Source organism: Schistocerca cancellata, chromosome 8 (genome assembly GCF_023864275.1).
Source record: "Schistocerca cancellata isolate TAMUIC-IGC-003103 chromosome 8, iqSchCanc2.1, whole genome shotgun sequence".
NCBI lineage: Eukaryota > Metazoa > Arthropoda > Insecta > Orthoptera > Acrididae > Schistocerca > Schistocerca cancellata.
In genome coordinates, this window is record NC_064633.1 from 504,935,019 (window position 1) to 505,007,107 (window position 72,089).

Below are 72,089 nucleotides of genomic sequence, written 5' to 3' on the forward strand. Positions count from 1 at the left end.
CTCCAACATATGGTAAAAAATTATCTGTTTCAGTTCAAGACGTAAACTTGGTGTGGAATCAGCCTGTAAACAAATAGGACCTAAGAAGAGGATAGTTACACTGCAGTTGAGAACTTTTAAAAACAAGTGGACTATAAGCTATTTTGTTGTGAAATACAAAACATAATCCATACGGCTGATAAGAAGTGACTGTGTCTCGGTTCCAAAAGAACATAACGTTAGACGTCATTACGAGAGTAGACATACAGTTATGTTTGATAAGCAGGAGGGACAATTTCGGCAAGACCGGGTAAAAACTTAAGAAGGAAACTTTCAGCTCAACAGCAGATATTCACAAGGGCGAACTTGGAGTCAACGTGCTATGTGAAAGCGAGCTATGCAGTAGCTCTGATACTTGCAAAAATATCATAGCCCAATACAGATGGCGAAGTGGTTAAGGAATGTGTACAGACCGTCGTTGATACTGTGTGTGTCCAGAATGTAAAAGGGATTTCTCAAAAATAAGCCTGTCTCGTCAGACCATTACTGGACATGTGGACGACATTGGAATTCAAATTGCAGATATTTTAAATATCGTGCATCTGAGTATATTTTACTGTGTAGCTTTGGATGAATGCACAGACGGTGCGGATACGTACCAAGTGGCGATTCATGTCAGCGGTACTGACGCCCACGTTAAGAAAACAGAAGAATTAGCGGCTGTGTCGACTTACGGATACCACGAAGTCACGAGATTTGTTGGAAGCAATTACATCGACATTATGTCGCTTTTCGTTAAAAATTAACAGCCTATCGGGGCTAACAAGGGAAGGTGCTCCAGCAATGACAGGGAGACACGAAGGTTAAGTTCAGTTAATTTAAAACGAGACCGTAAAGTTGAAAATACGTCGATGCTAAACTTTCATTGTATTATGTATCTAGAGAATTTATGTGCCAAATCCCTCAACATGGACGAGGCTATGAATGGTTCAAATGGCTCTAAGCACTATGGGACGTAACACCTGCGGTCATCAGTCCCCTAGACTTAGAACTACGTAAACCTAACTAACCTCAGGACATCACCCATATCTATGCCCGAGCGACCGTAGCAGCAGCGCGGTTCGGGACTGAAGCGCCTAGAACCGCTCGGCCACAGTATGAGGGTAGTTGTCAAAACAGTGAACTTTACTAAGTAGAAAGGGTTGAATCATCGTCATCCCACAATTTCTGAAGTCTTTGGATTCAGAGCGTGACAATTTTTTGCATTATACACAGGTAAGATTGTTATCCTGTGCCAAACTGTTGAAAGAAGTGTCTGAATAGAAATAGAATCATCCTTTGAAAGCAAATCAAAGCGACTCCCGGAGTTAGAAAATAAAGAATAGCTTTCCGACTTTGCGTTCTTGGTCGATATAACTAGCCACCTAGATGATGTTAATACTCGACTCCAAGGAAGAAATCAGCTAATTAATGTCATGCATGATCTTTTTCTAGTATTTCAAATGAAATTTTGGTTTTGGAAACAACAGTTACGAACAAAAAGCTTCATACATTTTCCTACTGTCAAAGCAATCTGACGTCTCACAGGCGGCAGCGATTTAACACGCTTCCTTGATATCTGGCTTCAAATTCGAATTCGTAATCCGATTTAGAGATTTTAAGAAACATCGCCTGATTTTTTTTTTTTTTTTTATTTGTTACTCCATTTTCCGTAGACATGATTTCACTACCGGGACATTTACTAGTGGACTGCTGAGAAATGCAGTATGACTCACAGTTGAAAGAAAAACTTTAATCAGGTTGGTTTCTAAGAGTTCTGCAAAACATACTTGGACAAGAAGAAATATCGAGCGTTTTACAAACATGTTTTAAAAATGACTTCATTATTTGGATACACATAACGTGTGGGCAAATTTTTAGTCGGATCAATTACATCAGGCTACAAATGATAACACTAATTACTGATGTTCATCTGAGAAACTCTTTGCGTGTAGAAACAACTTTAGCTGACATCAACACTGACTCATTGAGTTCAAACAGTTCCATAACCACCCCTCCCCCCCATTCAATTAACCAATCAGTCACCTAGTCAGTCAAACAAAGCCAGATATCAACATAACACTGTACTTCAATAAATTTTATAATTAATGTTGCTTCAGCAGATTTGCTTTATTTTCTTTAATAAATAAATTAAGGTAATGCGCCCTACGGGGAAACGCCCACTCATAAATCTGGACCACCTGCCGAAAAAATTGGTCACCCCTGCCTTATACAAAACTAAAATACGAACGAATTACAATTTGGAAAGCCCATGCCAGGATTCGAGTTCCTTCTTCTTTGCGCTGTTTTATGGTGGTTTTATGATGGTATTCATGCACGTAAAGCATTTTGTGGATGGATACCAAAAGTGCAACATCTTGTCACTTCAACAATATGTGGCTATGTACTTAACCGTGATCCTTCAAACAATGACTGTGTGTTAAAAGGAACTATGTACGTTAGACGCCATTTACCCGGGACTTCTGGTAAATTATAATCGCAAAGCTGGGCTACAGATAGCTGCATTTCTTTGATCAATATAGGAAGATTATATGCGTTAATCTGTTTAGGCCTTGATGCATTAGGAATGATTTCCTAAGTAGTGTATAATTCTACAATTAGTATTATCACAACTTGTCTATCTCATATATAAGTTCCGTAACTTATTTCCGATATGATCTGGTTTTTTAACAAATGCTAGGTTTTCAGGAGCGTTTTGTACTTTCTCTTTTCTGTTGTAGTCGTCTTTGTAAACGGATGTAACAGAAGGTTGTGTCTTACAACGTTAATTTAGATTCGCTGAATTACAATAATTGCGTATTTGCTTTATTCATATGTATTATTTAATTTAATCCTTGTTCTCGTGTATTAATTTTTAATGTTTTGCATCAGATATTCATTGTTGGTCATATTAATACGATGAAGCAATGAATCGCCCACTATTGAAGTAACCTTAGTTGCTGACAGCACGTTCCAGGAAACGAACCTTTCTTCAATCATTTACATAATAACGAGGTCCGATGCCGATTTACAAGCGTACTTTTATCGCAAAGTTACGTCTGACACACGAAACTGAGTCATCACCTTTCCATGGCAACTCATCAACGCGTTAAAGATAGGCCTTTGCCGATTTTTGTCATTCATCATTATAATCGCCCTGTGTCTTGTTTTCGCCATTCATCTTATCATTATAGTCGCTCTTTCTCTTTGATGACCTTTATATTTACGACCACCAATATAAATAACATACTAAACAGAAAGAACAGTTATAAGTAGTAACAGTAACAGCAGTAGAGGAGTACAAAGTCGTAATCATGTTTATATGGTGTTTACTTCTTAGTACTTTCGAGTCATATTTGGCGTCAGATCAGTAAATCTCCGAATCTTTACAGAGCCGAGGTTTTAAGTATAAGAGAAATTAAAGCATCCAAATACTTTAGAAATGAGTTTACGTGTTAATATTTCACGTGAAACATATTGTACGCGAGAAAAAGTGTAGGAAAAATCCTAAATTGCGCTTAAAATTTGTTGGCAGTCGCGAAATGGTCTCATTTCGACACGCTGGGTGATTATAATCTGGGCAACTTGCGCTCCATTTTAACCAAAAGTGCGTTTCTCACGCATCTGGATATTTATCACGTCATATGTCCTCAATTCTGTGGGTTACAATGATAAAATTTTGCAGGTACATTCAATGATATACGTGAATACTGTGTCAGATGTGTTGCAAAAAAGTTGGCAATAAAAATTTAATAAAATAAAACATTATGCCTCACGCTGATGTTTGAGTCCACGGAAATTTGTGGTACGGTCTTATGGGACCAAACTACTGAGGTCACTGCTTAATTTAACTAAAACTAACTTACGCTAAGGACGCCACAAACACACACACACACACACACACACACACACACACACACACACACGTCCAAGGGAGGACTTTAAACTCCGACGGGGACAGCCGCGCGGACCGTGACAAGATGCCTGAGACCACGCGGCTACCCACCGCGGGTTTAGTCCATGAACAGAGAAAATGCAGTAAGCGGTCGACTTTTTTTTCTTACAACTTTTCGTGGGGCGAGAGAGTGTCAGCGAGAAAAAGTTTCGTACAAGTATGAAAATATGCGTAAAGTTTTTGGGATCCGCTAAATGCTCTCATTAAGAACAGACGATTATAGAGTCCGAGTATTTGTGCGCCACCAGTTACGTGCGTCAGCAAAAACGCGAGGTTTCTAATTGTAACATTTGTGTTACTGCGTTAAGATTTTAACGTAAGGTAGGTAAGGTAAGGTAGGTAATGAGCGCATTATGACAGGATAAAATTTTTTAATCCGTCAATAAATAAACGAGATACTGAAAGTCAGATTATTGGTACCACTCGAAGTCGTTGGATAGGCAGCTGGTAACTGTTCCATGGTAGTCGTTTATTAATGTAGATAACGTGGGCGTCACTCTTAAGACTGGAGATTGTACTTTTTTCCGTAACACGACTTTAATCTGACTACCACAGTTGTACTTGCAATATATGGATCTGCAATTGAGTTGCACTATAACAGAGCGACCAGATTGAATTCACATACACTCATTTTTGAATGTTGGTAATTTATACCTTTCAGTTCAGAAAAAAGTAATAGTCCCCTTCTTACATTCGAGCAAAAAGCTTAACGTAGTTGACAAGGGAACGAGCCAGCAAGCAAATTAGAACATATAATCTTTCAGTACTCGTCTTTGTAGTCCTAAGGAAAGACTTAAACCACAATTAATCAGTAGCCTGTAACTACTGCTAGAAACAGAAACGTTTCATTCTTTTGATGAATTGCTACAAAATTTTTATTGTTATTCTTTAGAAGGTGAGCGTGAAACCCCGTAGCCCTGTACACTCAGTTTAGTATCAAATGCTATTGTGCTGTTTGGTGGCTACGTTAGTTCTTATCAGTTGTTGGAATTCGTGTTTGCATGTTTTGCAGTAGCAGCTACGGTGGAGTTTTAATATGTGGCCAGAACAGAGTGAGTGGCCATAATTACATTACTGAGGAGCGCTTAGTGACACGTGCGTGGGTGAACGAACGAGAACACAGAGGACAGGAAAGAAAAACGATAATAAAAAAATTCGAGGAAAGATTTAATGAGGCTCCACCTAGTAAGGCAATACTTCTGGATTGGGAGAGACGTACTTTTGTTTTTGGCATTGTTAAAGACAGGCCGCTGAGTGGAAGCAAGGAGACACGAGGAGAAACATGTGCCTCGACTGGGCAGTCTCCTATGAAGCTGACACGTAAACGCAGTTCGGCATTCAGTATACCGAGGACAACAATCCAAGATCACATGAAAAAAAAAAAAAGATCTTAAGGTCAGACGTTTTTGGCTTACGTTCGTAGAAGAGTTATTAGTCACAGACAGGAATGAGCGTGTTTTGACATACCTGCTCTGCTAAATTAATTTTAGAATGAACAGAACCGTGCCAAGATTATGTTTTCAGATGAATGTGCCATTTGTCACAACTAACGTGCAAGAAATAATGTCGTTTGGGCCAAGGAGAATCCTCAATACAGAGTCGAGTTAGAAAGGAACCCGTCTCACGTAATGGTATGGTGAGCGATGACATCGCATCTGCTCGGACCGTACTCATTTGAAGGGACTGAATGGCGCAAATTGTTTACAAACATGGTTACTGAATCGTGAATTTAATTTCAAGTTTTTTTCTTAAAGAATTCACTTTATTTAGTAGCGATTCATCAAGAACATTAACCCTTTGAATCACACTAGGTGAACGTGTAAGTAGTTGCCAGGAAGTAACTGATGGAAAATTACGTTTAACAAATTTGAATTTTATTCCTATAAGCTTCTTCAAAAACACATTTAAAATGATAAGCAGAAAAGCACCCTCGAAATATGAAGTTACAATTTTATTTAGAGGCAGAGAAAACAATATAACAGTATGAGCCTTCGGGGTGAGAAGCTTGCCTGCTCCCTTTCAACGCGGCCGTAGTCTTGACGGCTCAAAACAACCTCTGTAAGAGTAGAGTGGTGCAAATCTGCAACACACCAGATTACTTGAAACTAAAAATAATTTTAACAAGTCACACACATGTAAACTATGACCCCGTAAGAGGGATGGAAATGGCACAACACTCAAATTATTTGCCACAGAAAGTGCAATTTGTTTTTGTCTTAAGGGACTCTTACGGTGGAAGGGTGGAAACCTTATAACCTAAAATGACTATTTAAATAAAACCCATAAAATGCAGACTTACATAAAATGTACAACAAGCTATACATTACACATATACCACCTCGCAAGATGATAGGCAAGATATATATATATATATATATATATATATATATATATATATATATATATATATATATATCAAGAATCCGGTCTTTAAGCAATAAATTCGTTAACACCGAATCGGACAAACATGACAGAGGCAGCTATTAACGTATGGCACATTGACAGGGGGTGGGGGTGGGGGGTTTACGAAACAACCCGAACCGCAGATTGCTCTAAACCTCCCCAATTCCACAAGGGAAAAACGGATCACCCAATTCACAAATAACCACATTCTCGCGGGTGGGCAAACGGAGATGAAGTGTGGGATGACCCCAAAACAAAGCGGTTGGTGACCTCACCAAGAAAACAAGTAGAATATAACAAGTAAATGAAACAACATATCTCCAATCACTTAACTTCTAATAAACTGCGATTTCTGGCGAAGACCTGTCTCAGCACCCCCAACGCTCTCCCGAACCGTCCGCTGCCAGCCGCTTCAACGGACGCAGGAAGGCGGACCGATCTCCCGTCTCACGGCGTCGCAGCTCGCCCCGGCCAGCCCGATGTCGTGGTTTCGCTCCTGTTGCTCTCGTGTGAACCGCGAAGCCGCTAGCCCTTTCTATACGGCGCTGCCCACTGGAGCCACGTGGGGACCTCACATGCGCCGACGCTCAAGGCGGACAAGCCATCTCGTGTCTCAGTGCGCGACCGACCAACCGACCGATCCAACCGCCAATGACCGTGGCCCGAGCAACTCGAGCAGACTGTCGGCCTAACGCACATATGCAGGAACTCAGCCCCGACTGGGCGACCACTAGCTGAGTTCTGTTACTGGCGGATTGGCAAGACTCTCATTTTCTGGCTTTAAAGTTTGATACAAACGAGAGACATACTCGCCCGTAACACAGATCCCTACACCTTTTTCCCCTCTGCCGGTGTGCCCCAAGGCTCCGTCCTCTCCCCCCTTCTGTACCTTTTGTACACGGCGGACATGCCGCAGCCGTCACCCCCCGTCCACCTTCTCCAGTTTGCCGATGACACCGCTTTCCTTGCAATTGCCCCCACCCTGCAGCGCTCCCAACACCTTCTCCAATCCCATCTTGACCGGTTCACCGCTTGGTGCAACCAGTGGTTGCTCAAGGTCAATCCCTCCAAAACCCATGCGATCATTGTAGGCAAAACCACCCCTTCCTTCCGCCTCCTTGATTTCTATCTCACCATCTATGGCCGTCCTATCGCCCTCACTCCCACCCTTAAGTACCTTGGCGTCACCCTCGACCGTCGCCTCTCCTGGACTCCCCATCTCCGGACAATCCAAGCCAAGGCACACTCCCGCCTCAGTCTCCTCAAGCTCCTCTCTGGCCGTACGTGGGGTCTGGACCCCTCCACCATCCTCCACACCTATAAATCCCTCATCCGCCCTATCCTTTGCTATGCCCATCTGGCTTGGATCTCCGCCCCCCCCCCCCTACCTTTTACAAATCCCTCCAAATCCTTGAACGCCATGCCCTCCGCCTCGCCTATCGCATCCGTCTCCCCTCCCACACGCGGATCCTCTACGATCTCGTCCCCTTCCCCCACCTTCTCCTCTTCCTTGAAAGGATACGGATCCTGTACACCTCCCGCAAACTCGATCCTCCTCACCCGCTCGTCTCCCCGCTCCTCTCCCACCCCCGCCCGCTGCCGCGCCTGTATTCCCACGTCCCACCCGGTCTCCATCTCTCCCCCCTCCTTACCCTCTCCCGAGGTGGCTTCCGCCAGCTCCCCCTCCCTGATGATGTCCTCCTCCTTCCATTTACCCCTCCTATCAACTTTGATCCTCCCCCCCACTCCATGTTTCCTTTCCTTTCGGCACCCTCCCTCCCTTCTCTTTCCTTTTTACCCCGTCCCCCGTCCTCCACCCCTCTTCCCCTGGGCTTCCCCGCTCCCTTCCTCCCTCCCCCACTCTCCCCTGCCCATGGCATCTCTGCTCTCCCCTCTCCCTCTCCCACTCCCCTTCCTCCTCCTCCTCTCTTGGCAGGTCCCCAGACTCGCACACAATCAGTGAACATTCGCGCGCCGGAGGTCTTCGCCATTAGTGTCTCGTGTGTGTGCCTTCGTTTGTGTTTAGTGTTTGTTCGCCGAAACGCCGCCACTATTCACGTGTACCATCGCCATCATCCCTGTTTTGTGCGCCGTGTCTACTAGTGTCAGTGCTGTTTTCTCGTCAGGCGTGAACGGCTCCGTGTTTTTTTGTTTTTTGGTTTCTACATTGTTTTGCCCACCATTTTTGATTGTATTCCCTGTGTCCCCTGTATTTCTTACTTATTGTAAATCTCAAGGCTGAAGAGCGGCGTACTCAGCTGCTGACAGCCCGCCTTGTGTAAGGTGATAAAAATTACACTAAAGAAAAAAAAAAAGAGAGACATACTAGCACTCCGACGACAGACAGACACTAACTGCCGCACAAATGCAAACGAGAGACAGACCAGCAACTGGTGACACGAGACTGCCCCACTTCACGGCGAACTTATAGAGCCCCTTAAATGCACTTGAACAGGCAACCTTTCCTCCCAGAGGGAAACACCAAAGCTGCAATTGCCACAGCAGCGCCACTGCCAGAAACGGAGGGCGACTGCTTTGCACTACGCACTGCGGCGCGCTCTTCAAAACAGCAAATTTTACCACGGTTCAGTCACTACCTCAGATTGAGGAACGGGGCCCCAAAGAACTCTTGTGGCTGCATCAAGCCTCTCACTGTGCTCTTGCAGTGCGTGAGTCCCTAAATGTCGACTTCCCAGGAGGGTGGGTAGGTCGTTGTTGATCAGCAACATCAGCTCCCTTGAAATGGACAGCAGGAAGCCGTGAGCTCACCACACTTGGCAACTCGCCGGGGGAGTCGTTAAGGTGAATGCATCTGCACATGGTTATGCTACAAAAAGAAAAGTGCGCAATGCTATTGAGGATGCATTTCGCACTGTAACACCAGACATGCACAGAAGTACAGGAAGAAGTATATGGAGGCGTGTGGCAATTTGTTTACAACATTATGGGCAACATATCATTATATTGGACATTTAATAGGTAAGTACCTGTGCTAGAACAATCGAATCAGTTAGCATTCGATACTAGGGGGTACGGTCGCTTATCACCCACCCTATTTCTATTAACTTTATCACGCAGTGTCCTTTTTGCTGGAAGAGCATTCATATTTATGCAGTCGAAAACGAAATATTTCTGTCACAATACACGAATGGAAATGTGGCTTGCTTTTGCTGGAACTTCACCCAGCAACCACTCAGATAGGGGCTTTGTCGTCTCGCGCAGTGTGTCCCTCAGTCTGGAGCCGAAACACTTTACTGTAATCTCTGCCGGAGGTGCGGAACGTGTGGAGGCTGCAGCGCCGCCGTTGTCTGAGACTCAATAACGCCGCCCTCACCATGCAGCCTGCCCAAGCATGGCCGCCTGCTCGAGGTACTCCCGGCACACCGGCCTCCCGGAGCAGATATAGTGCACCCCGTCCCCTCGGCCGAATAAATCGCGGCTCCTGAATAAAGACTTAATGGCACAGAAAGCTCGTAATACACTTATCTCGTGCCGCGGAGCGGCGCACGCCGCCTGCGAAGGTCCAAAGTTGTACGGCAGCGCCAGCGACGGTGGAGCCGGCTGGTGGCGGAGGGTGAGGCAATCGCCCCTCTGGGAGCCGTGCACGGTCGCTCCTCGTGTCATCGTCACGGCTGACGACCGACGGAGAGAGATGTGGGGCAGGAGTGCATACCCACGGTTCGTAATCGTGGACTCTCCACAATGAAATGCAACTTCTTTAACGCCTAAACGCTAGACTACTTCGAACTACGTTGCAGCAGGCCAAAATTAGCTTTTGGCATACAGTAACTAGCAGAATACTTTTCGTCAGGAGTGCCCCAGGGAAGTGTGATACGATCCTTATTATTTTCTATATACATATATGACCAGGCGGGAAGAGTGAGCAGCAGTTCAATAATGGTTCAGATGGCTCTGAGCGCTATGGGACTTAACATCTGTGGTCATCTGTCCCCTAGAACTTAGAACAAATTAAACCTAACATCACACACATCCATACCAGAGGCAGGATTCGAACCTGCGACCGTAGCGGTCGCGCGGTTCCAGACTAGAGCGCCTAGAACCGCTCGGCCACAAAGGCCGGCTGAGCAGAAGTCTGAGTCTCTTTGCTGATGATGCTGTGGTGTATGCGAAGGTTTCAAAGACCGTAGGACGATTCGAAAGGACTTAAACGAAATTTCTAGTTGTTGTGATGAGTGGCATCTGGCTCTATATGTAATTCAATGTGCGTGAGTGGGGAAAACAAAACATAATTTTCGAGTACTGCTTAGTAGATGCTGTCTGTCACGGTCACATCGTTTAAATACCTGAGCGGAATACTTGCAAAGCGACTTGCAATGAAACGACCATGTGAGGTTTGTCGTAGGAAAGACGAATGGTCGATTTCGGTTTACTGGGAGAATTTTAGGAAAGTGCGGTTCATCTGTAAGGGATGATCGCTTATAGGACGCCAGTACGACCTATTCTTCAATACTGCTCGAGTGTTTAGGATCCACGTCAGGTCGGATTAAAGGCAGACGCCGAAGCATTTCAGAGTGAGACTGCTAGATATTTTAACAGTAGATTCGAATAACGTGCAAGTCCTACGGAAATGCTTCCCGAACTCAAATGGCAATCCTTGGAAGCAGCGCGACGTTCATTTTGAAGAACACTACTGAGAAAATTCAGAGAACCGGCATTGGAAGTTCACCGCAGAACGATCCTAATGGCAACAACATACGTTTCGCAAAAGGACCACGCAGGTAAGACAAGAGGATTTGGGCTAATACGGAGGTGGTTAGATGGTCGCTCGCTCTGGCTGCGAGAGGAACACTAGAGGAGACGACTGTTACTGGACAGAGAACCCTTCACCGCGCACCGTACGGTTGCTTCCGCAGTATGTATGTAGATGTAGAGAAATATGAATACATAATGTATAATGACACTCATCTAGATGCATTTTTAGTAGCAGGTTGTGACATAGTAGGTTATTACACTCCTGGAAATGGAAAAAAGAACACATTGACACCGGTGTGTCAGACCCACCATACTTGCTCCGGACACTGCGAGAGGGCTGTACAAGCAATGATCACACGCACGGCACAGCGGACACACCAGGAACCGCGGTGTTGGCCGTCGAATGGCGCTAGCTGCGCAGCATTTGTGTACCGCCGCCGTCAGTGTCAGCCAGTTTGCCGTGGCATACGGAGCTCCATCGCAGTCTTTAACACTGGTAGCATGCCGCGACAGCGTGGACGTGAACCGTATGTGCAGTTGACGGACTTTGAGCGAGGGTGTATAGTGGGCATGCGGGAGGCCGGGTGGACGTACCGCCGAATTGCTCAACACGTGGGGCGCGAGGTCTCCACAGTACATCGATGTTGTCGCCAGTGGTCGGCGGAAGGTGCACGTGCCCGTCGACCTGGGACCGGACCGCAGCGACGCACGGATGCACGCCAAGACCGTAGGATCCTACGCAGTGCCGTAGGGAACCGCACCGCCACTTCCCAGCAAATTAGGGACACTGTTGCTCCTGGGGTATCGGCGAGGACCATTCGCAACCGTCTCCATGAAGCTGGGCTACGGTCCCGCACACCGTTAGGCCGTCTTCGGCTCACGCCCCAACATCGTGCAGCCCGCCTCCAGTGGTGTCGCGACAGGCGTGAATGGAGGGACGAATGGAGACGTGTCGTCTTCAGCGATGAGAGTCGCTCCTGCCTTGGTGCCAATGATGGTCGTATGCGTGTTTGGCGCCGTGCAGGTGAGCGCCACAATCAGGACTGCATACGACCGAGGCACACAGGGCCAACACCCGGCATCATGGTGTGGGGAGCGATCTCCTACACTGGCCGTACACCACTGGTGATCGTCGAGGGGACACTGAATAGTGCACGGTACATCCAAACCGTCATCGAACCCATCGTTCTACCATTCCTAGACCGGCAAGGGAACTTGCTGTTCCAACAGGACGATGCACGTCCGCATGTATCCCGTGCCACCCAACGTGCTCTAGAAGGTGTAAGTCAACTACCCTGGCCAGCAAGATCTCCGGATCTGTCCCCCATTGAGCATGTTTGGGACTGGATGAAGCGTCGTCTCACGCGGTCTGCATGTCCAGCACGAACGCTGGTCCAACTGAGGCGCCAGGTGGAAATGGCATGGCAAGCCATTCCACAGGACTACATCCAGCATCTCTACGATCGTCTCCATGGGAGAATAGCAGCCTGCATTGCTGTGAAAGGTGGATATACACTGTACTAGTGCCGACATTGTGCATGCTCTGTTGCCTGTGTCTATGTGCCTGTGGTTCTGTCAGTGTGTTCATGTGATGTATCTGACCCCAGGAATGTGTCAATAAAGTTTCCCCCTCCTGGGACAATGAATTCACGGTGTTCTTATTTCAATTTCCAGGAGTGTATTTGTGAATGTAAAATGATCATGAATGTTCACACTGCTCTTCTTCCTGCTTGGTACAAGAGAGATTAATTTCTAATGGTCACGCTCTACCAGAGATCGACTCATGAGTCCTACATGCATTAGCACAAAGAGGAGTTAAACAAAGCAAGTAAGACACTGTCCATAGGGTCGAATTTAAAAACATCAATCCTAAATGCAATCAGTCACAAGTTTAATAAATATGCAGGCAGGAATTTCCGGTGAAATAATGTTCGCTTCTCAATAATGTTCGCTTTCCATACCGAATCAATCTTTCCACGAACTGACATGCAGAGAAACCAAACGAAATATCCCCTCAAAATTTTCACAATTATTAACATACTATCTGTCAGTAAAAGAAACTAAGTAAGTTGACCAGCATCATCGACGAAAACTGTCCGCAGCTCGCTGTCTAGTGGCTAGCGTTGCTGCCTCTGGATCAGAGGGTCCCGGGTTCGATTCACGGCAGGGTTGGGAATTTTCTCTTCCCGGGGACTGGGTGTTTGTTTTGTCCTCATCATTTCATCACCACCTACATCATTCGTTACAGTGGCTAGACAGGCCTGTGTAAAAAAAGATGAACTGTGAGGAACTTGGAACTCTGTATGGGCGCTGATGACTGCGCTGTTGAGCGCACAAAAAAAAAAGTCGTCTAAAATTATTTGAAGCGCTTGAGCTCGTGTCTCTGCCTCTGGATCACGGGGTCCCGGGTTCGATTCCAGGCCGGGTTGGGGATTTTTTCTGACCGGATACTGGGTGTCTGTGTTGTTCTCATCACTTCATAATGATCATCATTTGTGAGAGTGAGTAGACTGGATTGTGAAAAGAAAATGGACTGTGTAAAAATTGGGACTTTTTACGGGCGCTGGTGACTACGCAGTTGAGGGCTCCACAAACCAAACATCATCATCATCGATATTATTGGATCTGTAGTTTGAAGAAGTAAAGGAAATCAAATCGTAATTTGGAGTAGATGTTCAAAGTCAAGGAAAGAAAATAAAAACTTTGAGTTTTGAATTTGACATTCTAATACGAACAGAGATGGCAAAGGCCTTGGCAGGGCAGTTGAAAGGAATGGACGCTGTCTTGAAAGGAGAATATAAGATGATCATCAACAAAAGCAAAACAAGATGAATGAAATGTAGTCGAATTCAATTGCGTGATGCTAAGGGAATCAGATTAGGAAACCAGACCACACACTTGAATTAGTAGATGAGATCTGCTGTTTGGACAGCAAAATAACTAATAATGGCCAAGTAGAGTGGATCTAAAATGTAGATTAGCAATGGCACCAAAAGAATTTCTGGAAAGGAGAATTTTGTTAACATCGAAATTCAAGAGTTACGAACTATTTTATGAAATTATTTGTGTGGAGTGTAACTATGTACGATAGTGAAACATGGACGTTAAATAGTCTAGACAGAAAGAGAATAGAAGCTTTCGAAATGTGGTGCTACAGAAGAATTTTGAAGAGTGGATGGCTAGATCACATAAATAATGAGGGGTTACCGAACGGAGTTGGGACACAAGAAATTTTTGATACAGATTTTAAAAAGAAGGGATGAGTTGATAGGACAAATTCTGGGACATCAAGGGATCATCTATTTAGTACTGGAACGAAGTGTTATGGGTAAAAATCGTGGAGAGTAACTAACACATAAATACAGTAAGCAGATTCAGAAGGATGTAGGTTGCAGTAATTATTCAGAGATTAAATGGCTCACAGTGGATGGAGTAGCACGGAGAAGTGCCGCAAACCAGTCTTTGAACTAAAGACCACGATAACGACAGCAATTTGTAAACTGAATCTCCAGGCGAGTGAGCGTCTTCACTCACGCACTCGCCTAATATTTTTATTTAAAATCATGTGACTGGCATCTTAATGATTTCTTTTGTTTCGTTTGTATTTAGCGCTTCCCTTTATTCATAATTTTCTTACTCACTTGGTTCACCCATTGTGGTTGATCTCCCCAGTTCATCCAAACGGTCGGCTTTTTCTCACCACGTGCCCTGCACCCCAACTAGCTGAACTGCAATCAGAATTTCTCCCACTTCGAGCTCTGCCAGTCACCACCCATCAAAGGTGTCGCCACCTAGTGACACAGACACAAATCTCGTCCATGTCAGCATGGCGCCCTCAGCTGTCACAACACGCTCTCTCGGCTGTTATAACACTCGCCGATGGAGGTGCTTGCGTTACAACATGAGGCGGGCACAGTCGTGTCTATTATTAAACTTTTTCGTTGACTTATTTGATGTACCGTATCAAGTGTCACGTAAATTTCCTACAGGCTCTAACGCAGTCATCGGCAGCGATTTGTCAATGGGATTTTGGAAATAACTTGTTAGACGAAACACACCCAGAGTGCCTAGGATAATCGCCAGAGTGCTCCACAGACGATCACTGCACTTGCAGGTTCAGTGTGACTAGCACGCACACAGGTTGGTTGGAGGCCCTTTACTGGCCTTCTTCTCTGACCAACACACGGCCACCACCGGCACCGACGCAGAACCATCTGTCATCAGAGAAGACAACAGACCTCCACTCTGCCCTCCAACGAGCTGTTGCTTTACACGACTGTGGTCACAAATAGCGGTGGTTTGCGGTCAGTGGAATGCACGCTACAGAGACTCTGGTTCAGAGCTGTCCTTGAAGTATGGGATTTTTAACAGCTAGTTGTGTCACTGTGATGCCAACTGGTGATCAAATTGCTGCTGCAGATGGAGTAAGATGTGCCACAGGCATGTGCCACACCCATACGCCGAGCACGGTCGTCTTCCTACTCGGCGGTGGCCTTCCTACTCGGTAAGCCGGCCGGAGTGACCGAGCGGTTCTAGGCGCTACAGTCTGGAACCGCCCGCCCGCTACGGTCGCCGTTTCGAATCCTGCTACGGGCATGGATGTGTGTGATGTTCTTAGGTTAGTAGGGTTTAAGTAGTTCTAAGTTCTAGGGGACTAATGACCTTAGAAGTTAAGTCCCATAGTGCTCACTCGGTAATGCCAGGTAGCCATCTGGAGCCCGGTCTTCTTGCGGCCATGACCATCGCAACCAGCAGTAATGTAGAGTTATTACATTCTAGCCAGTCTTATAGCAGTATCGCAGATGGAACATACAGCTTTACGTTGCATTGTTACACGACCGAGATCACACTCTCTGTGAGGTTTTGATAATGGCGTCTTTGTCGCCTCAAAGGCATTCTTGTCTAATTTCCAAATCACAAAGTCCAATCTCAAAGGTAACTAACGCTCGCGATCGTGAGAATGTGTATTTGAAGCAAAACTGACTTGCATACTCATAGTGGCACTACTAGTGCCTCTCCTATGCGGCTGGTGAGAAAACTGAAAAGACGTCATCTTTCAGATGTAGGAACACGCCTACCACCTCTCTCCTAGTTATTGCCACTTTTTCCCGTCGGTGTATATTTATGTAACATGAATACTTTTTAAAAAGTACGATATGTCCGTCTATATCTTTATTATTAGTATTGCACATGAATTTGAAGTAATTTCGTCAAGAACGTTTCTAGATTTTTATTAACAACCTTCCTCATTCATGTAGTGTATTTGTATTTACATACCATATAATTTTTAAAAACTGCGCAGTCTGTGTCCGTCCGAAGGTTTAGTACATTATCGTGTACAAATTTGAAGTAAATCGCTCAAAAGCTTTTCAAGATTTTTGGTAGCAATATTATACTATGACATGCCTTTGTATAATAGTATAGATAGTGTCGTTAATCAACTATGAGGAGTATTTTTTTCAGCCTCCAATTGGCTGCGAAATTGAAATGACAGTGGAACCAAAAATATTTTATTTGCAAAATTTACCTACGCCTTCCAGTTTCTTGTCTACATAGTCGCTGCTCCGAATTAGAGATCTGTCACAGCGCGGTGAAAATTTTCCATTACCCTCGTCATAGAACGCAGTCGTTTGTGACTTCCGCCAAGTCCCTAAGCTGGTGCCCTAATAGCCACCGGTTTCTGTGAGCGGAGAGATGAACATTAGAGGGAGACAAGTCCGAGAAGGCAGGAACCGCATGACAGTTAAGTGGTGTGAACTGCATGAAATCAGGCGACACCCCACAACTGGCACATCACACATGGCGAGAAACATCGTTTTGCAAGAATTTTCACTTGCTCAGTGTGCGCTCAGAACTGGAAAACGCAACGAGACGCGACAGATGGGAATACTAGAGACACCGCACAACACATCTCCGGAAAGTTTCACCGGATTTTCAATGTGGTTTTAACCCAGTGATCCATCGGAGGTCGAAAAATAAATCCCCGTATATAAAGATGCCATGGAAGTATACAAACATGGAAACAGTTTAATAGAAAAGAAGCAGCCATGACATTTTGTGACATGTGAACAGTAATTCTATAGAACTGATAGATACATTTTATCTCTAACAGACGGTAGTACCGTCTACTTTTTAAAGGGATTATTTCTCGATCACAAGTAAACATTTGCCATTCATATTGTACGATGTATACCTCTCCTCGACGCCAGTCGGTAAGTGACATTGGAACTTGTTAGGGTTTTCAACAAAGCCCTATAGAGACTTGAGGAACCAAGCGGTTTCTTGAACCGCAGTCATACAACCGGGAAGATTTACCACCAGTTATCAGTTATCGGGAGTCATATTTGCCATTTACAAATCACAAATGAAACAGGGAAGTGGGAAAATGATACTGGTAACAGAAAACCCTCTGTTATGACCTGACGAAACTACAATCGACTGGCCATAACTGTGGGTGCTTTGATTGCTCTGGGAAATGCCTGAACCGATCTTAACATGCAAAACAACAGTTAAGTTTATCACAAACATGATTAAGCGATATACTTAACTTTACACATCACTGTGTCGAATATTTAAAACTGTCTTTAACCAGTAAAGCATCACTTGATGCTCACAGTTGCTTGCTCTTTTCTTGAAGTATAAGTTCAAATTGAAACAGTATTGCTGGCCTAACTAGACTATGCTGACTGCTACATAGAATATCACGAACTGGAGCAGAGCGAGTCCACGTTCGGGCCTTAATCGACCTCCATGTGCTGGCGCAGTAGTGCTGAGAGAGAGGGGGGTGTCTTCAGGGGCTCCTCCCAATCCTTGTTGCCGACTGAAGCGAGTCATCGCTGATGTCTCTGGCCACGATGCGCCTTGCCGACTGGTCCGAGCACGGGGCTCACAACCCGAACCACACGCCACTGTCAAGCACCAATGAAGGACTGGGTCCGTTACTTCGATTGCACGTAATTCATTAAGGTCAATCCAACACATTTATTTCAAATAACATCAAAGAAGTTACATTTGAATCTGTCTGACACTAAACAGGAATAAAAAACAATTTCAATATCAGCTGATTTAGTGCGTGAAGCGCGAGTTAAGCCAATAACCAGATAAACTAAACAATTCTCCGTAATTCAAAAGAAAAACAAAATTGAAGCAATACACCCCATTGACAAATATCCAAAAAACTTTACGATACTACTCAAAAGAATGCACTGAAGTGGGGAGCAGTCATTCACCCAACAGAACACTTCAAATTGAGTTCAATAACACAGCTGCGTGCCCCAGAAAACTGAAAGTTATTAAATACACTTCATTTGACGAATAATAAATACTCATTAACATTACGCCACTCCTGTTTGAACTACAGTGTCCCAAAAAAACAGGCGCTTATTCTGAAAGAACAATTTCTTTATATGTTTAAATTACAGCATTAAGGAATTCCGAAAGATGTCCAATCGAACCCCCCCCCCCCCCTACTCCCCTTTTCAGTTGACGCACAAATCTTTCCTCTTTCTAGGCGGAGGCTGAGCCAGAAACACAGAATGTCACCAAAACACAGTTTTGCTGTGAAATCTTACAGGACACCCGGAAGCAGTTTCAGACAAGGGGTCGGCACCCACAAATAACACAGGCTAAGAGTCAGGCTGGGAGCACATCCTACGAGAACTTGTTCACACTATGCTCACCACAAACTGTAGACATTCCGGCCGAACATCCGCTTGCGGTGGCTGCCAGAAGGACGAAGCAACCAACAGGCCCACGCCGTGCTTCTCACACAGAGACCTCAATTTGTACAAACATCTAGGCCAACACCTACTCTGGAGTCCTCTCTCACTGCGAAGCTTGGCACAGTTTATATGAATTGCCTTCCAGGCAACCATTAACCGCCGCAGGAGTTTCACGTTTCTGAAACAGCCTCAGCGTTAACAGACATCACACATGTGCTTACGCCCGAGCCACAACTCCGCCAGTCTCACCGGCCGCCCCAAACGACTCCTCTCTCCGTCCCTCGCACCCCAGCCGAAAACACAAACAAGCTCATGCCTGGGGACGCTCCAAAGATAACAAGCCGATCGCCGATGATCGAACAGCGATCTGGCTTACCGACTTCGTTGTGGCACCAAGATTTTTGGGTGATTCCACATCGTCTGCCACACGCTGTAGATGTGGAAATCCGATAATCGTCGCACCATATTGCACTCCACGCCAATGTGCCAGTAGCTTATATCAAGAAATCAGTGCACGAACGCCGACGAAAACTTAACAAAGTAATGTTGCTGCACTGGCTGATAAATTCAGTTACTGTTACTCTGTGTCAACAGCCAACCAGGCCACTGCAGCCAAGCAAGATGCGGAAGTTGATTCCCAAATACTATATATTTCCCCGTGAAGAATGACTGGAGTGGTCTGCGTACATGAAATCTAAGAAAAATCGATGGAAGAATTGTTAAAGTCCTGGTTGGTTACATCAACAGGCACTGATTCATGTGAAAGCAGCAGTGTGGACGGTAGTAAGTGCAATGTTCTATTAAGTCGATCTAGTTCCATCAAACCATAAATTATGACAGGTGCAATATCTAGGCACGAATTAGTGGATATTGTTACGGGTAGCTCAGTCACTAGAGGATATGTCCGACAAAGGCAAAGATCCAAAATACACTCCTGGAAATGGAAAAAAGAACACATTGACACCGGTGTGTCAGACCCACCATACTTGCTCCTGACACTGCGAGAGGGCTGTACAAGCAATGATCACACGCACGGCACAGCGGACACACCAGGAAGCGCGGTGTTGGCCGTCGAATGGCGCTAGCTGCGCAGCATTTGTGCACCGCCGCCGTCAGTGTCAGCCAGTTTGCCGTGGCATACGGAGTTCCATCGCAGTCTTTAACACTGGTAGCATGCCGCGACAGCGTGGACGTGAACCGTATGTGCAGTTGACGGACTTTGAGCGAGGGCGTATAGTGGGCATGCGGGAGGCCGGGTGGACGTACCGCCGAATTGCTCAACACGTGGGGCGTGAGGTCTCCACAGTACATCGATGTTGTCGCCAGTGGTCGGCGGAAGGTGCACGTGTCCGTCGACCTGGGACCGGACCGCAGCGACGCACGGATGCACGCCAAGACCGTAGGATCCTACGCAGTGCCGTAGGGGACCGCACCGCCACTTCCCAGCAAATTAGGGACACTGTTGCTCCTGGGGTATCGGCGAGGACCATTCGCAACCGTCTCCATGAAGCTGGGCTACGGTCCCGCACACCGTTAGGCCGTCTTCCGCTCACGCCCCAACATCGTGCAGCCCGCCTCCAGTGGTGTCGCGACAGGCGTGAATGGAGGGACGAATGGAGACGAGTCGTCTTCAGCGATGAGAGTCGCTTCTGCCTTGGTGCCAATGATGGTCGTATGCGTGTTTGGCGCCGTGCAGGTGAGCGCCACAATCAGGACTGCATACGACCGAGGCACACAGGGCCAACACCCGGCATCATGGTGTGGGGAGCGATCTCCTAGACTGGCCGTACACCACTGGTGATCGTCGAGGGGACACTGAATAGTGCACGGTACATCCAAACCGTCATCGAACCCATCGTTCTACTATTCCTAGACCGGCAAGGGAACTTGCTGTTCCAACAGGACAATGCACGTCCGCATGTATCCCGTGCCACCCAACGTGCTCTAGAAGGTGTAAGTCAACTACCCTGGCCAGCAAGATCTCCGGATCTGTCCCCCATTGAGCATGTTTGGGACTGGATGAAGCGTCGTCTCACGCGGTCTGCACGTCCAGCACGAACGCTGGTCCAACTGAGGCGCCAGGTGGAAATGGCATGGCAAGCCGTTCCACAGGACTACATCCAGCATCTCTACGATCGTCTCCATGGGAGAATAGTAGCCTGCATTGCTGCGAAAGGTGGATATACACTGTACTAGTGCCGACATTGTTCATGCTCTGTTGCCTGTGTCTATGTGCCTGTGGTTCTGTCAGTGTGATCATGTGATGTATCTGACCCCAGGAATGTGTCAATAAAGTTTCCCCTTCCTGGGACAATGAATTCACGGTGTTCTTATTTCAATTTCCAGGAGTGTATTATAAACTGTGGCGCAGCACAAGGCTTTAATCTGCCAGGAAGTTTCAAACCGGCGCACGTTATAAGATGCTAATCATGGCAAAATTAACAGTTTACATCGTCATATTCGCTTTAATGCTTATTGGAACATAATGTTTTATAGCAGGGGACAATTTTTCAGGCGTATTATTACGTGATAACTTCAGTCTTAAGGGTGGCCTCTGATATGGGTATGCTTGTATGCTATTAATGATTTTGTGATGCACGTACGGCGACTCCTAAGCCCACTGGCTCTCCTATTCCTGTTCTACAGCCAGCACGGCCTCTGTGGAGAGCGGGCGTCCCGTGTCCACCGTAATTGGAACACGGCGTCCGGCCTAGCGACCGTCAATTAAGCTGCCGCAGCGTCATCGCCCACACGGCGCACTGAGCCTCGTGCAATCTGCCGAGTACACCTCCAAAGATTACCAAATGTGGGATATCGACATGCATCTGGAGGATTTTCTGCGTACATTCACTTCTTGAGAATTCTGTGCCATCTAGACCAGTGTTTCATAATGCGATCGTAATAATTTATATGTGGGTGGAGGTTGGGTGGGGCAAATGGAAATGTAACTTTGTGAGAGATATTAATACGCTACTGGCAATTAAAATTGCTACACCACGAATATGACGTGCTACAGTCGCGAAATTTAACCGACAGGAAGAAGATACTGTGATATGAGAATGATTAGCTTTTCAAAGCATTTACACAAGGTTGGCGCCGGTGGCGACACCTACAACGTGATGACATGAGGAAAGTTTCCAACTGATTTCTCATACGCAAACAGCAGTTGACCGGCGTTGCCTGGTGAAATGTTGATGTGAGGCCTCGTGAAAGGAGGGGAAATGCGTAACATCACGTTTCCGACTTTGATAAAGGTCGGATTGTAGCCGATCGCCAATGCGGTTTATCGTATCGCGACATTGCTGCTCGCTTGGTCGAGATCCAATGACTGTCAGCAGAATATGGAATCGGTGGGTTTAGTAGGGTAATACGGAACGTAGTGCTGGATCTCAACGACCTCGTATCACTAGCAGTCGACATGACAGGCATCTTATCCGCATGGCTGTAACGGATCGTGCAGCCACGTCTCGATCCCTGAGTCAATAGATGGGGACGTTTGCAAGACAACAACCATCTGCACGAACAGTTCTACGACGTTTGCAGCAGCATGGACTATCAGCTCGGTGACCATGGCTGCGGTTACCCTTGACGCTGCATCACAGACAGGAGCGCCCGCGATGGTGTACTCAACGACGAACCTGGGTGCACGAACGGCAAAACGTCATTTTTTCGGATGAATCCAGGTTCTGTTTACAGCATCATGATGGTCGCATCGGTGATGGGCGACATCGCAGTGAACGCACATTGGAAGCGTGTATTCGTCAGCGCCATACTGGCGTATCACCCGGCGTGATGGTATGGGGTGCCATTGCTCACACGTCTCGGTCACCTCGTGTTCGCATTGACGGCACTTTGAACAGTGGACGTTACGTGTCAGATATGTTACGACCTGTGGTTCTACCCTTCATTCAATCCCTGCGAAACCCTACATTTTACCAGGATATTGCACGAACGCATGTTTCATGTCCTGTACGGTTCTTTCTGGATACAGAAAATGTTCAACAGCTGCCCTGGCCAGCACATTCTGCAGATCTCTCACAACTGAAAACGTCTGGTCAATGGTGGCCGAGCAACTGGCTCGTCACAATACGCCAGTCACTAATCTTGATGAACTGTGGTACCGTGTTAAAGCTTCATGGGCAGCTGTACCTGTACACGCCATCCACGCTCTGTTTGACTCAATGTCCAGGCGTATCAAGGCCATTAGTACCGCCAGAGGTGGTTGTTCTGGGTACTGCCCCCAAATTGCGTGAAAATGTAATCACATGTTAGTTCTAGTATAATATATTTGTCAATGAATACGCGTTTATTATCTGCATTTATTCTTGGTGTAGCAATTTTAATGGCCAGTAGTGTAAAAAGACTGAATTAAACTCCATTGCATGGTGTACGAAACTAGCGTTGTTTGGAACGTTGTGTGCGATCCAAATCTGGCAGACACGTTTAAATTCCCGTATGTGCTGCCGCCCATGCGGCGGACTCTGAGAAATGGGGTATTGGTTTTAGCAGAGTTGTGTGAGTTAGAGCCCAGCCTAGAAAGTAAGAGAGACATTCAATATGTAATGTAACACGTATTTTTTCTCGGCCAGTTTTGAGTAAAAAACGCTTCGTATGTGGAACATCAGGAAATATTCCAGAATCAGCATCTGTAGTTTCATAGTTGTGGTAGGTGACGGTGATATACATAGCTTTCAAAACAGTGTCTGTAACGAGGCGCTATCTGCTAAATAAGGGATGGGGAGAGAGTTGTGGTGTTCTGCAGGGGCTGCGCCGACAGTGCGGATGGGATGTCGCACTTTGGTGGTACGAAAAGGATTTCACAATAGCATATCTGGCAGAAGAGCATTGTGGACAGAACAAGACGAAAAGACATCCTATTTAGCGTGAAGGAATGTACGGGGTCACAAACGATAGTAGCGATCTGCCCTCTCAAGAAACTTCTCACAGGAAGTCCGAGGCACCCTTCTCACCAAAATCTGAGACATGAGATTGATTGGTGAAGAGCTAAGGATGTAGGAGGTGAAATGAAAACTTCCAGAGAAAGCTTTTTAAAGGAGTATGAGCTTCAGGTGATTGGCTGACAGATTCATGACCATGGAGTGGAAGTAATGTTTCTGCGACTCGTCGCATGAGTTCAAACGTACACGCCATTTGTCCAGGATGGATATGCGTATGGCGTGGTGACACACTTCCCTGCAGGGGTCGTTCGAAGACATTCCTTCTGGTGATCGAACTAGAGACTTTGCTGGCAAGACCCACAGTGGAGAATGTGGTGGTCAGATTCTCCGAGGTGTTGATTTCGTCGCAGGGAGTGCGTGAAGTCGTTTCTCTGGGAACAGGGCTGTTATTCTGTTAACTCAAATGACGATTCTTTAGCTCTCTGTAGAGCCTGACACACGTTAAAGTACACTTCTCTATGGATGAATACTGAGTGGAATTTCTGTTCCTGGCTAGAGAGGAAGCCAAAATCTTGAATCATGTCCTGTAGTGTACTAAGGTAGTATCAGCCCTAGGAGTTTGCAGACGGCGTATTGCGTCCATCGCACAGGCAGACAATTACAGGCAGGCCACCTGCATCATCTGCACAGTAGCCGGCGCCCTAAGGAACAGATTATTGGTGTAGTATAACTGTTGTCCATAATTCACTAACTGATGTTCACACTTCGGTTCGGCAGACAGAGGAACACTCACAGTAAATGTGTTCCATTTGTTTGTCTATTGAACTTTTTCTAAAACTGTCTGTCAGGGCGCAGATCTTTTATTTCTTACCGCTAATCAGTATCACCCAAGATTCTTTCCGTCTAATAAGGGGCGGCGCGGTCTCAATGAAGTTGAACTTACGTTCTACCAGTTTCGAAATTACGTTTAGACGAGAATCTAACATTTAAAATTTTTTGGCACTCCGTATGTGTTTTAAGAGGTTAATGTCTAACGTCCCGTCAACAGCGAGGTCATTACGGACGGAGCACAAGGAAAGGATGGGGGAGGAAATCAGCCGTGGCCTTTCAAAGGAAACGTCCCGGTATTTGCCTGAAGCGGTTTAGGGAAGTACGGAAAACTTAAACCAGGTTGACCGGACGTGTGTTTGAACCGTTGTCCTCTCGAATGCCAGTCAAGTGTGCTAACCAGTCCGCACCCCGCTCGGTATCTATGTTTTGAGAATAAATTATCTACGGTATGCTAGTTGTGATTTCTTCTAGTAGCATCCCTATAGGAATAATTGGTTTGATCTGATGAACTGAGGTGAAGTAACACCACAGCACCATATTTCGATATCGAAACATGGAGGTATTTGTTGTCAATTGCTGGATAATTTTAATCATTTTTAGGCGTGAGAATTCCACTGCAGAGACAACATTAAGCAACCCCGGATACACATGCTATATGTTACAAACACTGCGGGGATTTACACCGGACACCTCTGTATAACGCGGAATCGATGTCTAGATGTCACTAGAGTTAGATCCACCATTACAAAAGGAGGTGGAGGCCACCGTGTTGTCCGTAGAAGAGCAGTACCAGGAGAATGGGACGGGCAGGGGAGCTCAGTGAATTCCAACTTGCAGTCATCACTTGTCACCTGAGTAACAAATCCATCAGGTGAATGTCAATCCTTCTAAAGCGATGTAAGTCGACTGTAGTTGGTGATGTGATCGTGAAGTCGAAACACGAACTGTAGCCGGCCGGGGTGGCCGAGAGGTTCTAGGCACTACGTCTGGAACCGCGCGACCGCTACGGTCGCTGGTTCGAATCCTGCCTCGGGCTTGGATGTGTGTGATGTCCTTAGGTTACTTAGGTTTAAGCAGTTCTAAGTTCTAGGGGACTGATGACCTTAGGAGTTAAGTCCCATAGTGCTCGAGCCCTTTGAACCACGAACTGTACCAAGATCAGGTAAACATCTTGCACTCATTGAAAGGGATCGTAGATCATTGCAGAGGCTGGCTGCGAAGACTCGCATGATATCAGCGGAAGGAATCACTCGTGAGTTTCAAAGTGCTATCAGAAGTCCAGGCAGCACAATAACATTGCGTAGGGAGTTAAAAACATGCTTCTCGTAATCTACACATTTCTGTGGCCAATGCTAATCGCCACTTGTTTTAGTGTGAAGGGCGACGCGATTGGAGTTTGGCTGGCCGGAAAAAAGAAATGCTTCAAGTGATGAATCATGCTATTACTTGTCGCACTCCTAAGGAAGGGTTTGGGTTTGGCGACTGACTGGAGAACCTTACCCATCATTATGTTCCTTGCCAAAAGTAAAGTACGAAGGATGTGGTGTTAGGGTATGAGGCTGAGTATAGTGGATATGGTGTCGTCTCCTTATTTCACTTAAGAAAACGGTAAATGTGGAAGGGTAGGTACAAATTGTACAATTTAGGATACTGCGTACAGGAGAGGAACAGTTCTGAAACGAATGATGTTTGCGGGACCACGATAATGCACTCTGTGATAAAATAACATCTGTGAGGCTTTGATTTGCAGACAATTAAATTCTTGAAATGAGCTGGCCTGCTCAGAGGCCTACTGTTAACTCAGTGGAACACCTATGGGTCAGTACTTTGATATCGCTCCAGACCCTCGCGTCCTGCACCACTATCTTCTGGTTTCTGCTCTCGAGGAAGTATGGGTTACATTTCCTTCACAGACATTCAGATACCTCACTGAATTCCGGAGAGTGGACACACCACATATTAATGGCAAGGAGTGTCAGTCCTACAAGTTACATCTACATCCGTACTCCGCAAGCCACCTGACGGTGTGTGGCGGAGGGTACCCTGAGTACCTCTATCGGTTCTCCCTTCTATTCCAGTCTCGTATTGTTCGTGGAAAGAAGGATTGTCGGTATGCTTCTGTGTGGGCTCTAATCTCTCTGATTTTATCCTCATGGTCTCTTCGCGAGATATACGTAGGAGGGAGCAATATACCGCTTAACTCTTCGGTGAAAGTATGTTCTCGAAACTTTAACAAAAGCCCGTACCGAGCTACTGTGCGTCTCTCCTGCAGAGTCTTCCACTGGAGTTTATCTATCATCTCCGCAACGCTTTTGCGATTACTGAATGATACTGTAACGAAGCGCGCTGCTCTCCGTAGGATCCTCTCTATCTCTTCTATCAACCATATCTGGTACGGATACCACACTGCCGAGCAGTATTCAAGCAGTGGGCGAACAAGCGTACTGTAACCTACTTCCTTTGTTTTAGGATTGCATTTCCTTAGCATTCTTCCAATGATTCTCAGTCTGGCATCTGCTTTACCGACGATCAACATTATATGATCATTCCATTTTAAATCACTCCTAATGCGTACTCCCAGAAAATTTATGGAATTAACTGCTTCCAGTTGCTGACCTGCTATTTTGTAGCTAAATGATAAGGGATCTATCTTTCTATGTATTTGCAGCATATTACTCTTTTCTACATTGAGATTTAATTGCCATTCCCTGCACCATGCGTCAGTTCCCTGCAGATCCTCCTGCATTTCAGTACAATTTTCCATTGTTACAACCTCTCGATACACCACAGCATCATCTGCAAAAAGCCTCAGTGAACTTCCGATGTCATCCACGAGGTCATTTATGTATATTGTGAATAGCAACGGTCCTATGACACTCCCCTGCGGCACACCCGAAATCACTCTTACTTCGGAAGACTTCTCTCCATTGAGAATGATATGCTGCGTTCTGTTATCTAGGAACTCTTCAATCCAATCACACAGTCGGTCTGATAGTCCATATGCTCTTACTTTGTTCACAGGGGATAAGTGATAACTTCTGTGAAGTTTGAAAGGCAGGGGATGAAGAACTGGCGGAAACGGGTCTCTAGTCGTGCTTGGGTAACAGTCTATGGCGGCACCATAGCTCAGCTGTAGAGTAAGACGAGTGGCCACTGTGTGTAACTTAAAAAAATGCTGAGTGATGTTATCGCCGATGGAATTTGAGCGATATCATAAGACATCCGCACAGAACTTATGGCTGAAGAGGAAAAGAAAGTCGGCTGTGCATTAGCACGTGAATGGCAAATGTCCCATGTTGGAGTCCCGGTCCAGCATACAGTTTCGATCTGCCACGAAGTTTCAATCTGAGTGTGCCTTTAACAGAAAGTATTTTCAGTACAAACTGTACTGGCTCATCACTGCATCTCTCCGAAATTCTCTTCTATAAACTGTATACATTAATTCTTACACATGTCCAGACATCCAAATAAACTGGTACTGGTACTATTTATCAACGAAGCGAACATTTTAAGTAAACGGAAGAAGAAGAACCATCACTAGAATGCTTGTGGTATACTAGTTTATAACACAAATCTCTGAAGAAACTGAAATGGAAAGTTTACGAACAGTGCATTCTTATCATTATTCTTCTTTTATCTTGCATTTTTCCGTGTCTCTACGAGTTCGGCATTGATATATGCTTTTTGGCGATGTTAATGACAGCTGGTAGAAGGTTTCCCTTCCTGCCAGCACCAACGAACTCTGGGACGGAATCTGTGCTTCCCATCTGTCTGGTCTACAGTAAATCTCATATTTAACTGTAAGAATGTTTTCGGTTGTTTACGGAGAGCGTGCAACTTTCCTGAACATAAGTAATTGATATGTTGAATGTTATGATGTATATCAGTACACACAAGAATATAAGACCGCATTTTGAGAGTGAAATAGGGTGCGTAACAAATTGAGTCTCAGTTGAATTTTTCGTAACCTGGAAGTGATAACAACTTTGAAATGAAAATGAACTGTAAATGATACTGAGGTGTTTTGACTCTGATATTAAATTTGGACTAACTAATTTTCATGGCTTACTTGTGGCAATGGAAACTCGGTACTGATAGAGAGTGCGGAAAATGAAAATACAGCGCAGCACCAAGTCATCTAAAACGAAATAAGACTTGCGCGGAGCACTGCAAAGTCATGTAACATTTCTAAGCACATCGTGCTTCAGTTCTGACCACTGCGTTCCGCACAGTGCAATGTGACAACGCACTATCTAACATACAAATTTTCGTAGGAAGACGGAGGAGGAAATTCCATTTACTGTATTACTGAAAAGAGAATAGCACAAAACTACGTTGGAACTGTAATTCTTTCCCTAACATTACAACTATCTTAACAAAAATTACTTCTGATTAAAAGCATGACTGCCATGGAATGAATTAGTAGAATGATTAGGGAGTGGTAAATGTATAGCTTCTCAGAGCCAACGTGTGCACGAATAGCTTTCTTCAATCAAGTCTCAGGGATCGAATTAACTAACCCTAACCACTAAAACGAATCCCATTAAAATTTTCCCTTTTCCAAACACTTCAAATATTACGCGTGAACTAGCAATACAGTGACAACGCTACCTGAAATAATCCACTCTTCTCAAATCAATCTTCACCAAACCATATTTCCAGAAAATCATATTTCCAGATATCAACATCCTCTGTATCTTCATCTCTGTGGTCTTTTCAGGCCACTCAGTAGTGTGACAGCCACCTCCCTCACTCATTCACTTACTTCTCACATAATGCTATCGACAACCAAAGATCGCACTGCTTGTACTCCGAACCTCTGTAGCGCAACATATCGACTATTGAAAACTACTGTTTGAAAAACATCTAGAGTGTAGGTATGAAGTATGAGACATCGAATGGAAATAGAGCGCACGTTACTCTAGCCGCAGGCCAGAAACAAACTAGAAACCTTACACGGGACATGGGCATCAGCCCGGTATTAAACTAACTGTATGTGGGAGACCTCCAAGCATGGCTGGCTCACCCACCATCGTCATTAATACAGACTGATAGAAAACCGCCCTCCGTCACTAATTTTTAGCGAATTAATCGGGTTTCAAAACTGCTAGGAGTGTCTTCCTCATTAATGTGCCAGGCGGACCTGAACCGGGGCAGACCTGCACCCCTAAATCTTGGAAGTGGTGCTTTAACGCGCTCTGCAATCCCGGCAGCTGTTTATCAACAATATGTATAACCAATTTTGTTTTACGGCAGTCAACCACAGACTTTCATGCGAAAACCATTTTAGAAGTGAATGCTGCTCAGAGCGCAGTGGACATACTCGTGTTGATATCGTACCGAAGTCGTTTTGCAAGGCGAGGAGCATGGCGTTAACTTGGACTCCGCTATGTACTGCTAACTGAATGTCATGAAGGAATTGGCTTTGAGACGATCGGTATTTGCAGAAATCAGAGAAGATTTATGCAGAGGAGTTGTTCGGTTATAACAAAAGTCATCGTATTCGAGCACTGTTTATGTTCCATGAGACTACAACATACTGAAAGATAGATCTGATATCAGCACATCTGTCTCATAATTCAACTGGTTTTCAGTCCACTCGATTATGCTACTACTAAACACCAGTTGCGAGTACAGAAACATGGTTGCTGCAAATGGCAGGGTTGAACTACATTTAACCGAATTATTAATATAACCCCATCACTGAACCTTACTTTCTAAGCAAATAACAAATCGCAAGCAGGAGAGCACTAAAATTTCTAATTCTAATCTTGTCTTGATCGCATTCTCTTTAACGATAGTTAGGTCTGTCAGCTCCAGAGATACTTCAACAAAGAATGGACGAAGCATTCGAACATCTTAAGGAATTCGGCTGAAAATTAATCAGAATGGGATACATTACGTGGCTGGTTTTCATCCGGAACGAGTCTCGTAAATGCTGACTCTCGTTTGTCTCTTGTTGATGGTGTACAACTGCCAACTCTGGTATCTTCTTTAAAGCGTAGTCTACAAGGAGACGCTAGGCTTCGAAACTTGGGTTCGAAACCGTAGTGTTAGCCACATAGCAGGCGCGGCCCATTGTGCCCATAGCGCTGGCTAAACTAATCTGATTCAGGGCGTCCCAACTTTAACAACACGAAACTACCAGTCTTAGGTTATGTGATCTTTCAATAAACACAGTCGGAACGTGGGAAAGTCGTTAGTTTTCCCGCTGCTGCTCTTGCTACATTCTTAGTGATACGAGCATCGAAATGTTGAAAGTGTCGGAATTACTGACAAAAAAAAAACATTCCATAATGAACTATAAGGCATAAAAGACCAAGGACGATACCTTTCTGTATTGAGAACGTCATGTAGGTGCGACATTACAATGCCTGTGTAATGCTGAATTAGCCAGCCGTTGTGGCCGAGTGGTTCTAGGCGCTTCAGTCTTGAACCGCGCGACCGCTACGGTCACAGGTTCGATTCCTGCCTCGGGAATGGATGTGTGTGATGTCCTTACGTCAGTTAGGTTTAAGTAGTTCTAAGTTCTAGGGGACTGATAACCTCAGATGTTAAGTCCCGTAGTGCTCAGAGCCATTTGAGCCATTTGTTCTGAATTCCTTTGCATCGTAATTCAGAATAACACCGCAATATCCGCCGATACCAGGCAATCGTCTTTCGAGTAAAATGCCTCACCAGCGCGGGAATATAAATAAAAGATGCACGAGTACGGTTTGTAGACTCATGGTTGATGACAAATGGATGTTTGTGTCTGGCCGTAAGTCGTGCACTGATAGCCAAATTGTTCGCGGTAAGCGGGAAATCCGAGATCATCTCCCGTTCCTGCACAAAGTCTCATTGTAGTCATTCCATTCTACAGCTGATTGATTTCCATATTGGCAACTGCGAATACATTTACTGTGTTATGCAAATGCTATTTGGCAACATGAAGCCAATGTAAAAAGAGTGACTTCACTAAAAGCACGCCTTCGCAAATACGGGAGTCGCACATATACAAGTGCGTCTAACGATGGAAATAGTAAAGTTGATATGTACGGAGCGAATAGCTTGAAGAACGTAAGTCAGAGATAAGACTTGTCCCAAATAGGTGAAGCCACAAACATCTTAAACAAATTTTGCAACTCTAAATTTTGGAATGTGATGGAAGTAGAAACTTCTACTTGACAAAAAGAACGTCATATTTTCTCTAGTTTCAGTACCGTCGATAATGCCTTACGGATTAGTGTATCTTCTTTGCTTGCAGGATGTTGAACTCCGATAAGATCTGTGATTTGATCAGGTGTCATTCATAATGTCTTATGTATATTATCGGTTAATGTGCTGAAATTTCCACGCTGAACTGACATCTTCTCGTTATGTAGTCACAGATTAAAACATATTTATTCTTTTTTATACTGATTTCAAGCAAACAAACCTACATTCCGCCACTCTCAATATAACTGTCACAGATTTCAATTCACAGACGAAAATGGTCCTTCGGTAGTCATAACATCTGGAAACTTATGTGTATACTGATTCCATCTGGTTGACAAGTCATAGACGAAAGTGGTTTTTCAGCACTGGTTTCATGAAACTAGTTTCGTAATGTAGTGCATCTGTGTGAACTAGGCCTAAAAAATGATTTACTCCAAATTAACTCATTAGTATTTCTACCACCGTTAAATCGCCATATAAAACAAACTTCTGGTTCGAAGCAACGGGGAACTCTCTTCATTACTTAGTAGTTTTGCACTACCATGTTTTCAGGATTCACTTTCCGAATTAGTACAATTTATGCATCAGTAGCACAGAAACGCATGCGACGCTGAAGGTGCTGGGAGTTATGACGAGTCCTGAAAGCAAACGATTTCTCGTCTGATTAAATTTCCTTAGCGCCTTACAAGGATTGCAGCTGTTGCACCCAGCACAGAAAATTTTTCAAACAATACAGAAGAAAGAATAAACTGATTGTTTTTGAACAGCAAGAGAAGCGTGACCAATTACGCTCTGCACCAAAACACTTGGGAAATGAAAGAAACGAGCCAGCAGACCTAGCACTTCAGGGAACTCAGTGTGAGTCTACGTACCATTTCCGTGAAGGTTGTCATTGCGCTGTTCAGAGATCAACACGACTGTTGTAGGTAAAAGTGTAACTGAAGCCAACCGTACGGCGATAGCGTACCACATACTGGGAACTTTCACAGGATGAAGCCACCCTAGCCCACCTTCCAATAGGACGGAGGCTATTAACTCGTAGCTTCTTCATATTCCAGCAAATAGACACACAAACCTTTAAGGCCTTTAGCGGACAAATAACTGATTACGTGGTATATTTTCTTGAAGAGGCAGTAAGAAATTTATGTAAGGAATAGATACAAGTTTAATAAGAAAAAATCACTGAAACAGCTAAATAAATTTTTAAATGAAAAACTGTAGAAAAATAATAAAGCAACTAATTTGATACAATGGGAATAGGTTGCTCCTTACTAATTAATGTATTTGCATTTATATGAGGACGTTCTTAGACCAGTGATCAGGCAGCCACATTTGTCTGTTGCAGCATAGGTCGTTCCACTCAATCTCTTTGCTTCTATAGCAAGAGTATGAACCTGTGTGTGTGTGTGTGTGTGTGTGTGTATATTTATACAATGGGCGACATCTTTGGCCGCTTCCCCTACAGAAAAGTGGTAATTTTTATTTTGGCTGCAGTCACAGTCCATGTAAATTTTTGGATGATGCAGTCGCCAGTTGGCTGTAATAATTTCAATTTTATTGTTATATAATTCATATTTCGGCCTTAGGCTATTTTCAAATACACTGTGGCGCATATCTGTTCACTAGTTAGCAAAAATGAAAGTCTGCTACCTATTTAGGCATTTTAGAGATGTTCTCACTTTTAATAATGAGAGATATTGACTATATGACGATATATGCTTTTCTCACAAGGAGTTGTATTTCATACGTCTGATGTCTTCAGACATATAAGTAAGTTTTGGTACTTGAAAACTGCCTAAGGCCGAAACCTGGATGGTGTAACAATAAAATAAAAATTAGTGCAGCCAAAAGGCCGCAGCAACATTAAAAAATATGGTGTTTATAACAAAATGGCGGTTTCACTACATCTGTACGTTTGACAAGGACAGTAAAAGGTTCACGAAATAAACACTGCACAGAGCAGATGATGATTAATCTGAAGCGTCACCAATTGCTATTGGCTAACTGTTTTCATGATCAGTGCTTCAGAATACGTAACACAGTACTGACACAGTGTCACTTGGCTTACAAGGGGACCGCACGAACTTGCCCTCCCCGATTTTATTTATAGTGATACGGTGTGTGGTACTCGACTAGGGCTGTAACATACGCAAACAGCAAGACGCATTTCTCAAGTGTTTTCGAGAAAATCGAGTTTGTAAGTTTTTGGGCGTACTTACAAACTTTCTATTGTCGTTGATAATCGATGAGTCCATATCCTAGCGAGCAAACTCTTGGTTACATGAACGAGAGGTCTCGGGATACAATCTCGTTGATGGTACTTTTCTTCTCTTCGACTTAATTGAAACGGCAGATTTATTATTACCGTGCAGATGATCTGTATCTACTGAATCATGTATTACTTTCGTAATCTGTACCTTGAAGAAAGCAGAATTCCTTTTGTAATGAGATTTGAAATAAAGAAAAGATACACAGGAACTGTCAATCGTATCAGTACCGGCATTTCATTTATATTGTTTTACCAGAAGAGAAACCCAGCGTTTCCCAGGTATTTATTTACAGTCGGGCATACCACTCAGCGTCTGAACTATGTGTCTTACAATCATATAGTTTTATAAGTATATTCAGTGGAATATGTGAATACTTGGCGCACAACGTGTTGGGAATGGACTAGTATCAATGAAGTAATAAATTGAAACGTCATGCATTTTGCAGCAATTTTCCACGTGTCCCATTGTTTATGACGTCATAGGTCCTGGTTCAAAATAGTTCAAATGGCTCTGAGCACTATGCGACTTAACTTCTGAGTTCATCAGTCGCCTAGAACTTAGAACTAATTAAACCTAACTAACCTAAGGACATCACACACATCCATGCCCGAGGCAGGATTCGAACCTGCGACCGTAGCGGTCGCATCGGCTCCAGACTGTAGCGCTTAGAACCGCACGGCCACTCCGGCCGGCTCATAGGTCCTGAACTACCTGTAGTACAATGGTATACTGGGTGGTCCATTTATAGTGACCGGGCCAAATATCTCACGAAATAATTGTCAAATGAAAAAGCTGCAAAGAACGAAACTCGTCTTGCTTGAATGGGGAAACCAGATGCGCTTTGGTTGTCCCGCTAGATGGCACTGCTACAGGTCAAACGGATATCAACTGCGCTTTCTTAAATAGGAACCCCATTTTTTATTATGTATTCCTGTAATACGTAAAGAAATATGAATGTTTTAGTTGGACCACTTTTTTCGCTTTGTGATAGATGGTGCTGTAACAGTCACAAACATATGGCTCACAATTTTAGACGAACAGTTGGTAACAGGTAGGTTTTTTAAATTAAAATACATAACGTAGGTACGTTTGAACATTTTATTTCGGTTGTTCCATTGTGATACATGTACCTTTGTGAACCTATCTTTTCTGAGAACGCAAGCTGTTACAGCGTGATTACCTGTAAATACCACATTAATGCAATAAATGCTCAAAATAATGTCCGTCAACTTCAATGCATTTGGCAATCGTTTAACGACATTCGTCGCACCACCGAGTAGTTCGCTTTCCGCAATGTTCGCTCATGCATTGACAATGCGCTGACGCATGTTTTCAGGCGTTGTCGGTGGATCATGATAACAAATATCCTTCAACGTTCCCTACAGAAAGAAGACCGGGGACGTCAGATCAGGCGAGCGGGCCGTGGTATGGTGCTTCGTCGACCGATCCACCTGACATTATATGTGCTATCCAATACCGCTTGAACCGCACGCGATCTATGTGCCGGACGTGCATCATGTTGGAAGTACATCGCCATTCTGTCATGCAGTGAAACATCTTGTAATAACATCGGTAGAACATTACGTAGAAAATCAGCATACATTGCACCATTTAGATTGCCATCGATAAAATGGGGGCCAGTTATCCTTCCTCCCATAACGCCGCACCATGCATTAACCCGCCAAGGTCGCTGATGTTTCAGTTGTCGCAGCCATCGTGGATTTTCCGTTGCCCAATAGTGCATATTATGCCGGTTTACGTTACCGTTGTTGGTGAATGATGCTTCATCGCTAAATAGAACGCGTGCGAAAAATATGTCATCGTCCCGTAATTTCTCTTATGCCCAGTGGCAGAACTGTACAAGATGTTCAAAGTCGTCGCCATTCAATTCCTGGTGCATAGAAATATTGTACGGGTGCAATCGATTTTGATGTAGCATCCTCAACACCGACGTTTTTGAGATTCCCGATTCTCGCTCGATTTGTCTGCTACTGATGTGCGGATTAGCGGCGACAGCAGCTTAAACATCTGCTTGGGCATCATCATTGGTTGCAGGTCGTGGTTGACGTTTCACATGTGGCTGAACACTTCTTGTTTCCTTAAATAACGTAACTATCCGGCGAACGGTCCGGACACTTGGATGATGTCGTCCAGGATACCGAGCAGCATACATAGCACACGGCCGTTGGGAATTTTGATCACGATAGCTATACATCAACACGATATCGACCTTTCCCGCAGTTGGTAACTGTCAATTTTAAGTCGGGTAATGTATCACGAAGCAAATACCGTCCGCATTGGCGGAATGTTGCGTGATACCACGCACTTATACGTTTGTGACTATTACACAGCCATCTATCACACTGTGGTACGAAAAATAAAATCGGTGATGGGAAGTTCGTACTGTCCCTTTCTTAGGCCGAAAGAAGGGGCCTCATCGCATATTCAATAGTTTATGTCTCTCTGAACTAAAGCAGCACCCCCTAACTGAGTAAATACTGGAGAAGAAAAAGTAAAGGACGATGGAGGCGGGGGGGGGGGGGGGGGAGAGGCAGGGAGAGAGAGAGAGAGTTACGCCAGTGTGGTGGCAACCTGCCAGACTTCGATATCCTCCAATTAATGGGTTTCGCGCTGCGTTCACCGGCCAGGCTCTAAGCTGCCCTGGGAAACCCACCTCCTCACAGTTCCTTCTAGTAGAGAAACTAGTGAAAATGATATCCTATGGTCATACGTAGAGCTTCGGATCGCAGACGATAATTTGAAACGAAGACAGAAACGCATGGAAATGTGATTAGCTGAAATATGGTTGTTACACTAGATGTGATAAAGACTGCTAGACTGTTGCTATGGTCAACATGGCAAAGGCAGAACTGATGTTTCAGGCCTGTCTCGATTCGTCAACAGTGGTCTCTTTGAAATGCTAAGTTTTAATGCTATTTAGGGGCTCTCTTGCCACATACTACTCAATGATATTGCGTTAAGATTTAACTAACTATAAAAGGCAATATTTTCACATTCTTGTGAAGACAGAAATATCTACATGTAAAAGTAGTGAAATGATTACAATTTAAGTTAATTGTATGATATATTGAAGAGAAAGAGCTTCACAAATCGAGCGAGTTAATAAAGTGTTGCTACACCTCATTCTCCTATGCAAGTTATTCGGCTTGGCATTGGTTGACTGAGTTGTTGGATGTCCTGCTGATGGATATATACAGTCCAATGGTTTGTCCAACTGGCGCGTTAGTTCGTCTAAAGCCCGAGCTGGTAGGAGAGCCCTGCCCATAATCCTCCATAGGTTATTAACTGGGCTGATACCTGGTGGCCTGGGTGGGGAAGATAGGGTTTGGTAAGCAAGAAGACAAGCAGTAAAGAAATTCGCCGTGAGCGAGCGGGAATTATGATGCTGAAATATAATGCGAATGTCTTGCCATGAAGGGCAACAAACAGGCAACTAGAATACCGTCATCTTTCCACTGTGCTATAAGGATACCGTAGATGACAACCAAAAGGGTCCTGCTATGAAAGGAAATGGGGTCCCAGAGCATTACTCCGGGTTGTCAATCAAGTTCGCATCCAACTGTTGTCTGATGCACCTCCGGACATGACTTCACTCCTGATCATGACTAAATTCGAAGCGGAGAAACACTGTTCTAACCCATTCAATGAAATTCCAGGTCTGAGATGTGTCTGGAGACATACGAGACAGCGATAACTGTCGACCGCCATAAGGCCACAAAATCAGGAGTTATAGTGTGAGGTGGTATTTCATTTCATAGTAGAACCACTTTGGTTGTCAACCACTGCGCTTTTGGAGTACAGCTGTGCGTCGACGACATAGTACGCCCTATTTGGTTGCTCTTCGTGGCAAGCCATCCTGGGCTTACATTTCAGATAGATGACGCCCACCCACACATGGCGAGACTTCCTACCGCTTGTCTTCGTGCTTGCCAAACACTAACTTGGCCAGCAAGATCGACGGATCTCCAGCAATTGAGAACGTCTGGAGAGTTATGTTCCGCCAGTTGAGGACGTCTGGAGATTTATGTGCAGGTCCCTTCCACAAGCTCGGGATTTTGACGGCCTGACTCGTCAACTGGGCAAAATTTGGCACTGTATTCCTCAGACGGACATCCTTCAACTCTGTCAGTCAATTTCAAACCGAATAAAAAGTTGCATCAGGGCAGGACGTAGACAACCCGTTATTAACGTGGTCAGTTTGTGAACCTCTTTCTCTTTAACAAATCATTAAATTTTTCTTAAATTGCAATCACTTGTCTCTTTGTACATGTGCATCGCATGTACCGATTTCCATCCCATTGGGATGATTCCCTCGTGGTTTGCAGTTTTTTTTCCTCTTTTGTCATTGATTGGTCACTGTGTTTCAAAATCTTAGCATCAAATGTCTATGTGCATAACTCATGTCATGGGTAACATCTTGTGTTGGGACAAAAAGTTCGCAGAAGCTTCCCAGCGACGCTAAGCGCATTTGGCATTTGTTATGCTCCTGAGAGGTGGTAGCGCATTGGCTATCTGTGAAGTGGGTATTTCTTACGTGTTGCCTACAACACAGTCATCACCTCTGGATGAAAAGGTAGGAAGAGCGAAACTAAAAGTTCCTGTTCCGCATCTGAAACCTATTTCTCCTCTTAGACAGACTCATTCTTACAGTTTGCTTGTTGAAAATCACTCTGTCAGCGTACTGGGGTAAAAAGTATGCAGAAGACCTGGTTAGTAGACACTGCCACTTGCGTGAAGTTTCGCCGTCCCAGTCGTCGCTAGTCCCGTTCTTGCAGGACCTTTTTCCGGCCGCAGCGATGTCGGAGATTTGATGCCTTACTGGGTTCATGATATTCACGGTACACTTCTGAAATTGTCATACGGAAAAATCCCCACTTCATCGCTACCTCGGAGATGCTGTGTCCCATGACTTGTGTGCCGACTATAACATCACGTTCAAACTCACTTAAATCTGGCTAACCTGCCATTGTAGCAGCAGTAACCGATCTAAGAACGGTGCCAGATACTTGTTGTCTCATATAGGCAGCGCTGTTTGCATGTCTCTGTATATGAATTGCGCATGCCTGTATCAGTTTCTTCGGTACTTCAGTGTGTTAACTCTCTTTACATGAGTAGAACTACGAGCAGTTCACGCATCAGTGTTAAGTTTTACTTAAAACAGTGGTCTTTTGTATCGAGACGAGAGAGGTATACGATAAATTATCAAATTAAGCAAATGGATGGATCAGAATATAACTTAAACGTATCCAAGTGAGAACGTTTCGGAAGCTGTCAGAGAGAAAAGTGGCAGAAGAATCCAATTGGTTCATGCAAAGAAAGTTTACCTCGAGTTGGGAAAGAAGCAACTACACGTCAGCAAAACCATTGTATAATTGTGGAATGTAAAGAGAAATACCTAGAGCTTGGAGGTATTTGCAATAACGTTACATAGAATATGCGAGAGTTAAATCAAGTGATAAACAGCTAAGAGAAGAATTTGTTGATGGTGTGCAGCAACCGGCCTCAAGACGTTTGAGTTACAGACTTGTTGAAGAATGCAACAATATCCGTCTAATTCTGATGGCTTTCCTCCAGCGAATCATATTAGCAATGTTGTTTTCACTATGACATACGTTGGTTTATATTGTTAAACTCACTCGTTTGGTCCAAATCGAATTTCAAACGGCCACGACAAGTTTTGATTACAAAAAAATGAAAGCAAATACTCAATTCACAACGTACGCGAGTGTCAAAGATGCTGCGTTACAATGACACAAAGTTATGACCCTTTGGAAAAGGAAGATTAAGTTACTGTTCAGTTACTCTGAGGAAGCGTTTTCCATTAAATGTATGGCATTATGTACACCAAAATAAATGGTATTTTGTGTATAACAGATTACAAACTTATTTTACAAACGATAGAAAAACAAATGTGGATAAGAAAGTAGGTCCATTACGTATGAGCTCTTTGAACAGAGATTATGTTTTTGTTGTTGTTGTTGTTGTTGTTGTTGTGAACTTTAGTCCTGAGAGTTGTTTGATGCAGTTCTCCATGCTACTCTATCATGTGCAAGCTGCTTCATCTCCCAGTACGTACTGTAGCCTACATCCTTCTGAATCTGCTTAGTGTATTCATCTCTTGCTCTCCCTCTACGATTTTTACCTTCAGCGCTGCCCTCCAATACTGAATTGGTGAAACCTTGATGCCTCAAAAGATGTCCTACCAACCGATCCCTTCTTCTAGTCAAGATGTGCCACAAATTTCTCTTCTCTCCCATTATATTCAATAACTCCTCATCAGTAATTTGATCTACCCATGTAATCTTCAGCATTTTTCTCAAGCACCATATTTCGAAAGCTTCTATTCTCTTCTTGTCTAAACTATTTATTGTCCATGTTTCACTTCCATACATGGCTACACTCCATAAAAATACTCTCAGAAACGACTTCCTGACATGCAAATCTATACTCGATATTAACTAATTTCTCTTCTTCAGAACCGCACTCGTTGCCATTGCCAGTCTACATTTTATATCCTCTCTACTTCGACAATCATCAGTTATTTTGCTCCCCAAATAGCAAAACTTCTTTACTACTTTAAGAATCTCATCCCCTACTCTAATTGCCGCAGCATCACCCGAGCTAATTCGACTACCTTCCATTATCCGCTTTTGCATTTGTTGATGTTCACCTCATATCCTCCTTTCAAGACACTGTCTATTCCGTTCAACTGATCTTCCAAGTGTTTTGCTGTCATCGGTGAACCTCAAAGATTTTATTTCTTCTCCATTGATTTTAATACCTACTCCGAATTTTTTTTCGTTTCCTTTACTGCTTGCTCAATATTCAGATTTAATAACGTCGGGGAGAGGCTACAACCCTGTCTCACTCCCTTCCTAACCACTGCTTCCGTTTAATGCCCCTCGACTCGTATAACTGCCGTCTGGTTTCTGTACAAATTGTAAATAGCCTTTCGCTCCTTGTATTTTACCCCTGCCACCTTCAGAATTAGAAAGAGAGTATTCCAGTCAACATTGTCAAAACCTTTCTCTAAGTCTACAAATGCTATAAACGTAGGTTTGCCTTTTCTTAATCTAGCTTCTAAAATAAGACGTAGAGTCAGTATTGCCTCACGTATTCCAATATTTCTACGGAATCCAAACTGATCTTCCCCGACGTTGGCTTCTACCAGTTTTTCCATTCGCCTGTGAGGAATTCGCGTTAGAAATTTTGCACGCGTTCATTATTAAATTGATAATTCGGTAATTTTCACAGCTGTAAACACCTGCTTTCTTTGGGATTGGAATTATTATATTCTCCTTGAAGTCTGAGGGTATTTCGCCTGTCGCACACACTTTGCTCACCAGATCGTAGAGTTTTCTCAGGACTGGCTGTCCTAAGGCTGTCAGTAGTTCTAATGGAATGTTGTCTACTCCCGTGGCCCTGTTTCGGCTTAGGTCTTTCAGTGCTCTGTCAAACTCTACACGCAATATCAGATCTCCCATTAATCTTCATCTACATCCTCTTCCATTTCCATAATATACCCCTCAAGTACTTCGCCCTTGTATAGACCCTCTATATACTCCTTCCACCTGTCTGCTTTCCCTTCTTTGCTTAGAACTGGGTTTCCATCTAAGCTCTTGATATTCATACAAGTGGTTCTCTTTTCTCCGGATGTCTCTTTAATTTTCCTGTATCTATTTTACCATTAGTGAGATTAACCTCTACATCCTTACATTTGTCCTCTAGCCATGCCTGCTTAGCCATTTTGCACTTCCTGTCGATCTCATTTTTGAGACGTTTGTATTTGTTTTTGACTGCTTTATTTACTGCACTTTTATATTTTCTCCTTACATCAATTACATTCAATATTTCTTCTGTTACCCAAGGAGTTCTACTAGCCCTTGTCTTTTTACCTACTTGATCCTCTGCTGCCTTCACTACTTCATCCCTCAAAGTTACCCATTCTTCTTCAACTGTATTTCATTCCCCCATTCTTGTCCATTGTTCCGTTATGCTCTTCCTGAACCTCTGTATAACCTCTGGTTTAGTCAGTTTACCCAGGTCCCACCTCCTTAAATTCCCACCTTTTACCAGTTTCTTCAATTTTAATCTACAGTTCATAACCAATAGGTTGTGGTCAGAGTCCACATCTGCCCCTGGAAATGTCTTACAATTTAAAACCTGGTTCCTAAGTCTCTGTTTCACCATTACATAATCCATCTGAAAGCTGTCAGTGTCTCCAGGCTTCTTCCATGTATACAGCCTTCTTTTATGATTCTTGAACCAAGAGTTAGCTATGATTAAGTTGTGCTCTGTGCGAAATTCTATCAGTCGGCTTCCACTTTCATTTCTTAGCCCCAATCCATATTCACCTACTACGTTCCCTTCTCTCCCATTTCCTACTACCGAATTCCAGTCACCCATCACTATTAAATTTTCGTCTCCCTTCAGTATCTGAATAATTTCTTTGATTTCATTATACAGTTCTTCAAGTTCTTCGTCATCTGCAGAGCTAGTTGGCATATAAACTTGTACTACTGTAGTAGGTGTGGGCTTTGTGTCTATCTTGGCCACAATAATGCGTTCACTGTGCTGTTTGTAGTAGCTTACCCGCACTCCTATTTTTTTAATTCATTATAAACCTACCCCAGCATTACCCCTATTTGATTTTGTTTTTATAACCCTGTATTCACCTGACCTAAAGTCTTGTTCCTCCTGCCACCGAACTTCGCTAATTCCCACTATATCTAACTTTACCGTATCCCTTTACATTTTTAAATTTTCTAACCTACCTGCCCGATTAAGGGATCCGACATTCCACGCTCCGATCCGTAGAACGGCAGTTTTCTTTCACCTGATAACGAGGTCCTCTTGCGTTGTCCCCGCCCAGAGATCCGAATGGGGGACTGTTTTACCTCCGGAATATTTTACCCCAGAGGACGCCATCACCATTTAATCATACAGTAAAGCTGCTGTGTGTGTGTGTGTGTGTGTGTGTGTGTGTGTGTGTGTGTGTGTGTGTGTGTATTTGTGTTTCTTCTAACAGATTTGTAGCGGCTCCTTTTTCTGCTAAATATAATATTTTCAGGTTGCTTTTAATATTTCTCATTAAATGGTTCTCTTCAGAGATAGGACTGTGTTGCAGAGACCTGTGAACTCAACAGAAATACACTTACTTTCGGACACAATTATTTTAGCTTCAACAGCAGTTTTTACCAACGGTATGATGACATGAAATGGGAAGAAGCTTGATTGGGATATTAGCTGAGATTTACATCTGCCACATAGAACAAAAATACTTATCAACTAATCAATAAATCACAACCGAAATAATATTCTACAAAAGATTTGTTGATATTACAGTCTTACTTATTGATGTTACAAATAATGAAATGATGTGGTGGCAGCAGACCTCATCAAAATGCATAACAAATTAAATTCAAAGTTGAAAATGAAGCTACAATAGGATAATGTTCTCGATCTTAAATTTTTTGATGGGAACCATAAACATCAGTTCAACACATGTAGAAAACCCGCCACCACAGATGTCGGCATTGACAACTCATCATGTCTTCCCAGTCACCACAAAAAGTCATATTTCAGAGCCATGGTACACCGAAAGAAAACACTACCTACTAGTTACGCAGATCAACAAAATAGAATCACCGTAGTTAAATCACCTCCTCACTATAATTGATATGATCCTACAATAATAGAGATCACAACACATAAAATTATAAACCACTGGTCCACAGAAAAACAGTTCGCAAAGGTCACTCCAAAGTAAATCGATGTCCTATAGAATTCCAACCTAATTGTACTATTACCCCACACATAGACCTGCTATTATTCCAATTACCAAACTTATTTAAAAAGAAGAGTATGAAAATCAGCTTCTCTGCTAACAGCACATTAGGCAAATGTGATCCAGGACGAAAATCTTTCCAAAGTTCATTACAGTAAATCAGGAATGTATAAGCTACAATGTGACTCGTGCCCAAAATTCTACACTGTGCAGACAGGCATAAATTTCGAGACTAGGACCAACGAATACCTTGAAGTTTTCAGGCTCGGCAACTGGAAAATAAAATTACATTTGTAACCCACATTTCTGAAGGAAGCCATTCAGTGAGAAATATCAGACCAACGCGAAAGTATTACGTTTAGCAGAAAAAGTAGCCAATATGAATCTGTTGGATGAGACAGAAATACACACAAACAAAATAGTTCCCTGATAATATACATAATGAATTGGCTAACATTCCTTCCAAAAAATATTTCGCACACTATAATGTAAATAATGTTTCGATGGCCATCTGCAGATCAAGTAACAGGTCTTATAATATTGTTTGAATCTACAATAGTCAATATTATTCATGGAACGAAATATGAACACATTTTACTATAGTCTCATTGTCTCTGTTTAAATACCACATACAGATTTCACTTATCTACTTGTCCACATTTGTTTCTCTGTCATTTGTAAAATAATTTTGTAATGCTGGAATTCACAATATTCTATTTATTTATCGATATTTAGTGCCTAGCATTTCATGTAAAACACTTTGACAATTTAACGCAACAGTAATTTACGCTTGCTTTCACAAAATGCCATATCACTGTGTCACTGTACCGCAGCATCTTTGACACTCACGTACTTTGTAAAATGTGTATTTGTTTTCGTATGTCGTAAGTCAAAATATGTTGTTCGCATGGACAATTCATTCAGAGACCAACCGATGTTTGCCAATGAAAACCGACGTATATAACGGTGAAAATGGAAACAACATTGCGTATATGATTCGCTGAAAAAAAACAATGCCAAAACAAATGTACCAGACGGACATTTCACGTAAGTTGCATTCCAACACAAGTCAGTAGCAAACCCTCTTTATTCCACGTTTGTAACAGTGATATATTACTTAATATAGATTAACTCAGCAGTAAACGAAAGTGTCACATGTTTTGCGGGAAGTATGAAAGCTGTTTGATGGTGATCTTTATAGAATCGAAAATTGTAAATGTGATTTTTGAATAAAGTAACTTATATCCAACTTGTGACTGGTTTCTGTACAAGATCAGCCATTTATTTTACATAACAGCCGCGGCATCTATCCTATCAAAATTTGACAAAATTGCTAAGAGAAGATATCGCGTGAAATGAAATTTACGAAATAACTTTACTAAATGAATCTATCTACTGCCGGAACTAGTAGTATGGCATTTATCAATAATTTAACAACGATCAGACCACAGCAGTGGACTGCTGGCCAATGTTCTACCGAAGGATGTGTCACGAATCGGACGCGGGATAGCAAAATTAAGCTCTCTGACGCCATGATTACGAGTTTGTTTAGGTTATTTGATGTAGAGGAGCAGATTACATAATACAGGAAGTTTCACATTCTTCACCAGTAATTCTGACATTACTTTTTATTAGTCTCCCTTGATATTCCCTTGATAGTATGACTCTTTGACAAAAACCGCTGTCTCGTCTTTGCAGAAATGTGGAGATAGAAATTAGCAAAGGATGTGTTTCTGTACCCACTCACCCTGAGTTATAAAAATGTTGCAGAAAACGTAAATATAGATGAACGGACAAGGATTTTAGTTTCCTTCTTACATCTACTGCAATATCTTATTTACTCTGTTACCTTGTACCGTGATCATGATATACGTTTTTGTAGAAGGAATAATGAAGACTTTATATGCGTCCAATATAATGTCGACTCATCTATATACTGACATCAGTGTCGACTGGACGTTAATGAGGGTCTAGGTACACTGAACGTCAGTATATTTATCAGAGATCCGAACGAACGGTGTACTGTTCATTGTCCTGTTTACATACCGGATAGCTGTCTGCTAATAACGTCAGCGCTGTTGATTTTACGAAAATGGAGCAATGAGTAACAAATACACGTGCTAAATATCAGACAGTTAATACATCGTTTACTGTTCGTATTCTGTCAGAAATTTATCTGTGAATAGCCAATTATAAAATTAAACTGCGCAGTTCCACCCCTGCATCGAGAGCTGTGTGAATTGCGAGAGAAACTACATTGGCGCGTTAGGAAAAAATGTAAGTTCACTGTACGAGTAAATGAATCCAGGTAAAATGCCACAGTTTAATAAAGGTAAGAGAATAACTCACTAGGTGGCGTAGTAATAACTGTGTCGTATAGGCTATATGGAATGTCAGTTATAGTCAGTAATACATTCGTCACCAATTTTAATTTACAGTCTGTGTGTAACTGTACATGTGTGATGTAAAAGAACAAAGGAACTTGGTGTAAGGTTAGACACAAAAAAGCAGACGCAAATTTAATTTTAATGAAAGATAATAACAAGACAGAGAAAACGTTTCCGTTTCTCATGAGGCACCAGTTTAAAACATTGAATCACGATGGAGGAATTTCAGAGAAAGGCTTTCTGCTAATTAAGTGGCCTCTTAGCAAAAGAGCAAGTAAGCAATAAAGATCCTGTCGTGAGTGCAAGGCTGAAACGAGAAATACTGTACATGCATTGGCATCCTAGTTGCCAGTGACTGAGATTTATGTACCTCAACAGTAAATACCAGAAAAATTAGGGATCAAATTATGTAAGCGTACGGAAAATGATTGCTTACGGAGGAGGATGGCACAGTTACTCACATCCGTCAGCAGCCTTGTCGACAGTTGATGAAACATACATGCACTTGGATATACAGTGCATAGTTAAGTGAGTCTGTTCTTCTCTACTCTTAATTAAAATGACCATTTAATCATCTGTAAGATTTTGTTTAATTTGTGACTAAGAAGTGATAGGATTTAAGTAAAAACCATTTATGAGTGGTAACTAACAGTATCCCACAGCGGAACTGTTCGATACGCCTGCCACTATCTTATACAGATGTGTATACACTGAAGGTTTCTTTAAGAAATTACTATTAGTTTTACTGAGTTTCTATTTATTTACTTTGTTTTGGCAATTGCTTCGCTTCGATTCTCTGGAAGGTTGTTTCAGGAGTTGCGTCTGTTGCAAACAGTTAAGCGACACAATAGTTAAACTGACTGCGTGATTTGCAAGGAAGCGTACTGAGTCGCCTGACAAAGAAAACCACATTCTACCTAAGTTTCATTAAAAAATTGTAACACTATGTTAGTACTTCTCTATTTCTCTTACACGAAATTTGATAGGGCCTTAACTAATTTCTGATCACATGGAAGGAAGCCCTTTGGAATCGGAAATGTAATTTTTTTCTCTTTTGGCTAACATGTGGCAATGAATAACGACCTGGCAACCTTTTTATCGAAACTGTTGTGGCTACTGCTGCCACTGAACGGTACTAAAAAGGCACGTCTCATTTACTGAGCGGCAAAATATCTATTGGTGAACCTCGTGTACAATAAGTCCACATAATGTGTCCACATTTTAAATTGCAACTGTGATATTTTGTCTAGTGTATGACAAAGATTGGGAAATGGATGATGACGTGATAATTTACGTTAATACTGAAAAGTATTCTTCATTATAATCAATAACTGTAAAGAAGTGCCTAGCTCTGAAAATACTTTAAAGTTGTTTGTTCAAAAGCATCATATTCAGAGGATTGTTACAAAATATATATGTCCATCGTAGATTACAGAAGGTTGCATTAACTGAATTAATCTTTGATGCGTTGTTATCTAATTCAGAAGAGGAGGAAAGTTTTCTGTTGGACACTACATTGTTACAACGGTTTGCAGACAGCAGCTCGCAATCAGTTAAAGCAAAGAAAATTAATGATAACCTTATCATGTAATCTCCATTGAATTAGTTTAAGAAATCTTCCTCTCTCGCTGTAAAGATATCAAAAACCATACTATAAATTCAGTTTCCTTAACAATTTCATTATTCTTGCCATCTCGCTTTCTCCGCCGTGGATCAGTTTATAACACCTCGATGCAGACTGACTGTCTTTGCGACGCAGTGATGTTATTGCAGACGCGCAGTGTCACAGATTTAATTGAATGTTGTCTGAGATACACAGCAAGCGCGACTGCTGCATGTGTATCCTAGTTTTAGGTGAAGCTGACAATGAACAAATATCAACACCCCTATCAAGAAACAGAAATGCGGTGGAAAGGTGAACTGTTTTATGTTTCTTTGTGATCTGGAATCAAAATTTTCATTCACCTATTAATATGATTCCTTTCACATTGTGAACGAGATTCAGGGGATAGGCAAAATAACGTGAACACCTGTATTTAGTTGGAAATGGTTTATTAATAAGGTTTGAACCCCCATTTGCCCGTAATACAGCTGCGATTATTCTTGGAATAATGGCATACAATGATTGTATAGTCTCCAGTGGATTGTTATGCCACTCTTCGATCATAACCTCTTCTAACTCCTGTTGTGATGAGGGAGGCAGTAATCAGCCCCGAAGTCTTCACTTCAATGTCCGGGGACTGCGCTGGCCAGGGAAGACGCTGCAGTTCAGCTGCATGCCCGCCAAAGCATCGTATAGATCATTTATAGAAATTTATTTATTTATTACGAAGTTTCGTCTATTGCCACGTTCATGCATCAAAAAGCTTGACAGACGGTTCAGTGTCAGTAACAAAACCTGTTCTCCAAGTAGGCATAAGTTTCAGTACTGACGCAGAACTGTGTTATATAATTTCTACGCTAGGGATAGCAGATGATTTCAGGAGCAGTAACTTTGTTATACAAAAATTTTAATAAGCGACTTAGACGGTGTTATTCGCAAAAGATGGATATCTGTATTTCAGACGGACTATTAACCAGACACTGGACAAGTAAACTTACTGAGATATCGCTCTACATGAGTTGATCAAACCATGTAATGTAGCTAACTGACGATGAAGTTTCAAGCGCCTTACAAACAAATTGCTTTGACTAATGATTCTCATGCGAGATGCCTGGTTGGTAAAGCAGAAACATTGAACAATGTGGCGTATTTAGCGAGATATAAATAACTATTTTCAGTGAGTGAGTCCTCTCCTAATACATGCGTAGAAGTGTTCAAGAACGATGCGATGATATTTGACGACGACATCGAAAGCTATTTCACACCTGCGAAACTTGAATAATAGCAAACCGCGAGGAAACTACTGGGCAGCAGCAATATTATTGTACTACTTAGGTTCAGTAAACAACAGCAGACGGAGAATAACGGTGAACCATAGCAGTAAGGTTCTTAATATCTTGCATCTTTATCATTGATTTGATAGTATCCTATTACCATGTTTGCGGCCAGGTAAAAGTTTTACTTTTTCTCGAATATCTTACAACTGTCTCCACTTTTATACGCTGCTGGCCATTCAAAATGAAATTCAACATCAAGAAGGATCAGAGATATCACAGCCAAATTGATTTTGGAGATGACACGTTGTACAAAAGTCATATGACTCAGCCGGCCGTGGTGGCCGTGCGGTTCTAGGCGCTCCAGTCCGGAGCCGCGCTGCTGCTACGGTCGCAGGTTCGAATCCTGCCTCGGGCATGGGTGTGTGTGATGTCCTTAGGTTAGTTAGGTTTAAGTAGTTCTAAGTACTAGGGGACTGATGACCACAGCAGTTGAGGCCCATAGTGCTCAGAGCCATTTGAAGCAATCATATGACTCAAATTACAGCGGCATGTGAAGTGAGAAAGATGATGAAATCAGTATTGAGTGTTACAGCCTCTGCTGGCTAGCACCCCCGCTACACGCCTCGGCACTGACTGAGAGCCCGGCCGGTGTGGCCATGCGGTTCTAGGCGCCTCAGTCCGTAACCACGCGACCGCTACGGTCGCAGGTTCGAAGGCTGCGTCGGGCATGGGTGTGTGTGATGTCCTTAGGTTAGTTAGGTTTAAGTAGTTCTAAGTTCTAGGGGACTGATGACCTCAGAGGTTAAGTCCCATAGTGCTCAGAGCCATTTGAACCATTTTTTAACTAACTGAGAGAGGCTCTGGATGTAATGTTGCCGTAAAGGAGTCCATGCTGCTATCACCTGTTGCCAAAGTTGAACTGGTGTAGCAGCAGGTGCTGTATTCTGGGCCAGTCGTTCCGCATCACCGCCAGACGCTTCTGATAAGCGAGAGAACAGGAGAACAGGACGGCACCAATACAGTCCTACGGTCGTGGTAGGTGTGGGATCCTGCCCACTCGTCTCGTACATGGTGCCTAAAGGGTGCTGCGTTCTCGGAATGCTATATAACAATTCAAGCAAAATCACATTAATAGTTTTTTTTTCAAATAAGACGAATTACAATACTTAACTTGGATTTGCAACAAGTGGTCGAAAACGATTGGTGACACGCAAATAAGTGTCCTTCGCTATATACAGTGCTCATGCAAGCAATTGATGTGGATCACACGTCACTGCTACCGTAGCACTCTCTGATAGACCGCGCTAATACTATCCGAAAACCGAGCGAATATTGAGCAGATACTGAGCCGATACTGAGAGACCGAGGCTAGCAGGGGCTGCGCTTATATTCTTCTCTTGTAGAGGCCGCTCCTATCGTGGTGCGGTCCTAATCAGCGCACATCTGGCTAACGTCGTTTCACCGCCTTCTCTTCATTAATGTTCGTTCTACATCTTCGTTCCGGCGCTTGTGGTTACGCCAGCACAGAAGAAGACTTGAATACCACGTCCCATGTGTGGTCGCGCATTATCCCGTTCGAATGTGGCTGTTGGAAACCTCCGAAGGCACGGTAGGACAACACAACAGGTTCCAACACTTCAGGGACGTAATGCTGTCTGGTAAGTGTACCGGAAACGCGTACTTGGGCTGTGTGGGAGTAGTATTTAATACCGCCCCAAACCAAGACATACGGTGCAGGACCAGTATGGCGACACATAAGGCAACGGTTCAACAGTCTCTCATCATGGTGTCTTCAGATCCCAGTCCCAACGTCGTGGTGGTGCAGGCAGAATCGAGGTTCGTCGATAAAAACAATGTCGTTCCAATCGGATGTTCATGTCCGTCGTTCATCGCACCATTGCCGGTGAAAACGTCTGTGGCGTTGACTCAGTGGTAAACTTAGCAATGTATGCCTTATGAACAGTCCACTCTGCTGCAAACGACGTCGAATTGTGAGCGCGGACACTGCTTGTTGTTCAACAGACCGAAATTGTTGTCACATGGTTCGTGATGTGGCAGAGCGATGCCTCACTGCCACGCGCACAATCCGCCTGTCTTGAAGTGTAGTGATGCAACAAGGCTGGTACAATCGCTCCCGTCGATCCGTCGTGCCCTCCTGCAGCAGCGATTACAGATCCGCATCACAGTTGCTTGGTTCCATCCGACATAATCACCGATTTCTCTGTAGAATAATCCGCAATCTCTATGAGCAACTACTGTTCCTCGGTGGAACTCCAAAACGTGATCGAAAGACGCTCGTGGCATACTGAAGCTGCTTCGGCAAAATATCCGCTCGAAAGAACAACTACAGTACGTCGACATGGCCGTCTGTTTCATATTTATATAGTACTTTGCAATCCCAAAGAAAGTAGGTGTTGAAAGATGTGAAAATTACCGGACTATCAGTTTAATAAGTCACGACTGCAAAGTACTAACGCGAGTTCTTTACAGACGAATAGAAAAACTGGTAGAAGCCGACCTCGGGAAGATCAGTTTGCATTCCGTAGGAATGTTGGAACACGTGAACCCTACGACTTATCTTAGAAGCTAGATTAAGAATAGGCAAACCTACGTTTCTAGCATTTGTAAACTTAGAGAAAGCTTTTGACAATCTTGACTGGAACACTCTCTTTCAAATTCTGAAGTTGCCAGGGGTAAAATACAGGGAGCGAAAGGCTATTTACAATTTGTACAGAAACCAGGTGGCAGTTATAAGAGTCGAGGGACATGAAAGGGAAGCAGTGGTTGGGAAGGGAGTGAGACATAGTTGTAGCCTCTCTCCTATGTTATTAAATCTGTATATTGAGCAAGCAATAAAGGAAACAAAAGAAAAGTTCGGAGTAGGTATTAAAATCCATGGAGAAGAAATAAAAACTTTAAGGTTCGCCGATGACATTGTAATTCTGTGAGAGACAGCAAAGGACTTGGAAGAGCAGTTGAACGGAATGGACAGTGTCTTGAAAGAAGGATATAAGGTGAAACGACGGTAATGGAATGTAGTCGAATTAAGTTGGGTGATGCTGAGGGAATTAGATTAGCAAATGAGACACTTAAAGTGGTAAAGGAGTTTTGCTATTTGGGGAGGTAAATAACTGATGATGGTTGAAGTAGAGAAGATATAAAATGTAGACTGGCAATGGCAAGGAAAGCGTTTCTGAAGAAGAGAAATTTGTTAACATCGAGTATAGATTTAAGTGTCAGGAAGTAGTTTGTGAGAGCATTTGTGTGGAATGTAGCCATGTATGAAAGTGAAGCATGGACGATAAATAGTTCGAACAAGAAGGGAATAGAAGCTTTCGAAATGTGGTGCTACAGAAGAATGCTGAAGATTAGATGGGTAGATCAAATAACTAATGAGGAGGTATTGAACAGAATTGGGGAGAAGAGGTATTTGTGGCACAACTTGACAAGAAGAAGGGACCGGTTGGTAGACATGTTCTGAGGCATCAAGGGATCACAAATTTAGCATTGGAGGGCAGCGTGGAGGGTAAAAAACGTAGAGGGAGACCAAGAGATGAATATACTAAACAGATTCAGAAGGATGTAGGGTGCAGTAGGTACTGGGAGATGAAGCAGCTTGCACAGGATAGAGTAGCATGGAGAGCTGCATCAAACCAGTCTCAGGACTGAAGACCACAACAACAACAAACTGGTGCCGCCACAGGCGCCCGCGATGCGTGCCTGCGATGAAATGCTGATCATCTGCATATCTCGTCGCCGCAAACACGCACTGCAAATTTCAGCTGATTTGGATGTTTCTTGCAGGGTGTTGCATTTTTGGTGGCCAAAGTGTGGATTGGTCGGAAGCCATGCTGTCTGCTGTCTGAACTGGGAACTGGATCTCTTACGAACTGCCATTTATAATCGAGAATACTGTCTAGCTCAGTTAATGCTGTTGCATTACGTTTTCGCCCCCAAATCGTTTCCCGTATCGGATTCCTATAATTTCCAAAGAGATGTAAGAAATGTGAGCGCTATATCTAATACTGCACGTAAAGTAGAGTGAAAAATGCGACACACTAATTTCGATTGCCTCTTTTATTAGACTACCCCAGACATTTGGTGCTTACGATACCGTGCAATAACTCAAATATTTTATTTCAAACTGAAAGGTGAGTCACTGCTCCCTGATATCTGATTTAGTTGGCTTCTGGAGCCTCTTGTAACGTTGGTGTCGTTAACACGTTTCTTTTGCAGTCCTTCTGCAGAGTTTGCCCGAAAAATCAATCTACGAACGAACAAGAGAAAGCTCTTTACACAACGGCTGAAATCGGTACTTCTCCAGGTATAATGATCTATTTCATATTCACAGTGTCCCGAAAACATTTTAGGAATTAGTTTCGTTTCGATCACTGGCACATTATACACAGTTCTGGGAAGGCCAGATCATTCAGGGCCGCACCACGACTTTAGAGATTGTCGAGCAGATACCGAAGGTGTAATGAAATGGTGATGTTAAAGTTTCCTATCATATTTGTCTCACAATGAAGAAAATATGTTATAGAACGTGGATCTGGAATTATTGTGTTTCTGTGTTGGAAGTCAATTCTAATTAGGTTCTATAGAACATAAAATACAATAAAATACACAGGACCAAAAGTTACGTCTGTCTTTATTAGTTAGCCGAGAAAGCACAACATGCATGGCTAAAATTCTACAGATTGTACTGTTAATGTTTATCAGCTTTCAACAGCAGATTCCAGCACAGATGTATAGGAAGATGTGGATCAGTTTCTCGGCCTGAACCAGCCAGACTTTTATTTGTATAGGATTTTGAAAGTTCTTGTATCTAACGCTGCTCCAATATTTTGGCGTGCTGTGAATGTATGTGCAGTATCCTAGGCATAAACCAGCTCAGCTCGTTCATTGCGACGGCGGGGCGATGCAAGTATGAGTGATGAAGTTATAATTATCGCGGGGGAAAAAGTTTAGTAACTTAGCTATCTCTTTGATTGTATCTGCAGTTATGATGCAGATTGAAATGACCAAGCCCGAATACCGTAGTGCGCTGCTACGGGAGCGAAAACATAGTCGAGCAGCCCAATGATGAAGAGAGGTATTGTATTTGAAAGACAACAATGCTACAGTAATCCAGGCTGAGCCTGCGGTAGAGTACAGTAACAGTGCATCATCGTAAGGGACAGTTCGAGACCAATTTTCCGCATAAGTGATATACCATTTTGTCTCTCCTCCAGAAACCAATGTAAATCTAGTGATCGATATAATGGGCTGTTTTTTCGTATAAAATAACTGCGATATATACGTTCCTCTGCGACAAAATTAAAGTTTTGAATATTACTTCATTTCTAACTATTAAAAGATAAAACATTTCTTTTCCAGTTAACGTAATTTCTGAGATCTTTTAAAGCTTTTAGTGAGTGCAGAAAGACCTTGACCTGATGTACTGTCGCAGCTTCAATAAGAATGTGCTATCTATTAAACTGAGTGCAAAGAATGCAAATATACAACTTCTCTTTTTCTTCTAGTTTAGTAATATAATTTTTAATTCTATGCCATTACAAATTATTTTACTTTCCAATGGGAAAAGTGGGCCGGAAATATAAAAAAAATCAACTAATTTTAAATTGGTGTGTTAAGCAAAAGTCACATAAGACTCAATAATATTTATATTACATGCGAAGAAAAAGCAAGTGGTTAGCTGTTAAATTTTAGAAAAATATCCACAAAAATGGTTGGAAATTGGCAGTCCAAATTTTTTGTGTGAAAGTGAAAGCTGTGTGGTGCGAAAGAGAAATACTGTACCAATAAAGTCATGTATAATTCTTACAGTTGCCAAGAATATGTACCATCACATTTCACTTGGATGAAAACATTACACAGAAATTTTTGTAGCCTTTAACTAAACAAAAGTCTTACAAACAGTACTTCAATCTATTGACCTCCAAGTAGCGTTTTCACTCACCGAAGCTGACAGTCTACACACTACTTCTTGACTAAATGTTGACATAAGGCAGGGACGGCCAGAAACTCGCCACTGGGCGGTACTTCTCCTCGCGGGCCACTCTCTCTGGCATCAGTGAACCACGGTGTCTGAGCGGGAACTGCAAACGCGTCGGTTAGACGTCAGAACAGTCGGACACGTAACACACACAGGCTTGAATGCAGCTTGGTTTTCCGTGACGATGATATTTGGTTTGTGGGGCGCTCAACTGCGCAGTAACAGCGATCGTACAAAGTCCCAATTTTTACACAGTTCGATTTTTACACAATCCAATCTGGACACTGTCACGAATGATGATGATGGAATGATGAGGAAAACGGAAACACCCAGTCCCTGGGTACAGAAAATCCCCAACCCAGCCGAGAATCGAACCCGGGACGTCGTGATCCAGAGGGAGCAACGCTAACGATTAAACTACGAGCTGCGGACTGCCTTGGTTTTCCGTTCCGTTATATTAGAAAATTCTAAAAACTTAAACCGTACATCATGAAGATCGGTATTCTACTGTTGCTAACTGTTGATACCAGAGCATACACATAAAAAATACATAATTAAAGTAAAGTATAGTTTGCAACTGTACCATACCGTGAATACTGTGCGTGCGCCATTGTTCCATGTAAAATTCTTACAACATTCTAGTTGGCATTTTAAAAAAGTGAAAAAACAAAAAATGTCTATGTAATATTATTAGAGATGGAGGGGAGGAGGGGGATTGATTTGGTGGAGGAGACCAAACTGCGAGGACATCGGTCTCATCGGATTAGTGAAGGACGGGGAAGGAAGTCAGCCGTGCCCATTCAAAGGAACCTGAAACGATGTAGGTAAACCACGGGAAACCTGTATCAGGATGGCCGGACGCGGGATTGACCCGTCGTCCTCCCAAATGCTAGTCAACTGTGATTAGAAATGGAATAAATTATCATAGCTACATGTGAAATGTGAAGAAAATACTACGTAGTACTTCTACATCAACACTTCCGTGGATAAAATTCTCAACAAAGCATATCAACAAACAAAGCCATATTTTTATCTTTATTTAATTACTTTTGGTTCGCTGAAGACGTAATAAATTTGATACCTGGTACAAATTATAGGTACACTGACAGGCGCATGCAGCTTATCAGACAGTCTTCACTCAGGCTGTCACGTAAACGTGACTCACCTAGATTCATCATCGAAAAATATCGTTCGTACACATAAATCTGTCACAACATGGGTATCACTTTTGCAGCCTCATTGCGGAGACGTGAATACCCTTCAAGAAGAAAACCTTCGTAGAAGTTTCGGAAAGCTTTAACGTACTATAATTTGGCTTTTAATCGGTAATTACAATGGAGGTTGATCAGTTCCATCTGAAAATGAATATAAGTGTCCTCAGCTGTCACGGCAAATGGCTTTGAAGACGTATAGAAAATAGCTACTAATTTGACAGTGTCCTATAAACGATGTGAAATTGGTCCTGTATTTCTTCCAACATCGAAATGAAGTACTGAAAACTCGCATTTTCCTTAGCATCAGAGAGCTTAGGAAAATGAGGGCTGTTTACAGAAATTGTCTCTTTTGGAATCTGATTTTCATTTTAAATTCATAAACCTTTCTCATTAAATTACATATAAATTTCTTCTCACCTGGCAACGTCTTATTGAGGATGTTCAGCCGGCCAGAGTGGCCGAGCGGTTCTAAGCGCTACAGTCTGGAACCGCGCGGCCGCTACGGTCGCAGGTTTGAATCCTGCCTCTGGTATGGATGTGTGTGATTTCCTTAGGTTAGTTCGGTTTAAGTAGTTCTAAGTTCTAGGGGACTGATGACCTTAGCAGTTAAGTACCGTAGTGCTCAGAGCTATCTTTTTTTTTGGGGGGGGGGGGGGGATGATCAAATATGCAGTCGTCAACTAAAAATGCGACGTCCGCAATCCATTCCGGATTATCTAATCTAGTATCTTGCTATCCTTTTTTCTTCATAGCTTTAACAACAGCACACCTTAACGCAAAAATCGTGCCATGTATGCCCCTCGGCTTATAACAACGTTTTTACTGCGTTTCTATCAGAAACTGTTGAAATTGATGATTTTATAATGAGTGTGACTTTTTAATTTACTATTCGGACCGCCAATTTCGTGTCTCGCTCCACCCCTGCAAAATTAGCACAAAGTGCTTGTTTATGTACATAATAATGTTGATAGTTACAGTTTTTATCGCACCAGTCCTACAAGCCCACTTTGAGCCCCTCGCATTGCTAGCGCTCCATCGGTGGTAACGAAGACCGAAATATTCCATTTCAGGCCAAGGGCTTCGGTTGCCTCAACAAAAGTTTTCAGCAAGTCAAGCGCTCTCGTTGAGTCATTTATTGGCACCAAATCTAGCAGCATAGACAGCTGTCGATTCTACGAACATATATCGCAAGTTGTGCTGAGTCCTAAATGTTGATCGATTCGCAATCAAAAATGCAGTAAACTTAACTGCATTGTCAGTTAACTTTCTGTAGATATCCGATGTCACGACCACTATGCGGTAAGTTATTATATGTCCCGAAAAGCTGATTGCGGAATACTCCTGTGCTGCCAATGGCATCACGAGTTCCGCTGACTAAGCAGGTTTATCAGATCTGACAATTTTCAGAGGTATTTTGTTGCTTGTTTCAATGGCAGGCATTTGGTTGCCGGCAAAAGAATAAGACACAGTAGAACGGACTGTTAACACATCAGATTTCTACAAGCAAATATGTACAAGTACATGCAACACAATCACAATGAGTTTCATGTGTTGCTAATTTTGAGATGCTTCAAATGGCTCTGAGCACTATGGGTCTTAACATCTGGGTTCATCAGTCCCTAGACATAGAACTACTTAAACCTAACTAACCTAAGGACAGTACACACATCCATGTCCGAGGCAGGATTCGAACCTGCTTCCGTAGTAGCAGGGCGGTTCCGCACTGAGGCGCCTAGAACCGCTCGACCACAACGGCCGGCTGTTCATTTTGAGATCGGCTATCTATGCAGCAGTGCACTTATTTCGATCCACCAATTTCTTTTTCTCATTCATCGCCAAAAAATATTAAAATTCCTTGTGCCCTGTAGTATAAAGCTATCGTGTAGCATATTGCAAGGGCGCAGCGATTATACGAGTGAATAATGTAGACACTGATACTTTTCATCGTTCTCTTCCAAAAACTACTGCTGCTGGCATTTATATGCTCGTCACAATATGTCGCTAGACAGCCTCTTTCTCAGTATATGCTCAGTTGTATCAACCACTGTTATTTTGCATCTTGTTTAAACCGCAATCAACCGGTCAATTACCGGCAGAAACAATGCCGCTTCGGCTTACTACATGAAATGAATAACCGTGCAGAAAACTTACGAGAAGGACCGAACAAAGCTCCCGCAGACCGACCCTCCGTCCACGTGTGATCCGCACATCAGGCACGCCTGCCGTTTGGCACATCCCGGCCATTCCATACGTAAAATATATCTGCATCAAACTCAGTTTTGAAAAATTCATCTCCTTACTCGCTCCAGATACAGTCAGGAGGATTTGTAAGCTTACGAAAATATCCCAAATATGTCAATGTAATTGCTTTTTCTTATTAAGCTAACAGACTTTGTGAAGGATTTCCAGCAAAGGTCAAAACTTCATCCTTCACCTCCCTCTTATTTATGTCAATATCCTCACAGTCACTTAACACTGTTTCAAGGTCCTTGCATCCGACTTTGAGATTTCCACCATCCCGCATACGCAGATGATGAATATTGAACAGACAACTGAAGCTCTTACTATGACTCTCTATCAGCTCAAATCGAGTAGGGCCTACGTTGCGACCATCAATCAATGATGATGATGGCATTTGGTTTGTGGGGCGTACAAATTGCCAATCAGATCAGTGTCGCCACTTCCACGAATAATGATGAAATGATGCGGACAACACAAAACACCCAGTTTCCGAGCGGAGATAATCCCCGACCCGGGCGGGAATCGAACCCGGGACCCCATCAGTGGCCATTAAGTTCGTTTGACAGTCCTATGGGAATTTTTGACAGGGATGAAGTGAGGTGTACACCTTTCTAGGTGATGCGGTTGAAGGATTAGAGCAATGAATTATCCAGTTGTGACAAAATGTATGATGTGATCTCTGGTGTACGAAATAATTCTTGACACACTGCGGAGGCATGTGCTGTGTAGCATCCCAATAGTGGACTGAGCCGAGTAGTTAAATTCGTAGTAAATACGACATTACTTCATACTCAAGACAGTGGCCGCTCTAACCACACGTCCACAATAATTTCGAAACCTGCTCCTTTGTTTTGGAAAGTTTTCGCTACTGGTATAATATGCCTTCACTCGTGTCAGCTTTCGCTACTAATACCCTAGGTACAAATTTCGCACTTCGATCTTAGCGCCCCTAGCGACAGCTTGGATCGTTTCTGCCTGCAACGGTCCTGACACTAATATTACGCGGTTGTTAACCTGGACAAATACTTCCAGTGATGATAAACAAGTTTGAATGATGGAGAACGATGTGAAAGATCACCATTCTCTGAAGAAGTGGAAATCGCAAGAACAGACCCTGGTGCTCGAAAACTAATTTATAACAAATAGTGAGAAAAATGAAAATTATGAATTTGTTTGCCACCTCTTGCATCATATTATGAACATGACAAATGCCACCAGCCGCCGAGTTCCGCGGCTGTTGAAAATTCAGTTCATTCCGCACAGGAAACAGAAACCTCCTTCCCCCTCTCTTCCCCTCCACTCGCCAAACGAAAAATATCCTGAGAATACTTCCTGCCTATGATAGAACAAACCATTGCGTAGCTGGCTTTTCCACAAAAATGAGGAGGTAGTAGAGATTTTTGTAATATGCTGGTACCTTCTATTACTGTTGATATTTCAAGCGAAACTGACTAAAAAGAGATATGCAAGATAAGTGCCAACAGGAAAATAAACAGTCCGTATATTTTCTATTAACAAGGAATATGTTTTAAAAGTTTGGGTGTACCATCTTGCTATGTACGAAATAGGAAAACTACCCAGACATTTCTCACCTTCCACACGACAGTCTAATCAGCACAAAGACCACTAGAAAAATACCGATGTGAACGTGTGGTTTTGCTATTTCATTCGCGGGAGTGGAGCTTAAACTCATGCCCTGTGATCCAGATGTAGGGATTGCAAGGATACCGTTAATAGATTAGACTGAATTCCTGAATGGTAACTTGGATAGGATGTTCAGCGAAGTTCCTCATTTGCCATTCTCCTATTCGAACTGGTGGTCTGTCCCTAATTTCCTGTTCATGGGCGTGACGGTAAACCCCAATCTTCCTATTTTCGTAAGTAAATCGTTAGATCATATCTTAAATGTTTTATTTGCCGTTTCATTACCATCTTGGTCTTCCGGAATGAGGTACACGGGTCCCAATCTTTCCAGCTACAATCGTTCGTGAATCAGCTGCTTCCTCGTAGAATTCGGCTGAGAATAAAGGTGTGGTCTCCAGCAGCAAGCCCAGTCTATTCATGTAGGAAACTAAATGCGTCCAGATGAGTATCTGGAATAGGGCTACATAGTGAAGAATCGAGAAACATCTGAATACTTAAGTTTAGATTTACTTTTATTGATGTTCCATCACGTAGCTGAATAACTGGATAGTTGTTTTACATTACATTTTGGTAACAAGTTGTACAAAAGAGCATAAAATTTGATTATTAGATTTTAAAATGCGTAGTATAAGACTGAAATAAAAAACTCAAAGTAATGTTAGACTGATAAACGAGAAGCAGTGAGCTTAAGACTATATGGTTAGGAACGAAACACAAAGAGGATAGGTGAGAATGTGTAAAATCGCACCACCAGCGCATCCAGATGACAGATCTCGGTAGTGCACTTTAAGCCGCTCGCCTCTGCTTGGCATAATCATTCCCAATCCTAGTGATGGAATGAATGTTGGAAATACCTCAAAACTAAAGTGTAATCTGACTGCCGCGCTGCAGAATTCAATTTTCTTTCTGGCGCCTTAATAATATTCCATACTTTCAGCATATCATAGAACAGCATTTATTTATTAGTTTTGTTCACTTCTATCAGTTTAATGTACCTGTACGCCTTCTAATGTTGTTGCAGGAAGAATATTGTAGAACAGCGGCGGCTCTTCATAACCAGTTAACTCCTGGTAACAATCCATAGTATTTTTAACCAGCAATTTTGGCTCTGCAGCATACTTCACTGCCGAGTGGGGATTTGGCATGTTGGAGCCTAGCTAAGATGTAGTTAAGTTGGTTTTTTAATTCACTTGAGCAGGTATTCAATCTTAAGTTTATAACTTAATAACAGACGACGCTAAATTTTCGTTTGTAATTCGTCCTTTTTTGTTATCGAAGTTGATTTTATTGAAGTTTACCGTTTAATAAATCGAGATTGTTAACCTGATATTATGTTTACCGCTTAAGCAGACATCTTTCATAACCATCATACTTATCCTCTATATGCAGTTCATATTGATAAGTGAGGTCACAGAATTTATCGTTGATTGCGCTTGCTAAGACTAAAGATAAAGTCGAGCAGAAGTGTCACAGTGTGGAGCTATCGAGGGAAAATGGCAATCTTAAATTGTTGCAGACTTAAAAACATTTTATCGTGAATCTGAAGTTCATGGAAATTTGTTCGTTGTTCCGGGAGCTCGGGGGGCGGGAAAGTGGCAACCGAACTGGTACTCAGTTTGGTGTGTATGAGACGGTCTACATATCACCACCCATACAATTAATCTGCGTGGAAAAACCGTTCGACAAGGTAAAATGGTGCAAGATGAGCGAATTTCTCAGAAAAATAGGAGTGAGATGTAGGAAATGTCGGGTAATGTACACTATGCGCAAGACCAAGAGTGAACAACAGGATTAATACACCAACGAGGAAGAGCTCGAATTGAAAATTGTGTAAGACAGGGATGTAGTCTTCCGTCTCTACTGCTGAATCTACTTATCGAAGTAGCAATAAAAGAAGGGCTCAAGGGTGGGATTAAATTTCAGGGTGATAAGGTACCAATGATAAGATTCTCCGATGACAGTTAAGGAGTATAATAGGATCTGTTGGATGGAATGAATCTACATCTACATCCACATGGATACTATGTAAATCACGCTTAAGTACCTGATAAAGAGTTCATCGAACCACTTAATTAATTCAGAATCCGTATTGAAAGTAAAACGAAGAAAGACGACAATGATGAAAAAACTGGAACGAAAATAGTGGCAGATCTAACATTAGTATTGGTGATCACGAAACTGGAGTAGATAAGGAATTTTGTTATCTTAGAAGTAAAATCACACGTGATGAACGAAACAAGAAGCACGGAACCATTAAGTCTATCAAGGACAAAAAGGGAATTTCTGGCCAAGAGAAGTATACCAGTATTGAATATAGGCCTTAATTTGAGGAAGAAGTTTTTGAGAATGTTCGTTTGGAGTACAGCACTGTATCGTAGTGAACGATGGACTATGGTAAAATCAGAACAGAAGAGAATCGAAGCATTAGATATTTACTGCTACAGAAGAACACTGAAACTTAGGTGAACTGATGTGGTAAAGAATGTGGAGGTACTTCGCAGTATCGGCGAGAAAAGGAGCGGATGGAAAACAGTGAGAAGAACAAGGGACAGGGTGATAGGAGAGTCGTTAACATATCAGCAAATCCCCCCCATGAACCATGGACCTTGCCGTTGGTGGGGAGGCTTGCGTGCCTCAGCGATACAGATAGCCGTACAGTAGGTACAACCTCAACGGAGGGGTATCTGTTGAGAGGCCAGACAAACGTGTGGTTCCTGAAGAGGGGCAGCAGCCTTTTCAGTAGTTGCAAGTGCAACAGTCTGGATGATTGACTGATCTGGCCTTGTAACAATAACCAAAACGGCCTTGCTGTGCTGGTACTGCGAACGGCTGAAAGCAAGGGGAAACTACAGCCGTAATTTTTCCCGAGGGCATGCAGCTTTACTGTATGATTAAATGATGATGGCGTCCTCTTGGGTAAAATATTCCGGAGGTAAAATAGTATCCCATTCGGATCTCCGGGCGGGGAATACTCAAGAGGATGTCGTTATCAGGAGAAAGAAAACTGGCGTTCTACGGATCGGAGCGTGAAATGTCAGATCCCTTAATCGGGCAGGTAGGTTAGAAAATTTAAAAAGGGAAATGGATAGGTTAAAGTTAGATGTAGTGAGAAAGTGAAGTTCGGTGGCAGGAGGAACAAGACTTCTGGTCAGGTGACTACAGGGTTATAAACACAAAGTCAAATAGGAGTAATGCAGGAGTAGGTTTAATAATGAATAGGAAAATAGGAATGCGGGTAAGCTACTACAAACAGCATAGTGAACGCATTATTGTGGCCAAGATAGATACGAAACCCACACCAACTACAGTAGTACAAGTTTATATGCCAACTAGCTCTGCAGATGACGAAGAAATTGAAGAAATGTATGATGAAATAAATGAAATTATTCAGATAGTGAAGGGAGACGAAAATTTAATAGTCATGGGTGACTGGAATTCGAGAGTAGGAAAAGGGAGAGAAGGAAACGTAGTAGGTTAATATGGATTGTGGCAAAGAAATGAAAGAGGAAGCCGCCTGATAGAATTTTGCACAGAACACAACTTAATCATAGCTAACACGTGGTTTGAGAATCATGATAGAAGGTTGTATACATGGAAGAAGCCTGGAGATACTAAAAGGTATCAGATAGATTATATAATGGTAAGACAGAGATTTAGGAACCAGGTTTTAAATTGTAAGACATTTCCAGGGGCAGATGTGGACTCTGACCACAATCTATTGGTTATTAAAATTGAAGAAACTGCAAAAAGGTGGGAATTTAAGGAGATGGGACCTGGATAAACTGAAAGAACCAGAGGTTGTACAGAGTTTCAGGGAGAGCATAAGGGAACAATTGACAGGAATGGGGGAAAGAAATACAGTAGAAGAAGAATGGGTAGCTTTGAGGGATGAAGTAGTGAAGGCAGCAGAGGATCAAGTAGGTAAAAAGATGAGGGCTAGTAGGGAAACAGAAGAAATATTGAATTTAATTGATGAAAGGAGAAAATATAAAAATGCAGTAAATGAAGCAGGCAAAAAGGAATACAAACGTCTCAAAAATGAGATCGACCGGAAGTGCAAAATGGCTGGGCAGGGATGGCTAGAGGACAAATGTAAGGATGTAGAGGCTTGTCTCACTAGGGGTAAGATAGATACTGCCTACAGAAAAATTAAAGAGACCTTTGGAGATAAGAGAACCACTTGTATGAACATCAAGAGCTCAGATGGAAACCCAGTTCTAAGCAAAGAAGGGAAAGCAGAAAGGTGGAAGGAGTATATAGAGGGTCTATACAAGGACGATGTACTTGAGGACAATATTATGGAAATGGAAGAGGATGTAGATGAAGATGAAATGGGAGATATGATACTGCGCGAAGAGTTTGACAGAGCACTGAAAGACCTGAGTCGAAACAAGGCCCCTGGAGTAGACAACATTCCATTGGAACTACTGACGGCCTTGGGAGAGCCAGTCCTGACAAAACTCTACCATCTGGTGAGCAAAATGTATGAAACAGGCGAAATACCCTCAGACTTCAAGAAGAATATAATAATTCCAATCCCAAAGGAAGCAGGTGTTGACAGATGTGAAAATTACCGAACAATCAGTTTAATAAGCCACAGCTGCAAAATACTAACACGAATTCTTTACAGACGAATGGAAAAACTAGTAGAAGCCGACCTCGGAGACAATCAGTTTGGATTCCGTAGAAATACTGGAACACGTGAGGCAATACTGACCTTACGACTCATCTTAGAAGAAAGATTAAGGAAAGGCAAACCTACGTTTCTAGCATTTGTAGACTTAGAGAAAGCTTTTGACAGTGTTGACTGGAATACTCTCTTTCAAATTCTAAAGGTGGCAGGGGTAAAATACAGGGAGCGAAAGGCTATTTACAATTTGTACAGAAACCAGATGGCAGTTATAAGAGTCGAGGGACATGAAAGGGAAGCAGTGGTTGGGAAGGGAGTAAGACAGGTTTGTAGCTTCTCCCCAATGTTTTCAATCTGTATATTGAGCAAGCAGTAAAGGAAACAAAAGAAAAATTTGGAGTAGTTATTAAAATCCATGGAGAAGAAATAAAAACTTTGAGGTTCGCCGATTACATTGTAATTCTGTCAGAGACGGCAAAGGACTTGGAAGAGCAGTTGAACGGAATGGATGGTGTCTTCAAGGGAGGATATAAGATGAACATCAACAAAAGCAAAACGCGGATAATGGAATGTAGTCAAATTAAGTCGGGTGATGCTGAGGGTATTAGATTAGGAAATGAGACACTTAAAGTAGTAAAGGAGATTTGCTATTTGGGGAGCAAAATAACTGATGATGGCCGAAGTAGAGAGGATATAAAATGTAGACTGGCAATGGCAAGGAAAGCGTTTCTGAAGAAGAGAAATTTGTTAACATCGAGTATAGATTTAAGTGTCAAGAAGTCATTTCTGAAAGTATTTGTATGGAGTGTAGCCGTGTATGTAGGTGAAACATGGACAGTAAATAGTTTGGACAAGAAGAAAATAGAAGCTTTTGAAATGTGGTGCTACAGAAGAATGCTGAAGATTAGATGGGTAGATCACATAACTAATGAGGAAGTATTGAATAGGATTGGGGAGAAGAGAAGTTTGTGGATTAAGTTGACCAGAAGAAGAGATCGGTTGTTAGGACATGTTCTGAGGCATCAATGGATCACCAATTTAGTATTGGAGGGCAGCGTGGAGGGTAAAAATCATAGGGGGAGACCAAGAGATGAATACTCTAAGCAGATTCAGATGGATGTAGGTTGCAGTAGGTACTGGGAGATGAAGAAGCTTGCACAGGGTAGAGTAGCATGGAGAGCTGCATCAAACCAGTCTCAGGACTGAAGATCACAACAACAACAACATCAGCAAATAATATCCATGGTACTAGAGAACTGTTGGAGCATGACAGAAATTGCAGTACATCCAACAAATAGTTGCGGCCCTGTGTTGCAAGTGCCACTGTGAAATGAAGAGGTTGGCAGAGGAGAGGAAGACGTGGCGGGCTGTAAGAAAATGATGACTCAAAGAGAGACACAGAGAGAGAAAGAGAGAGAGAGAGAGAGAGAGAGAGAGAGAGAGAGTTGGTTGGTTGCCAGCAGCGAAGACAGCAGGGATCTCGTATGTCTGAGAACCGCGCAGTTTCAGGTACCAACGGGGCACGAAAGGGAGCCTATGGACATATTCGAATAGGAGGGTGGTCGGTGTCTTCCGCTGGTTGTAAGAGAAGACGGCAATACCAAAAAGATACGCTGAGCAGTATATTTGTTAAAGCTGTTGAGGTGTGCAAGGAGTGTGCTTTGGAGGCCTGCAGTCATTGCTTGTGATTTAGTGAGTGGTCAAATTTGGACTCGTGTACCACGAATACTGTGTACGGAGTAGTAGATGTTATGTATGTTGGAGTGCGACAGTTCATTACACTTACTATATTACGTGACTTGGCCATGAAGGCGAAGTAGTCTTCATTGTTGTTTCTTCATAAGTTGCTGGCGTGTGTTAATGTTTCTCTAAGCAAGACTTCTGTGTATTACTTGTTTTTCACACTGAGAGCGTAATCTATACTGTACATACCTGTAAATTACATAATTTCTAATCATTACCGCTCTTCATAGAGCAGTTAAGTTCGTAGCCAGTTTGACTGCAGTAGCAGTGAGAGTGGTAACTAGTGTAGGCAGGTGATACTCTGGTTTTTTTCAAGTGTTCTACTATTCTGAGTTGCTGTCTACCGGCAGAGAATGTGAATTTTTATTTCGTATTTATAGTTCCTGTTTGGTCAATGGGGTTCCATCTAAAATTGAGTTAATTTATGATACTGTATAAAGAACTCTTAATTTTCTGTGTGACTGATGCCCAATTCCTTAAAGTACTAGCTCTCGGCAACATACCAGTTAGTGCTCATTATTGGGTAATATTATTCTCTTACAATCTTTGTGTGGAAGATAGTTATGCTTTTAATAAATGTTTTGGGTAAAATAAGCCCTAGCCTGAACAAGGCCCATCCCAACCCCTATCTCTCCCAAAATCCTGTGCTACAACATTAAATTGGAAATACTCTTATTACAAAGAACGTTGCCCTTTTGCGTAGGCGGCAGACGCAGAGCTTGGTCTCACGTTGATCGGCCATCCGTAAATTGCGTTCGCACTGTGGACAATATAAGTTTTACGATATTACGTCTTCCTACGACGTGCGATGCCGACGTAGTGTATTCGCTGACTAAAGCGCTGCCTGCTGGGGCTGTGGCAGCCACTGCGGAAACGCAGGACCATTTCCTCTGAGGAGGCAGGGAGCGTATCTCCCGGGAAACCCCGCTCTCTGCCCCCGCGCGGCCGTAGGTGAACACGGCAAGCACCGCTGCTTTGGTTCACTTTTTGCTGTGCGTCTCCTGTTAACATCCTAGTCGCGCTGTCCTGTTTATTCCGTGATTTGCTAACTGAGCCTTTTTTTCCTGATCGCGACGGCCATTCACCTTGCATACTACTGCGTGATGTCCGTTCACTATCCGAGTATATTGACGTGCAGAAGATTCGGTTGTTAGCAGAGGCAGTTCCGAGTGTTCATCACCAAAGCTATTTGTCACTTAATTTCTGCTGAATCACGGTCTGGTGAGCAAGATGTATGAGACAGGTGAAATTCCCTCAGACTTCAAAAAGAATATAATAATTCCAATCCCAAAGAAAGCAGTTGTTGACAGATGTGAAAATTACCGAACTATCAGTTTAATAAGTTACAGCTGCAAAATACTAACGCGAATACTTTGCAGACGACTGGAAAAACTGGTAGAAGCCGACCTCGGGAAGATCAGTTTGCTTTCCGTAGAAATGTTGGAACACGTGAGGCAATACTAACCCTACCACTTATCTTAGAAGAAAGGTTAAAGAAAGGCAAACCTACGTTTCTAGCATTTGTAGACTTAGAGAGAGCTTTTGATAATGTTGACTGGAATACTCTCTTCCAAATTCTGGAGGTGGCAGGAGTAAAATACAGGGAACGAAAGGCTATTTAAAATTTGTACAGAAACCAGTTGGCAGTTATAAGAGTCGAGGGACATGAAAGGGAAGCAGTGGTTTGGAAGGGAGAGAGACAGGTTTGTAGCCTCTCCCCGATCGTATTCAATCTGTATACTGAGCAAGCAATAAAGGAAACAAAAGAAAAGTTCGGAGTAGGTATTAAAATCCATGGAGAAGAAATAAAAACTTTGAGGTTCACCGATGACATTGTAATTCTGTCAGAGACAACAAAGGATTTGGAAGAGCAGTTGAACAGAATGTACAGTGTCATGAAAGGCGGGTATAAGATGAACATCAACAAAAGTAAAACGAGGATAATGGAATGTAGCCGAATTAAATCAGGTGATGCTGAGGGAATTGGACTAGGAAATGATACGCTTAAGTAGTAAAGGAGTTTTGTTATTTGGGGAGCAAAATAACTGATGATCGTTGAAGTAGACTGGCAATGGCAAGGAAAGCCTTTCTGAAGAAGAGAAATTTGTTAACATCGAGTATAGATTTAAGTGTCAGGAAGTCGTTTCTGAAAGTGTTTGTATGGAGTGTAGCCATGTATGGAAGTGAAACATGGACAATAAATAGTTTCAACAAGAAGAGAATAGAAGCTTTCGATATGTGGTGCTACAGAAGAATGTTGAAGATTATATGGGTAGATCACATAACTAATGATGAACAGAATTGGGGAGAAGAGGAGTTTGCGGCACAGCTTGACGAGAAGAAGGGACTGGTTGGTGGGACATGTTCTGAGACATCGAGGGATCACCAAATTAGTATTTGAATGCAGCGTGGAGACTAAAAGTCGTAGAGGGAGACCAAGAGATGAATACACTGAGCAGATTCAGAAGGATGTAGGCTGCAGTATTTACTGGGAGATGAAGAAGCTTGCACAGGATAGAGTAGCATGGAGAGCTGCATCAAACCGGTCTCAGAACTGAAGACCACAACAATAACAACACTGCCAAGGTGTACAGGTGCTTTTACGGGAAACAATATTTCTCTGAACTTTCTCCGAAAAATTGACATGCATGCATGTCCAAAGGAACGTACTATAGTACTTCTTAAGAACACAGGCAGTGGAATGTCTTATCTTCCATAAAGACTGCCTAGCATTAAAATCAAACATGTTTGTTTGACATAAACCTTTTGTTCCAGAAGTGAGTTTATACGATCTTCATGTAGTTCCTTACCGTGTTAATCAATGGATCATACGTAGTCAAATGGCATTAAAGTCCATAATGCTGCAGAGCACATTCTTTCGAACATAGATAATTGCAACTCAGCAACGATCAGCTGTTTTTACAAATGCAAACTCGAGTATGGAGTTGAAATTTTTTCAATTACACTTATGAAACCATAATTTGCGAAACAACACTGACAACATACTCAATAAGCGTACCCGTTTGTAACACATACAAAAATTTAAATTTTCATACTACCTTCCAGACTTCACAGACGCTCCACTTCGACGTCGGGTTAGAAAGGCAAAGGTCCATCCACTCTTCGGGTATCGTTGGGACGCTACGTTTTAATCCGCTAGGAAGTTTCTTTCGAACACGTCTCTGTGTCTCTCGTTGCACGACCGTGAAGATCATAAATAGTTTGGACGGTTTAGGTTTCTATGATTAACCGATCCACGTAACAGTATAGATAGCAACAACGTTAGGTACTTTCATATAGGCTAGTATCTTCAACTTGGCCCCTGCACTTAAAATATCTCCCCTAAGGCGAAACTGTTTGAAGATTCGGTCGTAATCAAACAGAAAATGTTAGCACATGCATGACAAAGTAATATTTGTTTACTTATTTGAACACCGTTTTTCCGTATTTTACTGGAGGAAAAATATAGCATTAATTTTTCAGCATCGTTGGAACTTTTTCGGAATATTTATTCCTGAATATACATTTAAACATTTCTTTCTATGCAACGTACTTTACTTGAAAGATGTCTGTCTTGACCAAATTTCATGAGAGTACTATTTGTAATGATTAAAGTGGCTGCACAACAGTCGTCAATACCCACACGTGGAGAACGACTGCGTGGGGAGCCAACTTTATTGATTTCTATACACTTTTACAGCATAACAGCATCCTATGATACCAACATTCCGTGTTCGCTCTTTGATGTACGAATATGTTGTTGGTGGGAGTGCATGTCCAATTGTAAGATCCGTATGGATTTCTTGATTTTAGTTTGAGAAGCGTGGGAACAACATCGATCGGCGGGCTCGGGCTGAGGACGACAGATACTCTGGTTTTTCCTAAATTTTCGACTAGCTATTGGTCGAACAGGCCAACGCAGGGGTAGTGGAAAGATCGAGGTTGCGTTTCTTCAAATTCTGTGACGAAACCTGGTGGGCGGATGAGCGATGGCGACTGTCATTTTTAGTATCGTCCCGATGCCATAGGGCGCATGGCGGTGCGATGTCGCTCCTGCAGGAGTGGCTGGGCCTCCGTATCTCTGCCTTCAGGAAAGAAGTGCCAAGTCACAGCTCTCGAAGTGTCAGAAAATTTCTGTGTCAGTTACTTGTGGGCTGATGCTGTGGTGGGTAACATGTGCTGATGTGCAGCTTGGAGAGGATTTAGAATAAGACTTTTGGTTCGTGCAGTGATTAAATTCAACTATCAATGGAATTACGTGCCTAGGATTTTTCATCCTGGTTTTATAAACGGCAATTTGGTTTCATTTATTTACTGGTAATAGAGTAATTTTATGCATTTTCTTGGGTTGTCACAGGCAAGTCTTGATGACAGCCACTCATGACTTATAGGAATTATTAGGTTTTGGTTTGACTGGTGGACTTACCTTCTGGTGACTTCCTTTTCCAAGAAGTAGTGAATGTTTGAGTTCTAATGTCCTTAGCTCAGCAGCTACGTCTCATCCTCCCAATAACATGTCCCTTTTTCTGATAAAATACTGCTGTAAGTAATTTATGTCTCAACATCAAAGACTGAATTACATTGCAGAAAATTTACCTCTTGCTTTTATTCAGCTATATGTATAATCTTCGTTCTTCTATTGCTTTAAAATACAAAATGCGAAGTACGTCTCATTCTTGCGTTTATTCCTGTTGAAGATTCAAGATGAGAAAGTTCTGCATTTTTTGTTATCATAATCACTAGTGAAATATTAATTAAATTCTTAAAAATCGTTACATTTATTCAATAGTGGTGTAATCAGCACCTTGCTCCACTAAGTAAAAAACTTTTCTGTGTTTTCAGCCTATTAATAAGCTTGATGTGATCAGTTTGGTGACGCAACGATCGGGAAAGTACCTCATTCGAGCTTGCAGTTTACAATGTTAACGAAGTCCTATCAGTACTGTCAAATTACGCTAATCATTCTTTACATTGAAACCGAACATAAACCGCGGTTTTATTTCAAAACAAACTTTTCTGTACCTGATGATTCAGTCTCATGAATTTAGTAGGTATTTAATTAATTCAAGAACTTGGCCAAGCAGGGGACTTTCACTTCAACTCATTAATTGTAATTTCTACATTTTCCTGATAGTATTCTCTTGCAGTCGTCATTGAGGTGCGACCTTATTTGGTAAGCATTTTACTTACGACTCTATAACATTTTCAAAAACCGCACCCGTTGGAAAAAGGCAGTATTACAATGCCTAGAGAGTATTTTAAGATATCAAATCCTGTAAGGAACCACAATATTAAGAAGATTAGGTCTGTTAAATGATTACCAAATTTTTAGGATACGCCAGCTCAGTTATAAAAATCCTTTTTCATCGAGAATAGTTCATTAGTCTTTTGCTCCAACTGCATTCCGCCACTCTTTTTCATTTACTATGTTTGTTGACGGTATTTGTCCAGCTTCAGGAGTGTTTTTCAAAATTAATAATGAAAGTACTTCCATGATCAGCTGTTCATAATTCGCCACGATCAGCTTTTGTTGCGTGC